General features: G+C 39.8%; 4 protein-coding genes across 9 annotated transcripts; 3 read left to right on the top strand and 1 right to left on the bottom strand.

Annotated features, from left to right (window-relative positions):
- Window positions 1-25589: 25589 nt before the first annotated feature.
- On the top strand, window positions 25590-33328 carry LOC110890782 (poly(ADP-ribose) glycohydrolase 1). 4 transcript variants are annotated; one of them, XR_004871090.1, is made up of 11 exons: window positions 25590-25886; window positions 26716-26916; window positions 28293-28396; window positions 28605-28809; window positions 29732-29836; window positions 29999-30117; window positions 30216-30359; window positions 30464-30605; window positions 31215-31337; window positions 31769-32022; window positions 32963-33250. XR_004871090.1 is itself a non-coding variant. In XM_022138423.2 (11 exons), the coding sequence occupies exons 1-11, from the start codon at window positions 25638-25640 to the stop codon at window positions 33122-33124; spliced, it is 1617 nt and encodes a 538-aa protein (XP_021994115.1). In that variant the 5' UTR covers window positions 25592-25637; the 3' UTR covers window positions 33125-33328. The 4 variants fall into 4 exon arrangements, 1 of the variants encoding a protein (XP_021994115.1); XM_022138423.2 differs by having other exon boundaries at window positions 25592-25886; window positions 31960-32022; window positions 32963-33328; XR_004871091.1 differs by lacking the exon at window positions 32963-33250 and having other exon boundaries at window positions 25592-25886; window positions 30464-30607; window positions 31960-32022.
- Window positions 33329-41751: 8423 nt separating this feature from the next.
- On the top strand, window positions 41752-47336 carry LOC110890781. Of its 2 annotated transcripts, none has more exons than XM_022138421.2 (6): window positions 41752-42086; window positions 43640-43828; window positions 44348-44464; window positions 44745-44894; window positions 45794-45852; window positions 47050-47336. In XM_022138421.2, exons 1-6 carry the CDS (start codon window positions 41961-41963, stop codon window positions 47183-47185), a joined length of 777 nt encoding a protein of 258 aa, XP_021994113.1. In that variant the 5' UTR covers window positions 41752-41960; the 3' UTR covers window positions 47186-47336. The 2 variants fall into 2 exon arrangements, with proteins under 2 accessions (XP_021994113.1, XP_021994114.1); XM_022138422.2 differs by having other exon boundaries at window positions 41832-42086; window positions 43622-43828.
- A 629-nt stretch (window positions 47337-47965) lies between these two features.
- LOC110890780 (type I inositol polyphosphate 5-phosphatase 13) lies at window positions 47966-54472 on the top strand. Of its 2 annotated transcripts, XM_022138420.2 has the most exons (11): window positions 47966-48889; window positions 49280-49532; window positions 49642-50452; window positions 50571-50695; window positions 50819-50903; window positions 51000-51156; window positions 51259-51299; window positions 51610-51877; window positions 52598-52721; window positions 52804-53161; window positions 54034-54472. In XM_022138420.2, exons 1-11 carry the CDS (start codon window positions 47992-47994, stop codon window positions 54373-54375), a joined length of 3462 nt encoding a protein of 1153 aa, XP_021994112.1. In that variant the 5' UTR covers window positions 47966-47991; the 3' UTR covers window positions 54376-54472. The 2 variants fall into 2 exon arrangements, with proteins under 2 accessions (XP_021994112.1, XP_021994111.1); XM_022138419.2 differs by having other exon boundaries at window positions 51000-51299.
- Window positions 54473-55609: 1137 nt separating this feature from the next.
- Window positions 55610-60430, bottom strand: LOC110890779 (ankyrin repeat-containing protein At5g02620). The gene is made up of 4 exons (XM_022138418.2): window positions 60202-60430; window positions 59108-59660; window positions 57507-57916; window positions 55610-56724 (listed from the first exon to the last, which is right to left on the bottom strand). Exons 2-4 carry the CDS (start codon window positions 59550-59552, stop codon window positions 55861-55863), a joined length of 1719 nt encoding a protein of 572 aa, XP_021994110.1. The 5' UTR covers window positions 59553-59660; window positions 60202-60430; the 3' UTR covers window positions 55610-55860.
- Window positions 60431-71875: the final 11445 nt, after the last annotated feature.

Below are 71875 nucleotides of genomic sequence, written 5' to 3'. Positions count from 1 at the left end.
AACAGTACATACGATTATATTTGGTATGGTTAGCTAAGGAAAGGTACTGCTAGATCATGTGAGTTTTGGGTATGACACTTAAGGCCATTAATCCTCGTTGTAGGACCGAGGGACATGAGTGATAGATCTATTTGGGTGTAGCGAGCCCCACCCCTGAGTCCATTGAGTGGACCATGTGGTGACTATGTCTTACTGACGAAATCTGCTAGGTTTGAGTTTTCCTGCATCACTTCTGTAAAACCCGTGAGGATCTCAATGATATCAATCTAACCTTGTGAGAGTGCAGAAATCAATCACAAAGTGATTCAAGAATTAATATATAAGATCAAATAACAAGCAATAAACAAAATCAAACCGAAACTTGCATTCACGATGAACGATGACTGATACAATGTCTCGGATGGAACTCGGTTCCTTGCTTGTGTTGCCTATCTTCCACTCGTAACCAACAACCCCTAATCAAGTGATTAGGGGTGTTTATATATTAAACACATTAGGGCCGATAACCTACTCAAGCCCATGCGACACCTATTATAGCCCAACCCACACTGTTTAACCCAAAACATAAATAAACTAATTACAAGATCAACCCCCAAACGTTGTTAACCTACATGAATAAACCTTCAGGTTCCAACAATCTCCCCCTAGGTTTATGCATGCAGGTTCTTCTGTCTTCAGCTGCTTTGATGACCACCACTCATATTATCCTTGTATCCACCAAATCCCCGCTTATGAATATGCATAACAGAGGCTACTGCAGACGTCCACCCCTTAGCAATTTCTTCATACTTTTCAGTGGCTCTGATTTGGTTGCTCGCCAGTACTTCAATATCTTCAACTGCAAGATTCAACAAATCAATCTGATCGACCAAACAGTAGCTTTCATCTCCATCACAAACAATCACAGCTTGACCAAGACGTTCATTATACGCCCAAAAGTGCATTGTCTTCAGCGCCCCTTTCGGAATCTTTCTTACCAAAGGAATTGTCTTTTCTTTGTCAGTAGCGGGCCAGTGCACTATCTTCATCCGCTTGTTCGTATATGGATCCCTGATTCCTTTCGCTGGTTTAACAGTGGTATCTGCTGTACGCATCGAAGGAAAACCTTTGGCAACTTCTCTTTTCAATCTCTCGAAGAACATGTGACCAGGTCCATTAAGCTTATCATCCACATAAGGTTTATTTACCAAATCTGTTAAATCTACCTTAGTGAATGACTGAAGTTGCCCTGAACGCTTGTACCATTCGACCGGTCCAACTTTTCTCTTAATCCACCATCTGTTACGATCATGATCATAACCCCAGCTAACAACACCAGATCGATTCCCTTTCTTGTCGTAGAGAGTTTCACCAACATCCATCAAATGATGTGTAGCATGTGCATCTTCATCATCAGGATTTGCATTTTTGTTCTTCAGAATTACAAACTCTCTCTTCTTCTTCAACCTCTCTGCTTTCGCTTTCTCTGCTTCTGGATCAGTAACCCTTTCAAAGTACCTTTCCATAGCAGCAGCCTTTTCAGCATTATCTTTTTCAAAAGCTTTCTTTCTGTTCTCTACATCAGTGGGATCAGAAAACTCTTGACCAAATTTCTTTTCAAGCTTGCCTCGCAGATCATAAACAATATTGAACAATAGACCAACATCTCCCTGCAGTTGCTCAATCTGTTGATCTTTCTTCACAATGGTGTCTTCAAGTTGTATGATCTTCGCATCTTTATGAATAGAATCTTGTTCGAGCACAACCAGACGTTTCTTCATTTCTCTCATACTTATAAACTCATCATCATCACTGGAATCACTGTCGAAAGGCATTCTGAGCGGTTCAATAGGCCGTTTACCACTTGAACTGCCCGGTTCTTCATGAATAGTACCAGAAGGTCCAGCACTAACAGTTTCAGAGGGCCCAGCTTCAGTGTGAGCTTCAACATTGGATACAGCTTCAGTTTGAACTTCAACATTAGGCACTGCTTCATTTTGAGCTTCAACATTTGCCATAACTGTATCATCACCTTGAATTCCAGTATCAGACTCAAAGAAATTATCTGTAGTGGTGGTGGTGTCATCAACATTTGTTTCGAAATCAAAATCATATAAACCTTCAGCATCATCAGCAACAGTTACGGATTGATCTTTGCTTTGTTCGATAAACATTCCGGGTCTCGGATCCCGTCTTTTCCTTTTTAACGGAATAGCATCAGAATCCCGTGAGCTTTCTTCTGGCTCTTCAGTAGATACTGACAGATTGGTAGGAGGATTACCCATCGTGTCAGCCACTTTCTTTAACAACATAGCCAAATTCTCAGCAGAAATCATCGGATTAACTGTAGAAACAGCATCAGCATTGACTTCAGGAGGAAGTTCAAAGTCATCATCATCAGAATCACATGCAATCTCAACACCTTCATCTTCAGAGTTAATAGTGATACGCTCTGGCTCTGGCTCATTTTCAGTTCTTCTTTGAATGTCATGTTCTTCAGCAACTATGGCACGTGCAGGTACGGCTAGTGCCCTGACTGGATTCTCAACAACATCTTCGGTCTCTGCAAACTGACCGAACTTCTCTAACTCAATCAAACCCTCAAACTTCTTCTCTGTTCCTTTCTTTGTTGTAAGGGTACCAAAGCAGGAAGGACCCATGGGCTTTAACTCCAGCGTGTTACCCGATCTCTTCAATTCAGGATAACGAGCATTTAGAATCATCTGCACAAATCTAGGATACATCAAAAACTTATCCTTTCGTAACCCAATAGCATTCCTTTTCATTGCTTCTAGAACGTATCGTGAATAGTTGAACGGCTCATTTGTAATCACGCAAATCAATGCAGCCGTCTGCGTTGTGTTTAGTTGATCAATTCCCCCTCGGTTCTCTGTCATGCACAACAGGAACATGTGCAATAATAGACGCCAGTACGGATGAACAAACTTCTTAACCAGGGGAGGAAATCTTCCTTCATAGCTTAGTCGTGGCAAAATAGCTTCAATTGCTCCAGCAGCAAGCTCGATTGGATCTGTTTCCTGATCATTGAACTGCAATACATCCCTGATAACCTGCTCCGTCACAATGATCTTCGTCCCGTCGATCTCAGCAGCTATTGCTCCCTTTCCTTCAATAATTTCCACCTTTGCAGTCTTCCAGAAATCTCGTATAAGACTTTCATACACAACCGGATTGTCTCGAAGAGCGTGAACAATACGGCATGTATTTAGCCCTTTGATCAAAGACGTGAACAGCTGCTTATGCTTTACAGGTGGAGGTGCCAGATATGCTACTTGATTGTGAGACGCGATAAATTTTAAGTCCATTTTTCTGCAAATAGCACAAATTTCATAAGTTTCCAACCTCAACAGTGATAAAAATTAAAATAAAACAACACTGTTACTGTTCACTCGTAACCATGAGTCGCAACCTAAGGTTTCGAGTTGAAACCATGAGTCGCAACCAGGATAACTGAGTCGCAACCATGAGATTGCGAGTCGCAATCATGAGTCGCAACAAGCTAAATTGAGTCGCAACCATGAGTCGCAATCTCGAGGTTGCGAGTCGTAACCATTGGTTTCGAGTCCTGTTGTTCTTGATTTCGACTTGAATCTTCATCGGAAACTTCAAAAATTCGTCGGAAAATTCATCGGAAACATCAAATCTTCATCGGAAACTTCATATTTTCGCCGGAATCCTGCAAAAACTTGAACAGTGACGTCACAATACCTGTTGATGATCTAACTTGATTGCGAGTCGCAACCGGATTTGAGTCGGAATCTTGATTGCGGCCGGAATGTTGAGAGAGAATTCAGAGAAGATTGCGAGTGAATAATTAAAAATGACTCGTAATCTCCTTTTATATGTGCACAGTTTCACATGGGCCCAAGTCTGTTGGGCTTGGGCCTTATGGACTTGGGCTCAATAAATGTTTTCAGCACTTGGGCTTAATAAAATGTTTTTCAAAAATGATTTGAACAAACCCAATTAAAAAGAAACTGATTTTCAAATAATAACCCATCAAACCCATTGAGCATTATTTTGCAAAACAAAAACCTAAAACAAAAATAAATAATAAAATAATAAAATATTATTTACAAAAATAAAATCAGGAAATTTGCAAAGATATTCAGGGATCAAATCACAAGGTTTCGGGCATGACTTCACTTATCAACACTGATCTAGTGAGGATGATCTAGACGATTGCCAGTATATTTATCCTCTTAAACTCATCTCCCTAGATCTTTTCCATATAACTGCCTGTATCTCCTTTTATCATGTTTTGATATTTTTAATAATGAGCACCCAAACAAATACTAATCAAATCCCGGAATTATGCACAGCTCACTCTATCATGCAAGCAGTTTCCCTACCACATATTTCACAAGCCCAATCCAAATTTCTGAAATCTTAACTGGGAATAGGTTGAGAAAAGAACAGAATAGATCTTAGATGGAGATGATATAATATACAGATCAAATGAGTTTTCTCAATTTGATATAGGTTTATTGGGTTTCTTTTGGGCACTAGAGGGCCTCTTTCGGGTGTTAATTGATCTACAGATCGACAACGTACAGCTAGGTCAGCATGTATCTGGATGCAGCAGAAGCTGACGTTGCCTAGCACCTCCAGGTCAGCATGTATCTGGATGCAGCAGAGGAGGTACACGACTTTTTCAGATAAGATTTCAGAATCAGACCGAAATTGTGTATATCGGGAAAAGCATACAAACATTCAAATAGACATGAGCTAATTCCAAGTGATTTTCTTTTCTGAGGTCATGTACTGGTTTAGTTCTGAACAGAAACAGCTATTGTTTCCAATCTTAAGGATAGAGCCTACCAACACATCATACTAGAGTCAAACAATTTCGATACTGGTCTTACATGAGTCAGCCCTTGACCATAAAGTGAAAATTCATTTCATTTCCCAGTCCAGCCATACTTCCTTTTGAAACTCTTTTTGTATTTTTCGATTTTTTTTTAATGTTTTTGTATTTTTCGATTTTTCTCCCCCTAAATTTGTGCATAAACAAAAACTACCTAAGAATAGAAAACTTTATGAACAAATTTACCTACGAAAAACAAAACAAAACAAAATACGCTCAATCAGTGAAACGGATCATTTTTAGAAAATCCACAAGCACTCTGAATTTCGAGCTGCTGACAGGTTTAGTGAACAAATCGGCAGCATTTGCATCTGTGTCGATTTGTTCAAGCGTAATCAGACCTCTGTCAAAACAGTCTCGAATGAAATGAACTTTAATATCAATGTGCTTGGTTTTGGAGTGAAAAACAGGATTTCTAACAATTTGTATTGCAGCATCATTATCGCAGTAAATAGTAGTGTTAAGATATGTCAAACCATAATCCTGCAATTGATGTTGCATCCACACCACTTGAGAGCAAGAAGCAGAAGCAGCAACATACTCAGCTTCAGCTGTGGATATCGCCACCGTTTGTTGTTTCTTGCACTGCCAAGAAATGAGCCGATCACCCAAAAATTGACATCCCGCAGAAGTGGATTTCCTGTCACTGTCAGTACCTCCAAAATTGCTGTCAGAGAAAGCAAACAAGTCAAAATTGGAATCTCTCGGATACCACAGACCAAACCGAGGTCGGCCTTTTAGATACCGAAAGATCCGTTTAACAGCAATAAGATGAGAAGTTTTAGGATTAGCCTGATAGCGTGCACAGTTGCAAACAGCGAACATGATGTCCGGACGGCTAGCTGTGAGATACATCAATGACCCAATCATTGACCTATATTGACGTTGATTTACAGACTCTCCTTCTTCATCTTCAGTCAACAAAGGTCTCTCAGCCATAGGTGTCTCAGCAGGCTTTGCATCCGTGAACTTGAACTTTGCCAGCACATCATCCACATACTTCCCTTGATGAATCAGAATTCCTTGCGAACTCTGCTTGACTTGAAGGCCCAAAAACAGAGTCATCTCCCCCAGAGCACTCATTTCAAACTTTTTCTTCATAACTCTCTCGAATTCCTTGCATAGATCCTCGCTTGTTGATCCGAAAATAATATCATCAACGTAGATTTGAACCAAGATTTGATCACTTCCTACTCTCTTGATGAACAGAGTCTGGTCGATGGTGCCACGTGTATATCCATGAGCCAACAGATGTTCTGTTAGGGTGGCATACCAAGCTCGAGGAGCCTGGTGTAACCCATACAGTGCCTTGTCTAACTTGTAGGCATAATCAGGATGATCTGGATGCACGAATCCTGGCGGTTGCTCGACAAAAATTTCCTCCTTCACATCTCCATAGAGAAACGCGGTCTTGACATCCATCTGATAAACAGTGAATCCCATGTATGACGCGTACGCCAAAAAGATCCGGATGGCTTCAAGTCGTGCAACCGGAGCATATACTTCATCATAATCCAGTCCTTCGATTTGCCTAAATCCCTGAACCACCAGTCTTGCTTTGTTTCGAACGATGACACCTGTAGAATCCTGCTTGTTTCGGAATACCCATCTAGTTCCAAGCTTACGTTTTCCTTTTGGCAACTTGACAAGCTTCCATACTCCAAGTTTTTCAAACTGGTTCAGCTCTTCATGCATAGCATCTACCCAGCCAGGTTCCTGCAAAACTATATCAATGGTTTTAGGTTCGATTTGAGACAGATAACAGGAATATAAACAAGTATTAATGACTCCGGATTGACTCCTGGTCAAAACTCCTGCATTTACAGGACCAATCACATTTTCGATTGGGTGATTGCGTTGAACGCCTGTTGGTATAGCCAAATCAGGTACAATCTCCTCTTCAGTGGTGGTGTTGCTACTCTCCCCCTCATCAGGTACACTTGTAATGTGAACTACAGGTGAAGTGACAGTACAATCCTCAGGAATTGGATCAGGAAACATTGCAGTGTCACTGGTTGATGCACCTTCAGGGGATTGATTGACCATCGGTGTCGGTGTAGGATGTTGCGTAAACACCATTCCCGGTGGATCAACAGTATGATGCTTCACATTTTCTTCCATCTGTGCTTCGTCCTCTGTATCTTCAAATGACAATGGTTGTTTAGGAACTGATTCACCTGCAACTGAAACATCACTTGACAAAATGTTAAATGATTTAAACAGAGCAGAATAATCATATAACCAATCTGGACCGACTCTAGCGTCCGTAGCATTCTCTTCAAGCCATTCGATGTTGCACGACTCAACGACTTTCCTAGTTACTTTGTTGTATACCCTATAAGCAGAGCCTTTAGCATATCCAACAAAGTAGCATTCGTCACCTTTGACTTCAAACTTTCCATTTGAGTCCATTAGTAATAATACACATGGACAACCAAAAATACGAAAGTGTGAAACCGAAGGTTTATGTCCTTCCAGAATCTCATAAGGGGTTTTCATGTGACGTTTATTAACTAAAGCATGATTCTGGATATAACAAGCCGTGCTAACAGCTTCGGCCCAAAAGAAGCTAGGAAGCTTTGAATCAGCCAGCATGGTACGTGCTGCCTCAATAAGAGTACGATTCCTTCTTTCAGCCACTCCATTCTGTTGTGGAGTGCGAGGCGCACTGAACTGTCGATCAATTCCCTTTTCACTGCAAAACGTATCCAAAGTAACATTCTTGAATTCTGTCCCATTATCTGATCGAATAACCTTCACCTTAGTACTCGCTTGATTTTCAGCCAATGTAATGAACTGTTTCACCAGTGCAGCAGTTTCGTTTTTGTGACTGAGAAAATACACCCAAGTGTAGCGAGAGTAATCATCGACGATTACTAGACAGTAGGCTTTCTTCCCGATACTCAGCACATTCACTGGACCAAAAAGATCCATGTGAAGTAGTTCGAGTATAGCTTTTGTCGAGGGTACTGGTTTAGACTTGTGAGGTTTTCGATGAGCCTTCCCTTTCGCACAAGCAACACACCTTTCCACTAACATGAAATCCTTGATCGGAAGATCTCGTACCAATTGACCTTTAGCTAGACGATTCAGATTTTTCATATTCACGTGCCCAAGTCGACGGTGCCACAATAGACCATCATGCTCTGAAATCTTCGAGAATAAGCAGGTGATCTCTTCACACGGCTTCTTGTTCATATCAATGACGTAAGCGTTTCCTTTTCTTTCAGCTGTCATCAAGAACCAGTCTTCTGGAATAACAATCCCAGGCTTCAGAACATGACATCCCTTCTTCGTAAAATGAACTGAATTCCCTCTATCACAAATCTGCGAAATGCTCAACAGATTGTGTTTCAGTTCTGGAACATAATTGACATTTTCAAAGCTGAGAACACCGTTTTGAACAGTTCCTTTTAAAGTGATTCTGCCAGATTCACCTCCCGCAAATGAGACATATCCACCATTAAATTCTTTGACATTCACAAGTTGGGATAAGTCTCCTGTCATGTGCCTGGAACAGCCACTATCCATGTACCAGAGGCGCACGGTAGTCCTCCACAGCTGTTCCTGCACGAGTAGCGGGATTAGTTAGATTTAGGAACCCAGCCCATAGTGGATCTGGGTTTTCCTTGAGCATCGAAATACGTTACTCTCTGCCACACTAAATTCTCTTTGTTTAGAAATTTTGAAACATTTCTGTTTGCGGCCCTTTGATGATATGACTTCATTGGATTGGATTGCATGCCATTGACCTTAGGTTTCCAAAACTGTCTTGACCAGTTAGAATTTAAACTTTCAAATGCGTTACCAAAATAATTTCTCCGATTACGCTGACAATTTGTTTGTCGGTTATGATTATGGCGTTTGGCTGCATTCCAATCCTGATCAGAAGGTCTAGTCCTATGATGATCGTTGCTCTTCATCGCCTTAGTCCGAGCAGACTTCATAGACTCCGAACATTTAGATCGATTAGACGTAACTTTCTGATTTCGCCCTGATGGTTTCTTGTCTGGTGTCCTTGGGAGTTTACCACAATTTCTGGCAATGTGGCCGGCAATGCCACAGTTAAAACATGTTTGACGTTTCACATTTTGAACATTTTTGACATTAGGACTCTGCTTGTTCGATTTCGTGTGATTTAACGTTTTAGTTTTCTGACCATGTTTGACTTGTGGTTTTTCTTTAATCAAATTTTCTTCTGATGATTTCACCTTTTTATCAACCCCCTTTTCCTTTTCACTTACTCTTGATTCCGAATTTGAACATGTATGAGCTTCATCCAAATGCGTTTTATCAACACATTTATCATCTGAAACTGATTCAGGTTCACTTTCCGAGCAAGAAGAAGTTTCAACAATATGCTCTTTCTTAATGCATTTCTCGAGTGAAACTGATTCAGGTTCACTTTCTGATCCTGAAGAAGTTTCATCAACATGCATTTCCTCAGAGCATTTACTTTGTGACACCAATTCTGATTCATTTGTTAATTCGGTTTCCAATGGGGTCCCACTAGATTCAACATTAGGGACACCCACTGAGACAGATTCAGAAGAAGAATCAGGATACACTTGATTTTCTTGAGAAATAGTTTCAGTGGTTTCACTGAATGCATCCTTAGGGACCGCACCTGTAACATTATCACAAGCTGAAACATTTGATATGTTAGCATCACAAGCATTAGCTGAAAAACAATCATCACCACACATATTGTTCAAATCATCCACACAAACATTATCAGTTTTGCCCAAAACAGCAGGCTCACAAGACGAAACAAACGCAGAAAACGACGCAAACAAAGAATTAGTAAAAGCAATGTCAGACTCAGTTGGTTCAGAATAATGTTCAAAATAAGGTTCAGAAACGTTTGAAATAATAACTGGTTCACTCCCATGAACATCATCACATCTTACTTCAGAGCTATCATCTGCACATGACAACGAGATGTTAGGATCAATTGTGCCTTTAGGAACAAACTTTAAAGGCGAGGACTTTTGTGGCTCAACAGGTTTGTTGTGAACAGACGATTTGCTAGATGAGCCATAAGTCATTTTGCTTTCATTCAAGATCTCCTCCTCAGACATTGGCAAATAAGTATAATTGTTATTGTATGGAGGAGGAGTCTGATTGTAACCCAAACCCGACCCTTTCTTTTTAGAGTAAGCCAATTGTTCATCACACAGATTTTTTACTAACTTACTGGAGGAATCAAATTTCTTGATGTTTAATTGATTGATTTGGTATTTGTCTCTTACATTCTCCAGTTCCTTAGTTACTTCACATAATTTTTCTTTGACTATCATGAGTTGGGCTTTAGCTACACTGACATCGTCCTTTAGTTGAACGATGTCCTTACGCTGAGCTTCGACTTTCTCTTTGAAAAGTTTTTCATTTTTCGTTAAAGTGAAATTTTTCCTTTTAATTTCATTGTAATCTTCGATTAGCTCAGCGTTGTGTATTCTATAAGCCTCAACACGTTCCCTACATTCAGGAGTGCAGAAAACTGAAATTACCTCTTCTTTGGTGAGACCTTTGACAGGTGCTGACAGGATTTGAGTCATGAAAGCGAAATCGTCAGCAGCAGTCTCTTCCTGTGGCTCAGGGTCATGCTCGTTTGAGGTCATGAAAGCAATGTTAGAAGTTGCAGCTTGATTATCTGGAGCTGATATGTTCAGACGCTCAATCTCAGAAGACCAGTCAAAGTTGACATTTGGCTGCACCACCAGCGCTTGTGCTAATCCCTGCGGCTGTGGACTTCCAGAGGCAGCTGCATCTGCTACACTTGTAGTGGACACAAGAGCCCTTTCTCGATTAGGAGTAGCTGGTTGTGCAGGAGTTGTAGGATTCTGATCTCTGTTCATGGGTGGCTTCGGGCAGTTCCGAGCATAGTGTCCTTCCTCATGACAGTTGAAACAGCGAAGATTGAAGGGCACTTTAGAAGCTCCATTCCAAGCGTTACCCCACCTGTTTTTACCCGTTCTCTTCACAAACTTTTGAGCTCTGAATGCCGCCATTGCCATTTGCCAGGTGATGTCCATTTCTTCAACATCATCTGGATGAATCTGCGACAAATCATCTTGACTCCACTTTGGTGGATCAAGCTTCCCTACAAGAAAAGCATTCAAACAATTGATTACAGAAGCTGCTATGTCTAGCTTTTCCTTTGACTGACTTGCGAAGAATGCCATCATCTCATTGTTCGTAGAGTGAGCGGAAACAGGGGCAGCAGCAGATGCCTTTCCAGCATTTTGAACTGAAGCTGGAGAAGCTGGAGAGACGATTTGATTTGAGGATCCAGATTGAGAGACAGAGGAAGTATTGCGAAACATCTGAAAACCTCCTTGTGATAGAAGAGCTGTGTTGCTGTCGCTAGATGTGGTGGGGGCAATTGAGAAACCAGCAGCTAGCATGCTATTCTTGTAGTTAGTCTCTCTCTGCTTATCATCCAATTCACAAGCTTTGATGTGTGAGATCATTTCTGACAATGTACATCTTGCAAGATCTTTGGTTTTCTTGATCATGGCCACATGATGATCCCAACTCTTGGGCAGTGCATTTAGGAGTTGTCTGTTGGTGGATGCGTTTGAGGTGTGAATTTCTTCCATCTGCATTTGAGTCACCAGTTTAACAAATCTTTGAATCTGATTATCCACCGTCTCACCATAAATATGGTTGAAGTTGTTGAAGTTTTGTTGCAGCAAGTTCCTTCGACTTTCTTTCATGTCTTCATTCCCTTCATACACTTCGACCAGAGAATCCCACAATTCCTTGGCAGATTTGCAGGTGCGAAAACCCATGGCAATATTAGGACCCAAACCCATGGTCAAGTAAGAGAAAGCTCGATCATCTTCTTCAACAATAAGCACATCATCTTCAGTGTATAGTTCTCGAGGCTTCTTTATTTTAACATCAGGTTCTGTAGGACTTTCCATCATAATTTCCCTAGGTCCCCTCAAGATGCTGCGCCATAGCTTGTAATCTTTAACCTTAAGATGCTGTTCAAAGCGCCACTTCCACTCGGGAAAGTCATTGGCATCAGTTAGCCTAGGAATGCGTGATGTGGTTCCAAGCTTTGAATCAAGTTCTTGTTGCTGAGTTAGGGTAGACAATTCACTGTTGTTTGACGACATGGTTAATTAATTAATTGGTTAATTAATTGATTAATTTAATTAAGTCCAAAGTCAACAGTCCAAGTTGTCCGTAACACACTGTCGTTGCGAGTCGAAACGAGGTTGCGAGTCAAATTGATGTTGATTGCGAGTCGTAATGAAGATGGTTGCGAGTCAAGTCAACTGTGAATACGAGTCGTAACCAAAGTGGTTGCGAGTCGTAACAAGGCAGGATGAGCCGAAACCACGGTTGCGAGTGAAGATCAAACAGCTGGTTGCGAGTCGTAACTGGGCAGGATGAACCGAAACCAAGAATGGTTGCGAGTCGTAACTGGGCAGGATGAACCGAAACCAGCAACTGTTGCGAGTCGTAACTGAAACGTGATGAACCGCAACTAAGAGATTGCGAGTCGTAACCTGCAAAACAAAAGTGATAAGAACTGTTTACTCGCAATCCCGACTTTTCAGCAATTTCCAAAATTCAAAGATATTGTAATCTTTGAATCTGTTGCACCGAAATCCCGAAAAATCAGCAAACACCAATGCTGAAATCAACAGAACCAAAATCAGTGATTTTTCAATGAATTTTTTTTTAAGAATAGTCGATGAACAAATCTGCAAATACACTTCAACAAACCGGATCAGTAATATATGAAACTTCTTGAATCCGATTGATATCAAAACCGAGCCCTTGAATGGCTTCAATGGCTCTGATACCAATTGTAAAACCCGTGAGGATCTCAATGATATCAATCTAACCTTGTGAGAGTGCGGAAATCAATCACAAAGTGATTCAAGAATTAATATATAAGATCAAATAACAAGCAATAAACAAAATCAAACCGAAACTTGCATTCACGATGAACGATGACTGATACAATGTCTCGGATGGAACTCGGTTCCTTGCTTGTGTTGCCTATCTTCCACTCGTAACCAACAACCCCTAATCAAGTGATTAGGGGTGTTTATATATTAAACACATTAGGGCCGATAACCTACTCAAGCCCATGCGACACCTATTATAGCCCAACCCACACTGTTTAACCCAAAACATAAATAAACTAATTACAAGATCAACCCCCAAACGTTGTTAACCTACATGAATAAACCTTCAGGTTCCAACAACTTCACACATATCGATGGCTTTGCAAACCATTGGTGATCTTTTTTTCCTTGTTGCTTTCATACCGGGATTTACAAACTTACATACATACTTACAACGATTTCAAAGGTTTATACATACACACAAACGAACACATGAACTCGCTCAACTTTTGTTGATGTTTTCAAACTACATGTATTTCAGGGAATTTGTAAGTGGATCTGGCGGGCGTTGGAAGATTTTATGTTGCGTTAGAAATAAAGATGTCATCCGTGGTCTTTGAGTTTGGTCAGTGTGTCTTATTCCTGGATGAGACACGTCTTCCAAACCTTGGTGTTATTCAATATCTTTTGACGAGTCCTTAATGAACTCATAAACAATTTGTACGATTTGTAAAACTTGAATTGAAGTCTACGTTTTAAAACAATGTTGTTATGCTTCAAACTTATTTAATGGATGACAAACCTATGGTTTTAACATATAGTTGATGTTATGATTGAATGCAATGATATTAAGAAAGTCACACCATAATCACGCTTCCGTAAAAGTCAGGGTGTGACATTGTTTTTGGTTGCCCTTAGTGGAGACTTCCTAGAATGTCACCCATGCTGGTACTACTCCACCCGAGCACGCTTAACTGTGGAGATTTCATGTGCCATACAACCAACTAAGCCCAAAACGCGTTGGCTATTTAAGAGGCATTGAATTATTAACCAGGGATCTCTCCTGGCCACAGTCGATGCGGGATTTGCCTAGGGTGTCACAATGATCCATGTAAATCTTTTGGTAGTCGGTATAGGTATCATTACAATCACCCCTTAGGGACTCATCGTCCTCGATGAGGTTTGCCCCACCATCCCGAATGGCTCATGAGTGGCTCTGATACCATTTGTAACATCCCAAGTAAACCGTGCCAAGATATTATCTGCTTTGCCCCCGATGGGTTGCCCATCCAGGAACTCACGGTTTTGTTTCCATCCGACGAGTTGCCCGCCAAGGCAAAACGCGTCATGGTAGAGAAGGTTTCCACCCCTTTATAAGGAAGGATTCGTTCTCCTCCTCAACCGATGTAGGACTTACATCTCCACCCCCCTTAGGGAGCCCATCGTCCTCGCTAGCACACTGGCCCGACCCCTGGCTCTGATTATAATAACCCTCGAAAACACATTATAACGTTCCATAATCAAGAAACTAGACCCGCGAAACATTTATGAAATTCAATAAATGGAAAAATCAAAGAAAACACCCCTATCGCGGGCCGCGACAAGGTGATGGTAGGCCGCTCGCAAGGCGCGACAGGCCGTAGCTTGTCGGTCACTTGTGATGCCATGTTTCCCGTAACGTGGTAAATCTAGGGTGTGAGCAGGCGACCCTAGCCGTAGCTAGGGTGACCTTGCGTGTAACACCCCGTATTTTCCAAATGTCAAAGTCAAAGTCAAATATTAACTGTTATTGGAATTAATCTATTTTAATTTTTGTATTATGTGGAGTAAGTATTGTATAATAAAAAATAAATCGAAAGTTAATCGAATGCGAACCGATAATCGACTTTGAATAACAGGAAGTAACAATGCAATAAAGTTAATCAATCAATAACCAAGCTAATCGAACCAATCATCGAACTCGAATACGGGAATTTTGGTACTTGTATACGTGTGTGTACCTTATGTGTTACTTGTGCATGTCTACCTTACGTTGTTATGTGTGGTGAATCAATCGAATCAAATCGAAACTCGAAGGATAATCGAACTCAATCGAAATCGAATCCGAATTATGATGTAAGGATGCTTATATGTTAGATATAGTGATTGAGATTAAAAGTAATTTGATTAGGAACTCCATCATACTCAAATCATCGTTCATCGAAATCGAAATATCAATAATCGTCGCGAAACACTCAAAAGGTTGAGCCAATCGAACAGGGCAACCTGATCGAACAGGCCAACCGATCGAACAGCCATGTTCGATCGGCCAGCCCATTCGATCAGGGCAACCCTGGCCGATCGGTTGCACCTTTCCTCTTTTGGAAGCCTATAAATAGGGCTGTTCTTGTCTTCATTTCCACTTTTGGAAAGTTCTGACCGGCCAGCTCTTCTTCTTCACTATTTCTCAGATTTCTCTCCGATTCGGTAAGTATTCGCTCTAATTCTTGTACGATCTTGTTCATCTAATGATTCTACACCTTTCTATCTTTCAAAACTTGGATTTTAACCGTGAAATCACCAAGATCTAGGTGTTCTTGGGTGATGTCATCATAGTGTTCTTCAAGAACATCATGTTTGGCATCATTCCACCATGATTAGCTTAGATCTAACCGATTTCCACATAAACAACCTAAAATCTACCAAGGAACTTAACATTTCACGGTGGAGAAGATTGAAAGACGGATTTTCCAACCATCTTTCAACTCTTTTACACTCAGCACTCTAAAACCGGTGAAAACGGAACTTGAACCAACTCTCAAAACAACCTAAACAATCACATGGTTCAAGATTCGGGTTCTACCTACGAGGTTCACCGATTCCGGGTTAAACGTCAAACTAACGTTCCGAACAGTTCACTGGGCGGACTTGGGTGATTCCTGCCCAAACCAATGAACCAAGTAAGGACTTATGTTCCGTGGTTCAACTCGTTATCAAACTACCTCAAAATCACATCAAGTTAAACAAAACAGCCAAGTGTTAGAAGATAGGCTAACCAGGTCAGGAATGTTGGCCGAACGGTTAGGCTGTTCGAACGGACAGCCCAACCGAACGGACTTCCCAGCCGATCGACCGGTCCAGCCGATCGGCTAACACATGGACCCACAACTTCATGGAGTGTAGCATTGACGAAGTGATGTTCGATCGAGCCTACCACTCGATTTGTAACATTACTCTTCGGATCATGAGATACTATACTTCAACACTTGACCACTACTCGAAACATTGGAATGTCACCCGATCGAGCATGCCACCCGATCGAGTGACACACTGCCAAATAATCACACTGAGGTGACTAACCGACCGGTTGGGCTGACCGATCGAACGGTCCGTCGACTGGAAAGGTAAGAATACTTCAATGTTTTTAGATACTGCAACTAAAACTTCGAAAGTTCAAACCATCATCCACAAACACATCCTTTCTTAAAGGAAGAAACAATCCACTCGAAAGGACCAGCCGATCGAGCCTACCGGCCGATCGAATGGGAGTGTTCAAACGGATTTTAAGCCGAACGAACAGCCCGTCCGATCGAACCAGTTGTCCGATCGACCGGCCCAATCGACCCATCTCCCATTGTTCGTATTTCCGCGTTACTCATCGTTATGCTATCGAACTATTCAGGCTAACCAACTCAGCGCTCCCTTCAATCCATAACCAAATCACTTTGAGTATACTCGATCCCTTTTTGCTTTTAGCACTTTTGGGTGTTACATACGTTACTTATCAAATCACATTCAAACACAAACTATTTGAACGCTAACCTAATCGCATGTGCTACTTGACTAAATGATTATTGTTTATTATGTTTACATGTGGAGTGCTATCTACCTGCTTTAGCAACATAGTACTATAGTTTGGACTCAGCACCCGTTCACACGGGGGTTGCTAAGGACAATTACTTGCATGGATTACGGTGGTAATCATGTATTGCGAACTGTCTCGGACAGTCAACCCGCAGTCGTTGGTATCGATGGTCCCATGTCGATAATTAACATGCATCGTTTTCCTCTGTGTACGTGCCTGGTTATGCGTAAACTATTCGAACTCTATAAGTTATTATCAAACTTGTGTGCTCACCTTTACATTATATGTATTGACTTTATTTTAACGTATGTGACAGGTGTTTAAGGTGTTAGCTTGCTAGGAAAGCGAGGCTTGAATAAGTTTCTAGAAGCCCCCAACAAATAATTGTCGGCCCTGAACAAGCTCCTGGGCCATAGTTATCTGTAGATCTTGTCCACTGGCACTACCGCCAGGGGAGTCAACAGAATAGGGGTCTGTAATAAATTAAATCTGAGTTGTCGAAACCGTGATATTTGTTTGGATGTTTTTCTGTAATAACTTGTTATTAATTTGGGATACGGTATGGGACGTATCATTTAAACTGAATTGGTATGATAGTTGTTGTGGAAACTTCTGGACAATCTGTTTCGCTCACTTCTACGCCCCGATGATTCCGCCATCGGTTGGGGTGTGACAGATTGGTATCAGAGCCATAACTATAGGGAATTAGGTTAGACACGACCTAGTCCGGGTCGCTGTCTTAGAGACCTAGACTATAGCTAGGAACCAGTAGACCAGTTTTATGTGCTTATTCGTGTTATTCTTCACTATCATTGCACTCGGACCCCAAAACAAAGTCAGCATTTAGACAGGATTAGGTGTGAAAACCGCAAACTCCTGGCTAAGTTGCCTGATTTATGTCGATATTTATGTGTGTCTCATTATTTTCGCTAACGAATGGGGAGAGTTATACCAAAATAGGGGTGAAACCCGCATTTTGATGCAAATTCTCTTCGAATTTTTCTTAAAAACAAGGAAGAAATTGCTAAGCCAGGGGTGAAACCCTAACCTTGGCAGTTGTGCCGAACCTTATTTCATCTCGCCGAGACATTCGACGGACTCCAACGACCTGAACTCACAAGTATGACCTAGGAGACGCGTGCGTAATGCCCGAGAACTGAGGCAGAAGCACGACACCTAGAGTCGAACATGACGACAAGTCCACTGTGAATAGTTGAATTGCCTTGGTCAGTCAATGTCTAGTAGCTGCAGATAATCTATCTCTCGATTTTACGTATTACCTCGTTGATTTTATGTGATTTACCTGTTTACGTGTTTATATTTCCACTGGTTAATCGATTTTGTTATCAATTCACACGGATCGTATCGCTATTCTACCTCAATTCGATATTCAGTCGCTGCAATCTAGACAATGTGATGCTATGCTATGCTGTACGATTAAACTAGGCCATACTATACTATGCTATTCGGTATATTACACGCGATCGCTATACGAACGACGCGCGAACTTGGAAGGATAGGTTTCTGTTTTCTGGCTGCATCTGTGATAAATGTGTATGTGTTTATGTGTTTCTGTGCTCTACTTGCTTATGTGCTTATGTGGATTTCGTGTTTTTATGATTATGTGTCTACGTGATATGTGTTTTGACGTGTTCCTAAGCTTTAGTAATCTAGACGTGTGAGGGGAGATTCGATTTCGTGTGTTGAATCCCGTGACGATGTCTATTGCAGACCATGTCGTCGTCTGTATCACGCCAACGTCTTACCCGTCAGGAGAAGAGAGACCGACGTCTTGCTGCGATCATCTCCAAAACTGTAACGAAAGCTGTAAGCGAAGTGTACGAGAACGCGAGCAAATCGTCTGAGATGTCACATGCTGATGCTCCGAAAGATTCCAACAAGACTGCTTTTAGCTTCAAGCAGTTCAAAGCGTGTGGGCCAAAGGAGTTCACCGGAAAGGATGGCCCCACAGCCATGTTTCATTGGTTCGACTCGGTGGAAGTCACCCTCCGACAAAGCGGATGCCCCGAAATCTCCGCACTCTCAATGCTACTAGCGTCTTCCAGTCTCGTGCTTTAGACTGGTGGACTGCGGAACGAAACAAGCGTGGGAACGACGCAGCCTATGAGCTGACGTGGGAGGAACTGAAAGCAATCATGATCGACGAGTTCTGTCTTCACCACGAGCGCCAAAAGCTGGAGGATGAATTTTGGGTTATCAAGCAGAAGGAAGGAGACAACGCTGGTCTCACCGCTCGCTTCAAGCAGTTAAGCATCATCTGTCCCGATCAGGTCAAGACTCCAGAATTGACCATCAAGAAGTATATCCGCGCTCTTCCAGACTGTGTAGCGGATTTTGTTCAAGCTTCTAAGCCAGCATCAATCGAGGAGACTTACCTTCTTGCCGCTGAGATTAACGACAAGCGGGTGAAGTCTGGGTTTTGGGATAAGCAAGCCAAGTCTCTGCATCAAATCACAACAGCATCAACCGACAACACCACTGCTCAAACCTAAAAGTCTTCAAGAAGGAGGAAGAAGAACAAGAACTGTGCTGCCGCAACCACTGCTGCTCCTCTTCAGGCTGTACCAATCCAGCAGCAGCAACCACAGCGCTCAGCTCCAGTGATCAATGCACCGCCAGCAAAGCGTGCATACACAGGCCCTCACCCACTCTGCCCGACGTGCTCTTATCATCATCCAGTGGGTGTGGCTTGTCGATTCTGCGCTCACTGCAATCTCTATGGGCATTTCACTGCGAACTGTCGCTATGGTCCCCGCCAAGCTCCAGCTCAAGCCGTTGTTAACCAGGCTTTACTCCCTGCCCCGCTAGGTCAACCAGCAGCTCCAGCACCCGCAGTCAATGCTAGAGTCTGCTTTGCATGTGGTGACCCTAACCACTTTGCAAACCGGTGCCCGAACAGGGTAGTCAAGCAAGAGCCCCAACAGCCCAAGCAACAACAACAACAGCAGCCTCAGCAACAGTAGCAAGCAGCCCATGCCAGAACCTTCAACATCAACGCCCGTCAGGCTCAAGCTGACAACAATGTGGTCAATGGTACGTTCCTCGTGAATGGTATATATGCATCATGTTTGTTTGATACTGGAGCCGATAACTGCTTTGTGTCATTTGAATTCGAGAAGCTCCTTAGTCGTAAGCGCTCTTATCTTTCGTCATCATTTGAAGTCGAGGTCGCTACTGGAAGAACCATCGCTGTTAATTCTGTACTCCATGATTGTACTCTCGAGTACAACAATCACATCTTTCCAATCGACCTTATTCCGATGCAACTCCGAAGTTTTGACGTCATAGTAGGCATGGACTTTCTTTGTGAGAACCATGCTGAAGTCGTGTGCTTCGATAAGATGATTCGATTCGTACTCGCCAATGGTGATCTCCTGTGTGTATATGGTGAAACTGCTACGAAAGGTCTCAAGCTCATGTCGTGTATTCAAGCCAGCAAGTACCTCCGCAAGGAATATCGAGCCTTCTTGGCCAATATTGTAGTAGCGGAGGAGGGAAAGAAACAGAAAGTTGAAGTTAAAGATGTTCCAGTGGTCCGTGAATTTCCTCAGGTGTTCCCTGATGATCTCCCTGGATTACCTCCAAGTCGTGATATCGACTTTCGAATCGACCTTATTCCTGGAGCTAACCCCGTAGCCCAAGCCCCTTATCGACTCGCTCCATCCGAAATGCGGGAACTATCAAACCAACTCCAGGAACTACTTGAAAAAGGCTTTATTCGCCCGAGCACTTCTCCTTGGGGCGCGCCAGTCCTTTTCGTCAAAAAGAAGGACGGGTCGTTCCGAATGTGCATCGACTATCGGGAGTTGAATAAGCTAACCATCAAGAACCGATACCCCTTGCCCCGAATCGACGATTTATTTGACCAGCTGCAAGGTGCTCAGTGTTTCTCAAAGATTGATCTACGCTCAGGCTATCATCAGTTGCGGATTCAAGAGGAAGACATCCCTAAAACCGCTTTTCGAACCCGTTATGGCCATTACGAATTCGTTGTTATGCCTTTTGGTTTGACGAACGTACCCGCGGTTTTCATGGATCTGATGAATCGCGTGTGTAAACCCTTCTTAGACCGTTTCGTCACCGTGTTCATCGACGATGTCTTGATCTATTCCAAGTCGAAGACCGAACACGTGCAACATCTACGTTTGGTTCTCGAGTTACTTCAGGGGAATCGACTCTACGCCAAGTTCTCCAAGTGTGAATTTTGGCTGGAGGAGGTTCAATTTCTGGGTCACATCGTGAATAGTCAGGGTATACACGTCGATCCCGCGAAGATTGAAGCAGTTAAAAGTTGGATTACGCCTAAGAACCCATCTGAAGTTCGTTCTTTTCTCGGACTAGCGGGTTATTACCGATAATTTTTCGAAGGATTCTCCAAAATCGCTGTGCCGCTTACCGCTCTTACTCATAAAGACAAGCCTTTTGTGTGGGGAACCGCGCAGGAGACTGCCTTTCAAACCCTCAAACATATGCTGTGCAACGCACCGATTCTTACGCTGCCCGACAGAAGCAATGACTTCGTTGTCTATTGTGATGCTTCAAACCTTGGTCTTGGTTGTGTCCTCATGCAACGAGACAAGGTTATAGCCTACGCATCTCGACAACTCAAGATCCATGAGAAGAACTATACAACCCATGACCTCGAGCTAGGCGCAGTTGTCTTTGCATTAAAGATTTGGCGACACTACCTGTATGGCACCAAGTGTACGATCTTCACCGATCACAGGAGTTTACAACATATCTTTGATCAGAGAGAACTCAATATGCGTCAACGCCGATGGGTAGAACTCCTCAACGATTACGACTGCGAGATTCGTTATCACCCAGGCAAAGCGAACGTAGTTGCCAACGTACTCAGCAGAAAGAATTATGTGCTCGGTGTCCGGAACATCCAAGCACAGCATAACCTCGAAACTCTCATCCGTGAAGCTCAACATGCTTGTTTTAATGAGCGTACATTGAAGAAAGAGAGGATTCATCACGATGGAGCTCAGCTTATAAGCAAATCCGATGGGATATTCTACTATCTAGACCGAATCTGGATTCCGAGGAGGACCGATTTGCGAAAGATTATCATGAATGAAGCCCACAAATCCCGATACTCCATTCATCCCGGTGCTGACAAGATGTACCAGGATCTTCGTTACAAGTACTGGTGGCCGGGGATGAAACGGGATATCGCTCTTTATGTTGGTAGCTGCTTAACCTGTTCAAGAGTTAAGGCTGAACATCAAAGACCTTCCGGATTACTCGAACAACCGCCGATACCTATATGGAAGTGGTAGAGCATAGCTATGGACTTCATAACTAAGCTTCCGACCACACCATCAGGTCACGATAGTATTTGGGTTATAGTCGATCGTCTGACCAAATCAGCCCACTTTCTGCCAATACGAGAAGACTATAAGGTGGCCAAACTAGCCCAAATCTACACCGACGAGATCATTCGAAATCATGGTACGCCTCGAGACATCATCTCTGACCGTGATGCTCGGTTTACTTCGAGATTGTGGGAAACATTTCAAGCGGCCCTTGGTACGACGCTGAACTTGAGTACTGCATTCCATCCACAAACCGACGCTCAGACTGAGAGAACGATCCGTACTCTTGAAGACATGCTCCGTGCGTGTGTTTTTGATTTTGGCGGTAGTTGGAGCAAACACCTGCCATTGGTCAAATTCTCGTATAACAACAGCTATCATTCCAGCATTCAGATGGCATCATTCGAGGCCTTATATGGTAGAAGATGTCGTTCGCCTATTGTGTGGCACGAGATCGGTCATTCCCAGTTAACCGGTCCCGAGATTCTACAAGAAACGACTAACAAAATCCACCAGATAAGAGACAACTTGGTGAAAGCTCGGAACAGACAGAAAAGTTACGCCGATAACAGACGCAAGCTCCTTCAATTTGAAGTTGGTGACTACGTACTCCTAAAGGTATCACCTTGGAAGGGTGTAGTCCGATTCGGCAAGAAAGGAAAGCTCGCGCCTCGATATGTTGGACCTTTTAGGATTCTGGAAAGGATCGGAAAAGTCGCCTACAGACTCGATTTACCGGAGGAGCTTAGTAACGTCCACCCGACTTTCCACGTGTCAAACCTTCGAAAGTGCTTAGCTGATCCCGATACAGTCATACCGCCTGACGATCTTCAGGTCAACGAAACGTTACACTTCGTGGAAAAGCCTGTCGAAATCATGGATCGCCAGACCAAGCAACTCAGACGCTCTCGCATTCCGATCGTGAAAGTCCGATGGGAAGGCAAACGAGGCGCGATGTTCACTTGGGAACTCGAAAGCGACATGAAGGCCAAGTACCCGTAGTTGTTCAGATAGATCTGAAGCATCAAATCAACCTAAACAATCACATGGTTCAAGATTCGGGTTCTACCTACGAGGTTCACCGATTCCGGGTTAAACGTCAAACTATCGTTTCGAACAGTTCACTGGCCGGACTTGGGTGATTCCTGCCCGAACCAATGAACCAAGTAAGGACTTATGTTCCGTGGTTCAACTCGTTATCAAACTACCTCAAAATCACATCAAGTTAAACAAAACAGCCAAGTGTTAGAAGATAGGCTAACCAGGTCAGGAATGCTGGCCGAACGGTTAGGCTGTTCGAACGGACAGCCCAACCGAACGGACTTCCCAGCCGATCGACCGGTCCAGCCGATCGGCTAACACATGGACCCACAATTTCATGGAGTGTAGCATTGACGAAGTGATGTTCGATCGAGCCTACCACTCGATTTGTAACATTACTCTTCGGATCATGAGATACTATACTTCAACACTTGACCACTACTCGAAACATTGGAATGTCACCCGATCGAGCATGCCACCCGATCGAGTGACACACTGCCAAATAATCATACTGAGGTGACTAACCGACCGGTTGGGCTGACCGATCGAACGGTCCGTTCGATCGACCGACTGGAAAGGTAAGAATACTTCAATGTTTTCAGATACTGCAACTAAAACTTCGAAAGTTCAAACCATCATCCACAAACACATCCTTTCTTAAAGGAAGAAACAATCCACTCGAAAGGACCAGCCGATCGAGCCTACCGGCCGATCGAATGGGAGTGTTCAAACGGATTTTAAGCCGAACGAACAGCCCGTCCGATCGAACCAGTTGTCCGATCGACCTGCCCAATCGACCCATCTCCCATTGTTCGTATTTCCGCGTTACTCATCGTTATGCTATCGAACTATTCAGGCTAACCAACTCAGCGCTCCCTTCAATCCATAACCAAATCACTGTGAGTATACTCGATCCCTTTTTGCTTTTAGCACTTTTGGGTGTTACATACGTTACTTATCAAATCACATTCAAACACAAACTATTTGAACGCTAACCTAATCGCATGTGCTACTTGACTAAATGATTGTTGTTTATTATGTTTACATGTGGAGTGCTATCTACCTGCTTTAGCAACATAGTACTATAGTTTGGACTCAGCACCCGTTCACACGGGGGTTGCTAAGGACAATTACTTGCATGGATTACGGTGGTAATCATGTATTGCGAACTGTCTCGGACAGTCAACCCGCAGTCGTTGGTATCGATGGTCCCATGTCGATAATTAACATGCATCGTTTTCCTCTGTGTACGTGCCTGGTTATGCGTAAACTATTCGAACTCTATAAGCTATTATCAAACTTGTGTGCTCACCTTTACATTATATGTATTGACTTTATTTTAACGTATGTGACAGGTGTTTAAGGTGTTAGCTTGCTAGAAAAGCGAGGCTTGAATAAGTTTCTAGAAGCCCCCAACAAATAATTGTCGGCCCTGAACAAGCTCCTGGGCCATAGTTATCTGTAGATCTTGTCCACTGGCACTACCGCCAGGGGAGTCAACAGAATAGGGGTCTAGAAACAGATTAACAATTGGTCTGTAATAAATTAAATCTGATTTGTCGAAACCGTGATATTTGTTTGGATGTTTTTCTGTAATAACTTGTTATTAATTTGGGATACGGCATAGGACGTATCATTTAAACTGAATTTGTATGATAGTTGTTGTGGAAACTTCTGGACAATCTGTTTCGCTCACTGCCACGCCCCGATGATTCCGCCATCGGTTGGGGTGTGACAGATTGGTATCAGAGCCATAACTATAGGGAATTAGGTTAGACACGACCTAGTCCGGGTCGCTGTCTTAGAGACCTAGACTATAGCTAGGAACCAGTAGACCAGTTTTATGTGCTTATTCGTGTTATTCTTCACTATCATTGCACTCGGACCCCAAAACAAAGTCGGTGGTGGCGGTGGGTGGTGGTGGTTGATAGCGATGGCGGAGGTGGGTGGCGACGGCGGCGGTGATCGGAGGTGGCAGCGACGATGATCGAAAGTGGGTGGTAGCGGTGATCGGAGGTGGCAACGGTGATGGTTAATGGCGGCAACGACGGTGGCAGGGATGGAGGTGGGTGGCGGCAACGACGGTGGCGGACGACAATGGTGGTGGGTGGTGGTAATGGTAGTGGGTTGTGTTGTTGTTAATGAATGGTGAAAAGGGAATGGAATGGAAAAAAAACAAGGGGATGAATGGAATGATTTTGAGGAATGAAATGATTTCGAGGGATGAAATGTATTTTGAAATGGGTGATTCCATTCCAATGATTCCATCAACCAACTAAACACTATTTTCTTCGTTCCCTCTCAGGTCCATTACATTCCGCCTCCTATTTTTATATTGAAAATGAGATGTAAAAAAAAACGAAACAAAAAATAAAAGTAAAGAGTTAAACACAAGTTTTAAAAACTTTAAGAGGAGCCGGACTCAAAATATAATAACCCGAGCGAGCCGTGCCGAGCCATCTAACTCGGATCAGGTTGCTTTAAAGTTTAAACCCCAAAGTAAGTCTTGGTGGGTGTTTGGCATTCCTTCTCAAAATGACTTATTAACTTATATAAATCATAAGTGACAGAAGTTAGAAATTCTGACTTCTCAAAAATAACTTCTCACTCACACAAAATCCTTTAAAATAAGCTAAACCCAAACACCCCCTTGGTAATTATTATTTACAACAATGGAGAATCGAGAAGATCTAAACTCCATTCTGGAGTTTCTGCCGGTGGTTTTCCGGTCACCGGCGCTCTTCTGGCCGTCAAAAGTGGTGGAAGCTCTAAAAGCACTCTCAAAAGGCCCCGAACACAGCAAGGTTGACTCCGGCGAAGTCCTGTTTCTCGCTATTTCCGATCTCCGTCAGTCTCTTTGCTTATCCTCCGGTGCCCTAGCTTTCTCAACCGCTGACGGTTTCTCTCTCTATTTCGATGATGTAAGTAATAAACCTAATTCTCGATTATTAATTGTTTGTTTGTAGTACAATTATTCAAATTTTGCAGTTATTCTGTTTTCTAGTGTGAAGAAACCTGTACCTAAGGCTGTTAACACGCCGAGAAACCGAGCCTATCGTTTATCCTAATGAGCTGAAATGTTGAGCTTGAGCTCGTTTATTATTTTTAAACTAATTTATATTCATAGACAGACACATGTATGATGTATATATAGTGTTTGGATCAGATACAAATAAGTTTTAGCGTCCAAACCGTAAGAAGTGAAGGAAAAATTCACGTGGTGGCATTTTTGTAATTACTTTGTAATAAAATTGTGCTAAAGTAATAAAGTTACGATATAGTTTATAAGTAGCGTAATTCTATCACGCTATAGTTTATAATTTATCTGTAACTATATTGTACTAGAGTGATAGAATTACGCTACTTATACAATTTTGTTGTATAAGTATTTGTTGAATACACGAAAATGCCACCGCGCCCTTTCTTTTTTTCACTTGGTACACTTCGTGCTAAATCTTATTTTTATAAGATCCCACCACTATATGTGGTGGGATCTTATATATAATATATCTAACATACATAATACAGAATTTGTAAACAAAAGAATTTATAATTTATGTATATATTAAAATTTCTGTTTTGTTTTTGGGTTATAGTTTACATTTTATATATGTTAATTTGGGCATTACTTCAAACGACCCGAGCTTATCTTGGCTCAGCTCGTTTACAAATGATCCAACTGCAAACCTAGCTGTACTGTTGTAAGTTCTGTGTGCTTGACATATAAGAGCGTGTACGCTTCTTGAACAGTTGATGTCGCGAGCTGAAGCCAATAAATGGTTTGGAGAGGTACTTCCAGCTTTGGCAGATTCTCTGTTGCGGCTTCCGGTGATGCTAGAAGATCACTATAAGAGTGCAGACTCTGTTACTTGTGTGGGTGCCAGGGATGGACTCAAAACTGGTCTTCGCCTCTTGAAGTCACAAGAGGCTGGAGTAGTTGTACTCAGTCAGGTAAGAAACCGCACTGTTCAAGCCCATTTACAAATGAAACAGTTAATGCATATTGCATAAGCTTTTGAGGCTTTAGCCTCGTAACATATAATTTTACGAAGTGAACCATTTAATCTGAGTGCAACAAAAAATGTGGATAAACAAAAAAGATAAATTAAAGAGGAAAATAAGTCACTGATTGCTAAAGTACGAAGATTATAAGGATGTTTAGTAAAAGTCCATATACCATTTACCTTGATTTTTCTACCCATCTAAGCAATTAATGCGGTAATTTTACTATCATGCAGAATTTAAATATATAGCAATTTAACACTAACAATTCAATATACTCTCCTACCAGGGGCGGACCCACATGGTCCGGGTCGGGGTCCACGGACCCCAATCTTTTTTTAGAAAATAGTAGAACCGGTACGTTAAATTTTTCAAGGACCCCATAGAATAAATTAGTTGGACCCCATAGTATTAAAAGCAAAGATGGTGTGGTGGTAAATCCCCATGTGTTCCAACAAATAGATCCCAAGTTCAAGTCCTACATGTCTTGTTTTTTTGGTTTATTTTTTCCCATTAAAATTAAACTAGTGTTTTAAAACATCGCAACCACCTATTGACCCTCTAATTTGCTTCTTTAAAATGATAAACTGAATGTCGATTTTATTTAACACTTGATTACCAAATAATATTTAACACTTGATTACCAAAAAAACTTCCAACATATAATGTAGTGGTTTCATGTCCACTAAATGCTTCTACATTATTTCTAGCCTCGACCCGACTACGATGACCGACCCGAAAATTTTAATGTTTGGTTGTGAAAAGTTTTTACGCAAAAAATGGACCCCAATGAAAAAAAATCCTGGGTCTACCACTAACAAATTAACCTTTTGCAACTCGCAAAACACTAACAATTGTAGCAAGTAGGAATTGATTAAGATTTAAAACACTAACAATTAAGACTTAAAACAATAATAGCAGCAATAAGAAGAAAGACGAATGGTAGAACTAAGAAGAAAGGTATCGGTAATATAGGTGATATATCGGTCAATAGCGCCATTATCGGTACCGATATTCTTACCTATATTTGACACTGATATTTTGCATGGGGACCGATCACCGATATATCACTGATATTAACTACATAGCTACCCATCACCTAGATAAGAATGATGGCTCCTTTTTTCTGGTTATGTTGCGTCCCTATATTAAGTAGATTTTTGTAATCGAAAACATTGTGATGCATATTTGAAATTATTTACCCTATTTATGTTTTTGGTTATCTGCTTTGAGCATCAATACCTTTTACAAACTATTAATTGCATGTGGTATATGAGTATATCTTATATAATTATTAAATTACAGTTCATAATTTTATGAATCAGGAACTGATTGGTGCTCTTCTTGCATGCGCTTTCTTTTGTCTGTTTCCGGACAGTACTAGAGGTGCCAACCATCTTCAAGTGATCAACTTTGATCATTTATTTGCGTATGTTGTTTTTTAACCACATTCTCTTAAGCCATTTCAATCTTACGCATATGCCACCCCTGTATAATTATCAGTCTATCATAATGCAAAGTAATAGACAACTACTTTACTTCTGTGATCAACGATTTATGTTTGCCCAAAGTCTGTTGATGCTTTCTCATATATGATTCATTACTTTGGTTTACACACCTGATATGCATGTCATCAGGAGCCTATATGACAACTACAACGAAAAACAGGAGAACAAAATAAAATGCCTCATTCATTATTTTGGGAGAATTTGTTCAAGTATACCAGTAGGCAACGTCTCCTTTGAGAGGAAAGTGCTTGCAGTTGATCCAAATGTTAACTACATTCCTCATCCTGAGGCTGAATCTTGGAGTAAATCTGTGGCCCCATTATGCCTGTTTGAGGTACGATCCAATATCTCAACTCTATGAAGTATTTACAACTTTTCTTCGATCATGAATTTGTTGGGGCAGGGGTTAAATGAACCCACCAGTTAGTTTATTTCAAGGCGTTTTATATTAGTTTGATTCAGTTGTGTACAGTGTACACATTTATTGGTCCAAAAGAGTCTGCATTTGACAAGAAGATTTGAAGAAAGTCCTATGATTGTTATAGATTTAGGTGGCAATTTCGACCTTACTTATGAATGGGTCAAAATCAACTACTTTATAGTAGTTTAGAAGCAAACAGGTCAGATGGGAGCATTCTGCATTAGGTGTACAATATATTATTCTATAGTTTTGATTATCATGTTGGGAGCATTCTGCATTAGGTTTGTATCTATGCAGTTGATGCGGTAAAAAATCGGATATCGGTCAAGGACCGATATTTGAGATATTGGTTATCGCTGATTTGCGGTGGGATATCGGTAATTTTAATATCATGCAAAATTTATATATATAGCAATGTAACACTAACAATTCAGTATACTCTCCTACCGTTAACAAATTAACCTTTTGCAATTTGCAAAACACTAACAATTGTAGCAAGTAGGTACTGATTGATTAAGACTTAAAAGTTAAAACACCAACATTGAACACTATCAACTAACAATCAAGACTTAAAACACTAATAGCAGCAACAAGAAGAAAGACGAATGGTAGAACTAAGAAGAAAGGTACTGATATCGGGAAAATCGGTGATATATCGGTCAATATCGCTGATAATGTCGGTACTGATATTCTGACCGATATTTTGCACTGATATCTAACCAGGGGACTGATAACTGATATATCAGTGATTATACTTTGCATGTTCTGTTGGTTTTGGGTCTGTTTATATAGAGTGGTGGGATAGTAATTAGTGACGTTCTTTTCATCCTTATAGGTTTGTAGCTCTGGCTTAATAGAAGATCATTCCAAGGAAGCTCTCGAAGTAGATTTTGCGAATAAGTACTTTGGCGGTGGTGCTCTAACTAGAGGCTGCGTTCAGGTTCGCTTATTTCTTATCTCTAATAGGATGTATTTTTTGTCAATCTGTTTGATGACTTAGATCTTGTGTAAACTTATCTTCATGTTGCTGATTCTAGTTATAATCCGTTAAACACTTGTTTTTAACTTTATAACCTTATATTCTTGTAATTATATGTCTTAGGAAGAGATTCGTTTCATGATCAATCCAGAATTAATAGCTGGAATGCTTTTCTTGCCTTGTATGGCAGATAACGAGGCTATAGAAGTTGTCGGTGCCGAAAGATTCTCTCAATATACAGGGTAAGCATCATCTAGTTGGTTTACTTCAAAAATTACCGTGCTTGTTCTTTTATATGTTTCAGATGATTGTATATTGATTGATGCTCATATTTTTTTAGATATGCTTCTTCTTTTCGGTTTTGTGGTGACTTCGTGGATAAGAAAGATACGGATATCATGGGAAGACGTAAAACCAGGATAATTGCAATCGATGCTTTAGTCAATCCCGGAAAGAGACAATATAGACATGAATTTCTTGTGAGGTGTGCATATTTTAGTTATGCCAACTAATTGAACAATCTAATATTAAATTTTATGTATTATTGTTGATTTCTGCTAAAAGATTAATGTGAATTATGTTAACTAGGGAAGTTAACAAGGCATTCTGTGGCTTTTCTGACCCCTGCAAGTCTCATCGGTATCAGTTACTATTTAAAGATGATCGCTTTTCAGAAGCTGAGCTTGATCATGATCTTAAAAGCGTTGCAAACAATTCAGATAATATTTTGGTGTGAGATTTTTCTACCTTTAACTTATATCTGAACGTTTTAGCTAGAGGTGGCAATTTCGACCCATTTATTTATACATGGGTCGATTTGGGTTATGTTTTTATCTAATATGGAGTCAAATGGGTTAGGTTAAAGGATTCAGCTAAAATGGAAGTGGGTCAAGTTGTATTAGGTTCAAGAGTGAATGCTAGTGTATTTGCGAACTGAGTGAACTAATCCTGGCCATACACGTGTGTAAATCAATGGCCAGGATTTGTTCACTCAGTTCGCAAATCCACTTATGTTTACTCTAGAACCCCACCCTATATATATATATATAGGGTGGGCTTCAATGGGGAACACTAAAAAAGTGGGGAACCGGAGAACAGTGCAACATGTTAAATATAAAATAAAAATTCAGTATACTACTATATAATATATGTCTTTAACCTATTGATTTCTTTCTAGTGTGATGATTCTCTGATAACTTTCATCCGTTAACCTTTTAAAAAAACTGAATTCGCGGCCGTGTTAATTTTTTTTTTCAACAATCCTTTAATCATTAACTAGACGATGTTGCACAATTTTTTTTTTTGCACATGAAAGATAAACTATTTTTAATTTGAACAGGGAATTGGTCCATCTGCAAGCTTTGAAGATGAAGTAGGGATTGCTACAGGAAACTGGGGTTGTGGTGCGTTTGGAGGAGACCCTGAACTTAAGGCTATAATACAATGGCTTGCTGCTTCTCAGGTAATATATCTCCTTCAAATAATGCATATTAAGAATTCATACTTTTATATTTCATTTAAAATACAACGTTAAAGAGTTAATCTTGGGATTGTTTATCATTGCATGGCCACTGATTGAGTATTCTTGTTAGTATGGGTGTTCACTCTCAGGTTCAGCCAGTTTTGACGAAAATTTTGAGTCAAATCGCTAACTATGTTTTCGGGTTACGAGTTACGACAAACCAAATTGGTTGGATTGGTCGGCCGAACCTGCAGATTTTACCATTTGGATGTTTGACAGTTCGGTTTTAGCAATGTGAATTTTTCTTTTTCAAAGTCATTAATTTGTACTAAAAAGGTTAAAATGATAAAGATGGTTCATGATTATAATACATATACATAACTACATAGTTCAAAACGAAACGCTTTTTATAAATTGTATATTTTAAACAGGTGGTTCCAAGTTTCAAACTGAACCGTTATAACCGTGAAGACCAAACCCTTTGGATCTTAAACCGGACAAACTGGATAACTTGCTTCATTTTGGGCGGTTGGTCAGTTTCAACGGTTTCTAACACCCCTACATGTTAATACTTCCTTTTTTCTTACTTGTGTACTCTAATAGCACCATACATTATATTCAGGCATTGAGGCCTTTCATGGTATATTACACATTTGGCTTGGAGGCATTACAAACATTGGATAAGGTAAATTCTTTCCATAACATTTTAAAGCATCCGACGCACGGTTGCATGATATGAAATAGATAGCCTTTTCGCTTCAGGATTAAAGGTGTCCATTTTGACCCAAACCTAACCGACAAATCGGTAACCTTTGTGAATTCAATTACAAGTGAAACAAGTCGAATGGGTCAAAAGTGAACCAAAGTCCGTTTAAACGCTTACAACTTCTTAAATATCATGATTCAAAGAAAGTAGATTAATATCTTCGTAGGGTAAGGTTCATTGGGGAACACTAAAAAAGTGGGGAACAGCGAGGAACCGACTCAAACGAACTCCGATTGGACTCATTCCAGCGGCGTTGGAACCGGCTCGTCGAACCCTAACTAAGATCTCTTAACCCTAAACCCTAAATCCTAACTCCTAAACTCTAAACCCTAAAGCTAAAAAATAAGGCTAAAACCTAAGCTAAACTGTAAAATCTGAACTATAAACCCTAAAAGCTAAACCCTAAAGGCTAAACCCTAAAACTAAACCCTAAGGCTAAACCCTAAAAGCCAAACCCTAATATATTTAGGGTTTAGGGGTTATGATTTAGGGTTTAAGGTTAAGAGATCCTAGTTAGGGTTCGACAAGCCGGTTCCAACGCCGCTGGAATGAGTCCAATCGGAGTTCGTTTGCGTCAGTTCCCCACTGTTCCCCACTTTTTTAGTGCTCCCAGTGAACCTCACACTATCTTCGTAATATATTTATTTACTCACAGCTAGTATTTAATTATTTATGAAGTTCCGGTGAAAAGGAACATCTGTACTTACAAAAAAAGTTACACATCCCGACCTAAACCCATTTTGACCCATTACCTAACGTCCTAACCCATCCATTTTGCCATCTAAGCACATGAACCCTTGATTTTGCAATTTCAATCTTTTTAATGTAGTGGTGAGAAGATTTTATAAATTGTGGGCAGGTAACAAAGTGGATTACTTCACATAGATGGAATGTGGGTGACCTTTGGAATATGATAGCTGACTACTCAACACAGAGATCAAAAAAGGAAACTCAAGTTGGCTTTTTCAACTGGCTTCTTCCATTACTATCATCTGATGATCCCATGATATTGGATCCTTAGTAGTATTACTGTATGATTAGTTGAATATTATTGGGTAAAAACATGAACCTCTGCTAAACTTTTTCGGTCATAATGTTAGTTTCATAGTTATGATTTGATGGAAGTGAATGAGTGAACTTGTTATCACTATCAGTACGCCAAACGCGACGACACTTTTTTAATCATGTTCATGCTGAATAAAATGGTATAAAAGATTCAAATGTATGTATCATGTACTTGTATTGAATAAAATAATATTACTAGCGGTTATCAAATATGTAGTCATTTTGCGCCCCCCCCCCCCCCCCACACACACACACACACAAGGGATGATTTTAACAGACCCAGATCAATAGACACTACACACACAGATATTTCTGAAGAACAGACGTAAGTAGGTGTGCAAACGAGCCGAGCCGAGCTCGAGCTCGATTAACTTATGAGAGCTCGGGCTCGGCTAGTTTATTATCTATTAATTAGTATATTAAATAAAAATAATATAAATGATAGACTTTTTAGACTTGCGAGCTCGATAAGTAAAGCTCGAGCTCGGGCTCGTTTACTAAATAAGCTTATTTTTAGGTTCGAGGTCGGCTTGTAAACAAGTTTAAATAAGCTTGGCTCGACTCGGCCCGTTTACACTAAGGCTCGATAAGGGTCGACGAGCCTAACGAGCTTCACATGTGAGGCTCGAGCTCGGGCTCGATAAACAAACGAGCTTTGTTTTGAGGCTCAAGCTAGGCTCGGGCTCGATAAGGCTCAGCTCGTTTCGAGCTTTTTCTCGAGCCGATCTCGAGTAGCTCGCGAGTCGCTCGGCTCGTTTGCACCCCTAAGTCCAATGATGCCTAAAGTTTCAATTATTCTCAAATTAAGGTTTTTTTTTTTTTTTTTTTTTTTTTTTTTTTTTTTTTTTTTTTTTTACAGACAACTCTATTTACAGGCATGTACTTGTTCTATACTAGTATACTCCCTAATAAAAAAGATTCCACGTCTAAAAAAAAGTAGGTTTTGAGTTTGAATGGTCAACTTAATTGCTTATGAATTTCAAAGATTGGGTTTAATGTCTTTTTCGGATTTTTAGTAATACTTGCGTATAGATCTGAAACATCATTTGTCTAAAAGTTTTGTACCTTGTATAAAGAACTTGTGTGAAAATAAAATCACATTATTTCTATTATAATCTAGGTTTTGAATTTAAAAAAAAAAAAATATTGATTTAGAAGGTTTTATACATTAAAAAAAATCATATTAAACTAATTTCATCAACATCGAGCATGTAGTTATTGTGAAACAACCTCTCGGCTCCCACATGCCATATGGCATGCGAGGATTCTCATGGGTCCGGAAAGACCCATGAGTGTTCCTATTGTTAGTAGCATACTATAAAGAACAAGTATTAGGTGGGTTATTCTAAGGTAAGGATACTATATATATGGATGGTTACGGTACAAATCATATGTATCCTATCCAAATAAAGAATTGATTGTTTGTTAGCATAATTATAAGGAATTCAAAATAATTGATATTATTTAGCTTATTATTTTACCATTTCTCTATAATTGGTTTGATGTCACATGACACTTTCTAAATGGTTTTTACAGTTTGTATACTGTATACGAAAAGTGGTTTATATTTTATCCTACGTCTACTATATATGGCTTGATTTTAGTAACTATGGTTTAAAAATCCCTAGTACTTGGTTTTTAAAAAAGCACACCTAGGCGTGAGGCGACCTCACACACAAGCTAGTTCACTTTTAACCGGTGAGGTGCGTTCTATACAAAAAGCGCACAGGAGGCACACGTGAAATGGGCTAGAGGCACAGTCTTGAGGCACACCTTTTGTACATGTGAAGTTTTTGTGCATTATGATGTTGTACGTATAGTTTTTAGGTTGTACATATAGTTTATTTAGATCTGGGTTATTGGATTTAACTAATCTCAATTTTCACCATTTGACCGATAACACTCCAAACTTACGAGTTGTATCACGTCACTCCCAACTTTCAACTTACTTTTCTCTGACACTCCCAAACTAACTGAACACTAACCTACTTAGCTGACGTCAGATACCATGTCACTAAACAAGTGTCACATCAGATGCACGTTATAAAAAAAGCCACGTCAGATGCCACGTCACTAAACAAGTGCAGTAAAAACTAATTGGATTAGGGTTCAGCTTTTGGGAGTGACAAAGGAAAATAAGTTGAAAGTTGAGAGTGACGTGGTACAATTCGTAAGTTAAGAGTGCTATCGACCAAATGGTGAAAGTTGGAGTTATTGAAATCCAATATTCCTTTAGATATTAAACCATATTTAGAGTTTATTTAGATCCATTTTTTTTGGGTATGTGATGCTAGAAACATACGAGAAATATAAAAGAAAATTATATGCGGTGCGCTTTATGTCTCACGCCTTGGCTTGGGACCTTATCGTCACAATTTGCCTCATGCTTTTTTAAAACCAATGTTCTAGGTTCAAGATTATAATCTGATAAAGTTGGTTCACGATTAGAGGCATTAAAACTGACAGGTTCGAAATGAATAGAGCCATTAAAACTGACAAGTAAAAAAAACTGATCCGTAAATCAAACCATTTGGATCTTAAACCTTATTAAACATAAAGATTTCTGTGTTTTATTAATATGAATTAGCAGAATACATAAGGAGTATAAATAGAGATGATTACAGGTAAATATGGAAAATGTAAATATGGAAATCTCTATTCTAAAGCTAAGCATAAATCTTGGCTAACATTATTCTAATTATCATAAGTCTCAGCTGATTGTTAGGGCTGTTAGTCTAATATCCCCCCGCAAGTTGAGGGCGGGGAACGACCTGCAACTTGGACCGTAAGAACTGGAACCGCTGAGAAGATAACGGCTTGGTGAAGACGTCAGCGATCTGATCATTAGTAGCTATGAATTTGACATGCAGATTACCCTGAGCCACCTGTTCACGAACAAAGTAATAGTCCACTTCAACCTGTTTTGTGCGAGCATGAAAAACTGGATTAGCCGAAAGGAAGGTGGCTCCTAAGTTATCACACCAAAGAGTGGGGGAGTAATTTTTAGCAATACCAAGTTCACGAAGAAGGGCCTTTAACCAAATCAATTCTGCAACTGTATCAGCAAGGGCTTTGTATTCTGATTCAGTAGATGAGCGAGACACGGTGCGTTGTTTTCGGGCTATCCAGGAAACAAGATTCGATCCAAGATAGATAGCAAATCCCCCCGTGGACCGACGGTCAACGGGACACCCGGCCCAATCAGAGTCAGAATATGCCTGTACCGAGTTGGTCCAGTGAACATCAGTAAAGGCATGAAGAATAGAGCCCGAGTCGTGACGAATACGTAAACCCAAGTCAGTGGTACCCTTTAGGTGTCTCAGGATTCGTTTGACTGCTGTCCAATGGTTCTCAGTGGGTGCATGCATAAACTGGCAGACTTTGTTGACAGAGAAGGCAATATCAGGACGGGTCAAAGTAGCATACTGCAAGGCTCCAACAACCTGACGATACTTGGTCGGGTCAGGCATCAAGGGACTGTCATCAGGCATAAGAACCTGAGATGTACTCATAGGCGAATTGACCGGTTTGCAGTCAGATAACCCTGAACGCTGTAAAGTATCCCAGATGTATTTCTTTTGAGATAGGATAAGATCAAGACCATGGCGAATGACTTCAATGCCCAAAAAATAATGAAGAGAGCCCAAATCTTTTACAGCGAACGAAGAGCTTAGACTCTGAATGATGTGATCAACGGCCTGGTTGTTGTTCCCAGTGATGATGATATCATCAACATAGACCAAAACATAAATAATTGTACCTCGTGAGTTGAGAATGAACAAAGACGGATCTGTTTTGGACCCATGAAAACCAAGCTGTTGAAGAGCAGTGGATAGCCTATGGAACCAGGCCCAAGGAGCTTGTTTGAGTCCGTATAGAGACTTATGAAGGAGACAAACATGATGTGGCTTGGAGGGATCAACAAAGCCCTGTGGCTGTCTCATGTAAACCGTTTCTTGAAGATCACCATGCAAGAATGCATTCTGAACATCCAATTGGCATAGGGCCCATTTGTGAGTGGCAGCCAGAGATAAAACAACTCGAATGGTAGTAGCCTTAACTAATGGACTGAAAGTCTCATGATAGTCAACCCCAGCCTGTTGATGAAACCCTTTGGCTACAAGACGAGCTTTGTAGCGAGTCACTTTGCCTTGTGCATCCCTCTTTAACCTGTACACCCACTTACAATCAACCACATTAGAATTATCAACATAAGGAACTAATGACCACGTCCCGTTTTTATTAAGTGCATGAAACTCTTCATTCATGGCATGACGCCACTCCGGAGACTTGTTAGCGACGGTAAAGGAAGTGGGTTCAGTGAGTTAATCAGGGGAAGTGGTGGTGTAATAGGCTGATGGGTTATAGCGGTTCGGACGCTTTGGGTTAGGACGAAGATGAGTTGGGCGAGGTCGAGTGGGAGAGTCAGGTTGGGCAGATTGGGTAGCATTAATAGGTGGATTCGGGGCTGATGTGGTCGGTTCTGCTAGACCCGGTTCAGAAGAGGAATCGAAGGGTGTGGGCTGGACTGGGTCAGCTGGTTGGGGAGGCATAGGTGTAGGAGCAGAAGGGGGCTGATTAGTGTTTGGGCTAGAAACTGTGGAAGTAGGGTTGTTTTCGGAGTTGGACAGGTTGGGTGGTGGGGTCGGGAAGATGGAAGTGTAGGATGGAGGAGGTGGGGCAGGTGGTGGTGGTGTACGGGATGGAAGAATATGTTCATTAAAACGAACATGACGTGCGACATAGACACGTTCGGAGACCGGGTCAAAACACCGGTAACCATGATGGTCTGGGCTATAGCCAAGAAAGATGCATGGAGTGGAGCGGAAGTCAATTTTGTGACGATTGTAAGGACGAAGATATGGAAAACATTGGCAACCAAAAACCCGAAGGAAGGAGTAATCAGGTTTATGTTTGAAAACATGTTGATAGGGAGACATGTTAGAGGACACCCGAGAAGGTAGGCGGTTTATGAGATAGGTAGCAGTGTCAAAAGCAAACCGCCAAAATCGTAGTGGAAGATTGGAGTGGGCTAGCAGTGCAAGCCCAGTTTCCACAACATGACGATGACGACGTTCAACAATTCCGTTTTGCTCGCTTGTGTGAGGGCATGAACGACGATGAATGATGCCAAGCGAGTTAAAAAATGGAGTTAGATTCCGAAATTCACCACCCCAATCAGTTTGCACACTTTTTAGTTTAGTATTAAATTGACGTTCGACCATGTGTAAAAATTGTTTAAAAGTTGTGTAAACATCAGATTTGTGTGCTAATGGATAAAACCACATATAGCGAGAGTGATGATCAACACATAAAAGGAAAAAACGATAACCATCAAGAGATAAAGTGGGTGAGGGACCCCAAACATCACAATAAACTAAATCCAAAATATTATTGCATCGAAAAGTAGAAAGTTTTAAAGACAGTTTGGATGATTTTCCTAACTGATATGAAGTACATAAGCAGGATGATAATTTGGTGGAAACCGGTAAAGAACAACTAGAAATAAGTGATTGAAAAACACGAAGATGTGGGTGTCCAAGACGATGGTGCCAAATTGTGGAGGACTCTTTTGTTGCTGTGAAGGCGACTTTAGGAAGATACTTGAATGTAGGAAGGCGGATGGAATAAAGGCCTTGCTCACTTGGTCCCGTTAGAAGGATAATGCGTGTAGACTCGTCCTTCACAACAAAAAAGAAGCATGAAACTCAAAGAAAACATCATTATCTGAGCAAAATTTTTGAACGGAAAGGAGATTTTGTTTTAGGGCAGGAACATGAAGAATATTAGAGATATTAAAGGTTTTGTGTGGGGTGTAAATTTTTGAAGAACCAATATGAAAGATGGGAAAGGGTGTACCGTCGCCAACGTGGAGAGAATCATTACCTTGATAAGCTTCAGAGTTGTCAAGACTTGCTAAATCCGGGGAGGCATGATCATTGGCTCCAGTGTCGAACTTCCAGATGACATCATATTGTGAGCTGGTATCCGAAAAGGCAGCAAAGTTGGCCTGAGAAGGCTGCCTAGAGGGACCAGCCTGATTGGGGCATTGAGTTGGTAAGTGACCGATCCCGCACCTGTTACAATGGCCAAAAACAGTGTTTTGTGTAGCAGCCCAAGAAAATTGTCTATTGTTACCGGAATTGTCACGGCCCCGATTTGAATTTGCACGTGAGTTGCCACGATAAGTACCACGTCGATTGCCACGGTTGTTGTTGTAAGACCGTGGGGCAAAGTAAGCTTGGGGTTGTGGGCTGAAGGCTGGGGACGGCTGGTTGGTGTTAGGAGCAGGCTGTAGTTGATAGCCAAGTTGAGCAGCAAGCAGTTGAAGATTTTGGAGTTGAGATTGGATGTTGTTAATGGTGGGAGGTTGTTTTGTGGTGCTGTTGTAAGCCTGTGGTATTAGGGAGGGTTGTGGTTCTTGGTTTTTAGTAATCATGTAATCATGGTCGGTCAATAAACCATATAATTCGTTAAACTGAACAGGTGGATTACGAGCCAGTAGATTACCTTTTAAGCTATTGTACTCCTCCCGAAGACCCGCAATAGTAAGCATCACCACATCTTTATCTTTCTGGGGCTCCCCGATGTTAGCCAAGGCTGTTGCATATTCTTGAGCACGAGTTAAATAGTCAACAGCTTTCTCATCGCCTTTCATAGCTATTTTCAAGAGTCGGGTCTTCAAGGTATACTCATGTGAGGCGGTTTGAGGCACGTAGGCGCGTTCCAGAGACAGCCAAACATCTTTAGAAGTAGTGCCCTGGACATGTTGGAAGGAGGCTTCAGACACGGTTGAGATGATAAGCATGCGGACATGGGCGTCATTTGCAATCCACCGGGTGTAGTTCGGGTTATCAGCAGCAGCCGCATCAGCGGAAACTTTGGGTGATGGGCAGGGTATGGAACCATCGATGTAACCAAACAGGGAATTGGAGACAAGGAATGGTTCGACCATTGCTTTCCAATAGCCATAATTTGAGGGTGAGAGGATAAAGGCGAACTTGTGAGAGTTGTGAATGGTCTTTTCTTGGGTGGTAAAGAGGGCAAGGGTGGCCATAATGAAGACTGGAATGGGTGTCGCTGCTGTTCAAAGAGAGAGTTTGTTGAGTAGATGGCCGGAGATATTACTCACGGCTGTACAGCTGCTGTCCGGCGGTGGCCAGAAAAAAAAGGAGGCAGCAGCTAGGGTCAGAGACAGGCTCTTGATACCATATTAAACATATTGATTTCTGTGTTTTATTGATATGAATTAGCAGAATACATAAGGAGTATAAATAGAGATGATTACAGGTAAATATGGAAAATGTAAATATGGAAATCTCTATTCTAAAGCTAAGCATAAATCTTGGCTAACATTATTATAAGTCTCAGCTGATTGTTAGGGCTGTTAGTCTAATAAACCTCTTAAACAATCTGACTTGCTTCAGTTTATACTAGTATTAACTTATTCAGTTAGTCATAACATATTAATAAACATCTTAGAGCCGTACATGAGAACTCACAAAAAAAATTGGGCCTTAGTCGACAGAAAGAAATGGGCCTAAACTTGTGGTTAAGGGGGAATGAATTAAAAAATAAAACCTTACTGGTGGTGACAAGACATGAACTTAAGACTTCTACATTATCTTAAGATGGTTTTTTCCACTCCATCATCAACACTTTTTTGCATAACAAATGAATAAATATACTAAATATATAATATAATAAATATATATAAAAGCTTTTAAAACCTTTCGAGTGCTTTGAAAATTTGGTCCTTGTGCGACATCACAGGTTAGCCGGCCCTGAAACATCTCTAAGGCCAGGTGGTGTGGGCTAGCGCCCCCAGCCACCTCAACTGGGTGACATTAGGGATGAGCATTTGGTACCGGGTACCGATACCAAACCGGTATCATATCATTACTGAAGCGTACCGGGTTATTCGGAATCGGTACCGGTTCCCATTTTCTCCTTTTTTCGGTACCGGTACGGTACCAAACTGGTGTATTCGGTACCGTTACCACTTTTTTCCGTTTTCGGTATTGGTTCTGTACCGAACATGTACCGTGCTCATCCCTAGGTGACGCCCCCCACACTATCCATGCTCCACCAAGAGGAGGGTGCTATGGTTGCTCAGCCATCTTGATGGCGAGCGTTAAAGGGGGAGGGGTGGGGAGCAGCTAATCACATTTTTAAATTTTTTTTTTCCTTTTCTTTATATAATTAATGGAGGTTTTCAAAAGGCTTTACCGTGCAAGTTAATGATAAAAAACCCGTTGAGTTAGCACAATAAACTCTTCTAAAAATATAATCTCTTAGAAATACAATTAGGTGTTGTTTGTTTTTTCAGATGTAAAATGTCTGTAGTCTGCGAACCACATCTGCAGGCATCTGCAAAAGAAGATGTGGCCCAAATGTCTGCAGTCTGAAAAAAAAGAGGGTTTGTTTTTTTTTTCTTCAAAAACAACTTCACCCACAAAACACACTCTCTGTATATTCTGTATTGAGTGGGTTATCATGTTGTTTTGAATAAAATAAAATAATGAAAGCAGTCAACTTTGTAAAGATGAATATACATACAATTAATACAAGATAGATAAAAGATGAATAATATTAGAAAGGATACAAAAAGTACAACACCCTTTCTCCTCAAAATTCCAAACCCCTCTCTATCTTCGCTTTCACACACACAGCTGCACAGGCAGAGCACAACCCAAATAGATAATATTATTCACCGGAAAATCGGGTGGAATTGGGGAAAATACTCACACCCGACTGCTCTCCGGCGAACTTAATCGTGGAATTGAATAAGAATGACATCCACGAGGCTGTTATTGTTGCCTCTTTTGATCCCTTGTACTACTTCTGCTGCTGCTTCTTCACGTTTATCTTCTTCTTTCAGGGTTTCTGGTCCACAAATTCCGTTCAACAGGAAGCAGGTAAATGCTAAACCCTACTTTCTATTTAGTTATATGATTGCTTGAATTGATTTTTGAGTTTCTGTTTATGGGTTTGATGTAATTTGTGGTGGGTATGTTGTTTGATTAATTTGTGAGTTGAAATTTATTTGGGTTTGTATGGTTGAGTGGTTTTGGTTGGATCTTGATGGAATTCTTGATTTTTGTTATTGATTTGGGATCTTTACCCCTTGTATTTTTTTTTAAGTTTGTATGAATTGAATGTTCTGTTAATTTTGTTTGTTTGTTTGTTATGTGGGATTGTTGGGTTAATTTGTTCAGGCAGACTACTTCGACTTGATGCCCTTAAATCACAATTCTTCGCTATTTGGTCATAGTTGTCAATAGCGAGCGTAGCAATCGCATTAGCGCACTATGTAGCGTATAGGTGACGCTCTCTAGTAGGGCTGTAGCGATAATAGCAACATTTTATTTTTTTTTGTTTTTTTTTGAATATAAATAGCAATTAAATATAGCTATAAAATAGCTGGATTTTAGGTTTTTGTTAAATATACATGTAAAATAGCATATATACCTGGGTTTTTTGATATAATATATGTATGAAATTTTTAAAATTTTCTTTCTAGTGTATCGCTATATGTAAAATAGCAGCCCGCTATTTATCGCTATTCGCTATGTAACATATCCTTATCGCTATTTGTCGCTATTCGCCATTAACAACTATGTATTTGGTGCATAGTTGTCGAAGGCGTAAGGCGCACTCTAGACGTGATTGGTGAGACTTAGGCGTAGGCACAAGGCACTTAAAAAGTGAGGACCAGAGATGAGCAATTTAGGGATTTTACACTTGTTTAGGCTTTTTTAGGGCTAATTTTCGGCTGGTTCCATGTCATTTTTGGATGTATCAGACCATTTTGTCTGGAACTTGTAGATTTTTGCCAGAAGTTACAGAAATTGGCTAGAACCTCATCGGAACGTCACCGAAGCGCTGGATGGCCGCAAGGCGCTTTCCTTGCGACTAGCCTCGCCTGAGAACCTAGGCGTGCACCCAAATCGCTTTTGACAACATAGATATGGTGTTTATGTGAAAGTTCACCATTAATAAGGTTGTGAGAGCTTGCACCTTACGCCATACCAGTGATACCGGTCATCCCGCTTTTATAAATCCGAGTATTTAGAGTTGGGGATAACCTTTCAAGTATACGTTTTCTTAAAATGACTTATTTGCGGCAAATTCAAGATTATGGAAGCATTGTATGTCTTAGGTTGCAAGATTTGTTCAAGATTACATATTTACATGCATATAGGACGGATGCAGTTTTCGTCACTTGAAACTGATTGTTTGAAATGATAACTATATTTCCATATTTTATTGAATTGTAGAATTTTTTTTTTCTACAAATTTGACATTTAAATAATAATGAACCAAATGAAAACTTGTACACAAGGTGGTCATACAAAGTCAACATGTAATCAGAATGAAATAGTGAGCGAAACTGCTGTAATTGAATGATTTTTTGAATGCTCAGTTGGTTTCACTGATAATTTACTACCAGGGCCCTCTGTTTTTATAGTGGCTTTGTGGTAATAAAAGACGTCAAGGCGTTTGCTTAAAGATTGATGATGGGAATGAAGTAAACATGCTCGGTTCTGATGATGAATTTGGAACTCCAGTTCCAACCCAAGCTCAAACCGTTGTGGAAGGGTCCGGTGCAGTTCTTGTTTCAGAATATAAACCTTCCCCTGATGTTGATTACCTACAGGTTTGTCTTATCTTGTGCCTTGTCGATTGTTTATATAGTTAGCAGAAATTGTTGGGTGGCTTTATGCATTAAAGATACGCGTTGGATGACTATGACCCGTTACTAGGGGTGTTCAAAAAGCTCACAGCTCGGCTCGAAAAAACCTCGGTTGTAAACGAGCTGGCTTGGCTCGACTCGATCTGCATACGAGCCGAGCGCGAGCTAGGCTTGGCTCGTGAGCTCGCGAGCCAGCTTGAATTATTTTATATTGTATAGATTAATTTAAATTTTAAATGTATTCAAATAAAAAAATATGGAGGAGGGGGTTGAAGTATTAACATTTTAAGTTTAATTAATCAATAACATATAATACTGAGAAAATAAACAAAAGTTATACATATAATACTTTTGATATGCCTCGTGGGTCATATTCAAATCAATTTCAATTACTAAATCTTTTATTGTTGAATATCAGGATTGGTTTTTGAAATTCGGATGCATTTTATATTTCTGATCGTTTTAATTTTAATTACGTTTCAGGAGTTACTAGCAATTCAGCAACAAGGGCCACGCAACATTGGCTTTTTTGGAACACGTAATATGGGATTCATGCATCAAGAGCTCATTGAGATTCTTAGTTATGCTATGGTCATAACGGTATGTAATATATATATATATATGTAACTGCTTTTACTTTATCTACTTTAATTAGAGGTCGCAAGATGGGCGGGTTGGGTAACGGGTCAAAGCGTGTAGATTTTTAGCAACTGTCAAGATGGGCCTGGTTGGATTGGACTGACCACAATTTTTGAAAAATGCATTAGTTTATGGTTTCGTAAGCAGTATTATTGCGTTAATAGTATGGTAGATATGCGCAGCGGGTCCCTTGTGTTTTGCGTGGTTGGCACATGAAAATCATATTTGTTTTGTGTTGCAGAAAAATCACATCTTTACATCAGGAGCTTCTGGAACTAATGCTGCTGTAATCAGAGGTGCACTAAGAGCGGAAATGCCAGAATTGCTTACTGTTATATTGCCTCAAAGTTTGGAAAAACAGCCTCCTGAGAGCCAAGAGTTACTCTCAAAAGTAAGACTTTAGTTATTTTCTCGTACTTCTTGATTTGTAGCATCGTAAAATATATGTTTAACTAGTCATATTGTTTAAATTAATACACTTATCATGTAGCATGAATCTAGTCATATTGTTTAAAGGGGCAATTTCATATATACCCCTACAAACTTGCAAAATATCATATCTTATATACCCTTACAAAGTAGTTGAAATATCATATATATATATATATATATACCCGATTCAATAAAAACAATTTAATAAATGACAAATTTACCCTTATTTTTCTAAAACTTTGAGATCTCGTACATGACCCTTAACTTTAAATATTATATTTACTCATTTCTAGCTTAATTTTTTTAGCTTAAATATTATATAAGAAGAATACTATTGTTTATGAAAAATAAAATAAAAGTAAAAAATGGGTAAAAATAAATTTAAGCTTAAAATGTGTTATATAAAAATATGAAGTTAAAAGATCAGTATATATGAAAACTTGAAGTTGTTAAAAAAATAAGGGTAAACTGATTATTTAGTAGATTGTTTTTGATAAATTGGTATATTTGATATTTTAACTATTTTGTAAGGGCATATATGATGTTTTTAGTTTTGGTTGGGTATATATGAAATTTTAAAGTTTGTAAGGGTATCTATGAAATTAATCCTTGTTTAGTTTAAATTAATACACTTATCATGTAGCATGTATCTTTTTTGTTGACCTTCACCATGTCATGAAAAATGCACATTTTCGGTCATCTCAAATCATCTTTTTTGATCGTTACGTGATAATTAGAGTATAAGTTATGCTGACCCTGTGCAAAGTAAACTCTTATGCATTTACACGGTTCTTCATAGAATATTTAGAGGTTAAAAGATTTTTGGGAAAAGTTACAGTTTCTGTCTTGGATATGCAGGTAAAAAATGTGATCGAAAAACCTCACAACGATCATCTCCCATTGATTGAAGCCAGCAGGTTTGTCAAATCTTTCAACGAACCACCATTTTTCTTTTATATATTAAGAAGCAACCCTCTCTCTCACACACTATTTACTCCATCCAACCATGTGCTGCCATGTGGCAGCCAACGTTTTTTTTCTCTTTTTAATCTCTTTTGTCTTTTAGTGTAACTTTTCATTTACACCCCTTGAACTTTAATAAAGTTCTTATGCAGCCCTCAAACTTCAACAAAGTTACTTTTTTTCCTTTCTTTTTTTGATGACTACACCGAGTGCCAATACTGTTCAAATACCACCGCAACGCGTGGGGTAAAATACCAAAGTTATCATACTGTCCCTAAAGTTAAATAAAGTTGCCTTTTTTTCCTTTTACAACTGTACTGAGTGCCAGTACCGTACTGATTCCGCCGCAACGCGCGGGGTAAAATACTAGTTATTTTAATAACTGCCAAAACGCACATCCGAATTCTTTATTAGCACTACATCTAAGAATTCATAAATCTTCAAGTAGTGGCGTACTGGTAAGCACTAATTCCCTCTAGCATAGGGCTCATGTTTGAAGCTAGCTTCCACTCGTCTCTTGACTCCTGCCTTAACCCCTTGAAGGCCACTTCACAGTGTTTAGCAGAGTATTGGTGGGACCCATGGTTGCAAAAGTCGCCCCCTAGTCGGTCGACCGGGGAGTTGAGAGTACTCGGCCTAGGCAGAGAGTGCTCGGGGAGTACTTGGACATGTTAATTATGAAGAAATTAGTTTTCGAAAATTAAATATATGTCATCTAACATAAATTTACTAATATCTATAACAAAATACGTGAAAATGATATTCATTCATTAATATGATAGATAGACGTAGATATTATGTTTTATTGTTTTTTTAAGTCAAACTCGGCCCGAGTTGACCTACTAGATCCGATTTTGATCAAGGTTGACCATGTTTGATCGATTCCGAGTAATTAGGCGGAGTTGAAGAAAGTCGCCTCGGCATGCTACCTTGTAGCGCTTACTCGGAGAGTACTCGGCCTTGGAGACCTTGTTTTACAACCATGGTGGGACCCAACATGAGGTTTCCTTAACGGGTTCTCATGTTCGCAAAAACAAAAGAATCTCATCACGGGTCATGCTTAAACTTGTTTAAACACACTGTTTTCAAATAAAATCTCGGGTTTGATTTGCATTACGATATAATCTTAAAACGAGGTTTACTTGTGGCAGGTTGTGTAACATGGACATCATATCGCAAGTGCAGCAAGTCATATGCTTCGCGTTTCATGACAGCCGGTTGCTTATGGAAACATGTCAAGAAGCAAAGAATCTTAGGAAAATTGTAACCCTTTTTTACCTAGATTGAAATATGTGCACACATCATATGCAGCAGCACACTACTCATTTCTGCTGATTTTTCTTTGCAATCATTATAGAGAAGTCGGCCCCTTTGCTGTTGGATCACCTAAAAGCAAAAGGTTGTTTATTGTTATCGTTGTCGTTATCGTTATTGTTTATTTATATGTGTTGTTAGACAAATAAAACAATTGAAAGGTGTAGGGGATCATATAGAAATGTGCAATATACATTTCCTTGTCCATACACACATGTGTAATTCACTAATTTCATTAAGCATGTGTATCCGTTGTAGGGGGGCGAGCATAAAAACCGAGTCTAACCTGTAAAAACTGATTCTAGGTTGAAAAATCGAAACGGACAAAATGAGATAACCAGTTTTTTTATTTTGAACGACCAACAAAAGTCCAATCACTCAAGTAAACCCAATGGTAAAAGGTCACCCACGCCTGCAAACGTAGACGGCTCAACCTAAAGCATTTTTGCTCCAGTCTGTTATTTTTAAGTAAAGAGATCAAACTGAACCATCAAATTACTAAAAATAAATAGTAATTTTTTTCCGTAATTCCGTGTATGTTTAGGTACGCGGGTGTGTATGTTTCGGGTTCAGGTCAGGTTCAGGTTCGTTTCTCATCCGACAAAATTACTATTTTTACAAAAAAACATCCTGAAATTACGTCCAGATTTAATATTTGCATGGCAATGAGAGACCTTAGCCACATTCTTTGTGATCCTTCCTATGTCTGTGATCAAATCACTTTTCTGTTTCTGTTTCAGTTTTTCAATTCTTTCAATTCATTTCCAAAATCATAGAAAATGAGCAGGGGGCTAGATGACGCTGATGCCGACGCCTTATCAGCTCTGGCCACCGCTCCACCACCGTCAACCTCTGGCAACCGCAAATCACATTCGCAACAGCTCCGCACCAACACCGGCACCAACTTCAACTTCAAACGCCATCATAAACACCGCAAACACAGCCTTGACGAGGCCAGCATGACCGCGGCCATGCACGGGTTTCACGATCCTGACGAAGATGACGACGGAGATCGTGACTTTTATCCGTACGCCACCGTCGACGACTCCATGACTCAACATTATTACTTAAACAACCCTGGCACAAACAATAACAGTAACAGTATCAATAATAATGATGATATAAATAATGATAATGATTATTGTAATATTATTAATATTAATGACATGTCATCTTCATGCAACGAGCACCATCCGTTGCCGGAGTTTACGTCAACGGGTGGTGGATCTGGATATTTTAAAGCTCCGTCGCGGTCGGCCGTGCATCCAGGGCGGCCGACCGCGGTGGAGCTCAGACCACATCCGCTACGAGAGACGCAAGTAGGGAGATTCATCCGTACGATTGCGTGTACGGAGACTCAGTTATGGGCGGGTCAGGAGTGTGGAGTTAGGTTTTGGAATTTTTGTGATGCTTTTGAGCCTGGGTTAGGGATTGGGGGAAGGGCTAGGCGTGGGGACGAAGACGCGGCGCCGTTTTACGAGTCGGTGAATACGCCACCCGCCACGTGTTTGATGGTAGACCGCGCGAGTAAGCTGGTTTGGAGTGGTCATAAGGATGGGAAAATTAGGTCTTGGAAGATGGATCAGCAGGCTATAGATGATGCTCCTTTTAAAGAAGGTCTTTCGTTTCAGGCGATTCACCGCGGGACTGTGCTTTGCATGGTGACTTCTTCGTACGGTAACTCTGTTGTTCAATCACTTGTAATGTTTAAACTGTATTTGTTGATTTAGGGGTCGGAGAGACTGTATGAACACCCCATATGTTACTAATCAACCCCCTGTTAATTTGATGTTATATGGGCGTATAGGGCATTTTATGTTACGGTATACACCTGTATCGGCCTATAGGGAAGCGAACGTGATGGTATATGCATGCATAGAGATATACGGCCATATAAACGTGCTATACGCTCATATAACATATGATTTATGGATTGCTGTGATGGCTAGGGGGCGTGCATGCACCCCTAAAAGGGGAGTTCATTTAGCAGCACCCGTTATGAGTGTTCGGATTCCCATTTTTTTATATATGGGTTGATGATTAAAATCATTTGTTTGGATTGTGCAGGTGATATATGGGCAGGGTTTGAGAATGGAGTGATAAAGGTGTGGCCATGGGATTCGGTTGAAAAATCGCTCGCTTTATCACCTGAAGAACGCCACATGGCTGCTTTGCTGGTCGAGCGGTCGGGCGTTGATCTTAAAAGCCAAGCAACTTCTAACGGTGTTTGTAGCATATCTTCTTCGGATGTCAAGTATTTGCTGTCTGATAATGTAAGGTCTAAAGTATGGGCAGCTGGTTCTCTATCCTTCTCGTTATGGTACGATGTTCTCTCGACTATATTTCTAGAAAAGATATTCATTTCGACATATAATTGAGGGTGACGACTTGTCCATAAAAATATTAAAAGTTGATTATTGTGACTACAGGGATGCTCGTACGTGGGAACTTTTGAAAGTTTACAATGTAGACGGACAAATCGAGAACCGAGTTGATGTATCTTCGGAGAAAGATCAACCCCTAGAAGAAGAAGGTAGTGTAAAAGGTGGTTCAAAATCCAAAAAGGAAAAACAAGGTGGTTTCTTACAAAGATCACGTAACGCAATAATAGGAGCTGCAGATGCAGTTAGGCGAGTTGCAACAAAGGGTACGGGTGCATTTGCAGCTGAAGACGCTAAAAAAACCGAAGCCCTTTTGCTCGCTTACGATGGAACGATTTGGACCGGATGTTCAAACGGTTTGTTGGTCCAATGGGATGCTAATGGAAACCGTTTGCGTGATTTTCATCACCATCGTTGTGCAGTTCTCTGTTTTTGTACTTACGGGCCACGGATATGGGTCGGGTATGTGAGTGGTATGGTCCAGGTGATAGATCTTGACGGAAACTTGATAGCGGGTTGGATTGCGCATAATGGTCCGGTAATAAAAATGGTAGTTGGGAACGGTTCGGTTTTTAGTTTAGCTACCCATGGTGGTATACGCGGGTGGTACATTTCATCTCCGGGGCCTCTTGATAATATTTTGAGACCGGAATTATCGAAAAGAGAACACATGTATAATACAATTGAAAGTGTTAGGATTATGGTTGGTACATGGAATGTTGGCCAAGGAAAACCGTCTCCCGAAGCACTTATTTCTTGGTTAGGATCACAAAGTTCTGATGTTGATATTCTGGTTGTCGGCTTGCAAGAGGTCGAAATGGGGGCGGGATTTCTTGCAATGTCTGCCGCTAAAGAAACCGTAAGATCTTTTAATCTTGTCATGATTTCTCTCATGGCTGCAAGTGTGTGTTTTTTTTTTTTTTTTTTTTTTTTTTTTTTTTTGCATTTTACGCTTATTTGTATGATGTCGAGTGCAGATAGGTGTGGAAGGGAGTCCTAACGGACAGTGGTGGCAAGATGCGATAGGGATAGCTATCGGTGAAGGATCTACGTTTGAACGTGTAGGATCTAGGCAGCTTGCGGGTCTACTAATAGCTATCTGGTATTACTTTCACAAACATAGATTCATACAAACTGATGCGAAAATAAACTTATTTGAGACCAACTTTTTATATATGTATTTTTGTCTTGTACATGCTACATTATTCTGATATTTCTATTTTAGGGTACGGAAGAGTCTTAGAACACACGTAGGGGATCTTGATGTCGGAGCAGTTGCGTGTGGCTTGGGTCGTACATTTGGTAATAAGGTAAGCATGTTTGTTCACTAAAGTTTACGTATCATCATTTGAATAGAATGTAGCATATGTTACAACTAGTGATGACGGTCATTTACTTTTGAGCAGGGGGGTGTAGGGTTGAGATTAAGAGTTTACGACAGAATAATGTGCTTTGTAAACTGCCACCTGGCTGCGCATTTGGAAGCAGTCAACCGTCGGAATGCTGACTTTAACCACATTTACAGAAATATCACATTCGGGCGATCAATCAATAATGCATCTGGTATGGCGCGATACCTGTTTTTGTGTTGCTCTCTTGCCTTCTCCATATATTTATTTTCGGTGCTTGAATTTGGCTTGCTATGGTTGCTCATTATTCTTTCAGTTGGTGTCTCTTCTACTGCCCAAATGCTTCGTCCCGCTACTGTAAGTATACAACAAAACTATACATCCATGTGTGCATATGTATGTGCAGGGGACGGATCATGAGAAAACTCATTATTTTTTAGAAAACCGGAAAACTCTATATTACATATATGTAACGTATCATATGTTGTATATGTGTAATATATGTTGCATATATTCAATATATCATATGTTGCATATATGTAATATAGAGTTTTCCGGTTTTCTAAAAATAATGAGTTTTCTCATGATCTCTCCCCTGTATGTGTAAACCACTAAAGTGTAAGTAATTTATGTTTTTGAGTTATGAAATTATTTTCTATTTCAACAGCCTGTGGCTATCAATCCTGATGATGGGAAGCCAGATCTAGCGGAAGCTGACATGGTTGTATTTTGTGGTGACTTCAATTACCGTCTTTTTGGAATAACTTATGATGAAGCGCGCGACTTTGTTTCGCAACGGAGTTTTGATTGGCTGAGACAAAAGGACCAGCTAAGGGCCGAAATGAAAAACGGGAGAGTTTTTCAGGGAATGAGAGAAGCGCTAATCAGATTTCCGCCAACTTACAAGTTTGAAAGAGGAAAAGCAGGTTTAGGAGGTAATATTGATGAAGACCAAATTTATATAACGATAATAGGGTCAAATATTACCCGAGTTGACTCACTCATAAGTAATCCACCTAAAACGAAGAACAACATGCAATAACGATATCTCTAAATTTCTATTTAGAGTAAAGTACACGGATAGTCCCTGTGGTTTTTCAAAATTTTGGATTTGGTCCCCAACTTTTGCCAAAAGTATACAGATGGTCACTGTGGTTTGCACTTTGTAACAAATTTAGTCCCCAACCAACAAATCTAGAGGTTTTAGGATATTCAAGTTAGGGACTAAATGCGTTACAAAGTGGAAACCACAAGGACCATCCATGTACTTTTGCCAAAACTTCGGGACTCAATGCGTTACAAAGTGCAAACCATAGGGACCATCGTTCTTTTGGAAAGCTAGGGACCTAATCTAAAATTTTGAAAAACCACAGGGACTATCCGTGTACTTCACTCTTCTATTTTTAATTAGAATGTCAAATATGTAAAAGAACAATAACCTTTCAGTAACAATCTATATTTGTTGCATTGAATGATTTAGAAGTTTTTTTTTTGCATTAAAAAACATTTGGGCGATCTTCAAGCCGTTAGATCCATTTGACCCGTATTGATAAACATAACCAGAATCGACCCATTCACAAGTAAATTGTCACAGAAGATTGCCATTTGCCTATGAAGAACATATGAAAAGTTGCCTTACTATTTTTTTTTTCCAGGATATGATTCTGGAGAGAAAAAACGTATACCCGCATGGTGCGATAGAATACTATATCGAGACAATCGTTCATCACCAGCATCCGAATGCAGTTTAGCATGCCCCGTTGTTGCTTCAGTTTGGCAGTAGGTCTCTTTGTGGAACTTCCCTTTTTTTATACCCCATTTTATTTTATAAAATCATATTTCTTTGTGATAACATCTACAGGTATGAAGCTTGTATGGATGTAACCGAGAGTGATCACAAACCTGTTCGCTGCAAATTCACAGTCCAAATTGCCCATGTTGATAGATCGATAAGAAGACAAGAATTCGGAAAGATATTCATGTCAAACGAAAAAATAAGTTCCATACGTGAAGAGTTACGTTGTGTTCCGGAAATTTCACTCAGTGCAGACAAGATAGTCCTTCAAAGCCAAGAAACATGTCCTTTAACAATCACTAACAAAAGCAACAAAGACGATGCCATTTTTCAAATTTTATGTGAAGGTCTGTCTGCCGTTAATGACGGTGAAGAACCGGAGCATCGACACAGAGGTTCATTCGGTTTTCCTAGGTGGATTGAGGTAATCTAAGCAACTGCTGGCCTTTTCTTGTTTTTTGTAAGTTTTTTTTTTTCAAGATTTAGGAGTTGACACGAAAGGTGGTGAAAATGGTATGTCGAGTTGGTTGGGTAACCAACCGATATGGGCTCAGTTCAATGTTCAAAATATGGTTGTGGGTCAAAACGGGTCAACACTTTTTTGGTCCGATTATTCGAATTTTAAAAGATAACGAATAGTCTAATAGTATAACTTTTCTTAAGAGTAAAGTATACGGATGGTCCCTGTGGTTTACCAAAATTTTGGATTTGGTCCCTAGCTTTCCAAAAGTGCACGAATGGTCCCTGTGGTTTGCACTTTGTAACGCATTTAGTCCTCAACCAACAAATATAAAGGTTTTAGTGTGTCCAAGTTAGGGACTAAATGGGTTACTAAGTGCAAACCACAGGGACCATCCATGTACATTTGGAAAAAACTGGGGACTAATTGCGTTACAAAGTGCAAACCGCAAGGAACATATGTGTACTTTTGGAAAGCTAGGGACCAAATCCAAAATTTGGTAAACCACAGGGACCATCCATGTACTTTTGGAAAAAGCTAGGGACTAAATGTGTTACAAAGTGCAAACCACAAGGACCATATGTGTACTTTTGGAAAGCTAGGGGTCAAATCCATAATTTTGGTATACCACAGGGACCATCCATGTACTTTACTCCCTTTTTTAATGATTTAGGACAGCTATAAGCATTTGAATACAAGAAAGACATCTTTTGACCCGTTTCATTTTTAGCTAACTTCTTTTTTTTCTCGAAATATTTTACACGTTAGACCGATCTCAAACAAATTCAACTTGGATTGACCCGTTTTCATATAATATGGTTGAAATTATAATGTAGGTAGCCCCTGCAGTTGGCATAATAAAGCCAGGAACCGTAGCAGAAATCTCAATACACGTTGATGACACACATGAGACAGAAGATGAGGGGGGCCAACAACATTGTCGTTCCGAAGACACACGTGACAGGTTAGCTATCTTGTCAGTGGTAATTAGAGGGAGCAAATCAACTGCAACAAGAAGTCACCAATGTCATGTACACCACCGTTATTCTCCCAACTGTTGTAGGGTGGTGCAGCATGAACCATCAACAAAAGGTCTCGGTTCTAAAAAACATCAAAGTTCAAATCATCGGTCTTCTGCTAAGTTTGATGATCATCATCGAAGTAGACGTGAATGTTGAATAATTTAACTAGCTAGCTAGTAGTACAGAATGGAAAAGATGTAAATACTACATGCTGATGCATTGCCAGATTCCGAGATTCTTTGTGTTGTTAAGTTTTGTGCAATAGATAGGTTAATTGTAATCTTTTTTGTTGGATTAATGGATTATATGATCATGTAGTGCAATCATGCAAAAAAAGATTCCAACTTGCATGGAACGTATGAACGTAAGCCTGCGTAAATGGGCGGATCCGTCGGGCAACGGTCCAAACGGTTTTTAACCAAAAATGAGCTTAGGTTCAAACAGGCCGCTTTAGAAAAAAAAAGTATCAAAATAGGTTCATCTGCTATTGTTGTTTATATGCTAGCTAGTGGCGATGGCGGGTGGGATCAATATGCCGTAGTGGACAGTATGTGGTGGCACTGGTGGTTATGGCGACTGGTGATCTTGTAACAATACGCGTCTCCAACAACAATCGATGAGTTGCTAAAGGAATTGTCAGAAAAAAGTACATTTTTCCGACCCCAATGGCTTATTTATTTGTAAGAAATTATATCTATTTATTAAATTTTCTTACAAATCCATGTTCAAGATTCATAATGTCACAATGTTTATAATTTTTAGGACAATTATTTGCAAGTAGTGTGGTCCAATAATGAAAGTGATTGTGTTCAATATATTCAATCAAATTATTATTCATATAAATATAGTTTTTTGTAATAATTTCTGCAGTCTGCATACCTTTTATTTTCCATGTATTATGCAATTTGTTCAATTGAATTATTTCAGAAATAATATAGTTTCTGTAATAATATTTTGACACACTTATTACTTAAAAGAGTTAATTACTGTTTTCGTCCCTGTGGTTTGTCAAAAATCACTATTTCAGTCCATTAGTTTAAAAATTGCGATTTCAGTCCCTGTGGTTTCACTTTCGTAACCATTTCAGTCCCTGTGGTTTCACTTTCGTAATCATTTCAATCCATTATTCAGTTAAGTACAGGGACCGAAATGGTTACGAGGTGGACTGAAATGGTTACAAAAGTGAAACCACAGGGACTGAAATCGCAATTTTTAAACTAATGGACTGAAATAGTGATTTTTGACAAACCACAGGGACGAAAACAGTAATTAACTCTACTTATTAAAATAAAAACAAAAAAAATCATCGTTACGTTAGACCTGTTTTGACACGTTACCCAACCCACTACCCGCTCAGTTTGCCACCTGTAATTTCATCATGAACCAATCATGACACAAAATTACTTATTTAAGGAAAATGCAAAGAACACAGCTTTTCCTGCAATGAGATAGTACTATTAATTATATACATACTGTATAAACTCACAATAAGGACAACCGATAGTCCGATGCTAGTCTTTTGACCTCTGGACCTTGTCTGTGTTCGAGTCTCGGTTCGGGCCAAAAGTAGCTAGGAAAACAGTGTCGGTCCACTTATCGACTGAGCTCAAAATTCCATAGATACCCTCGACTCGATTTCTTTTAAACGGCATACATTCTCTTGTTGTATCTCTCGCTATACATCTCAGAATCAGATGGCATTGACATTGAAAACGAATGCGAATGAGTCTCGGCCCGTCTTATATTCCTCAACTTATTCTCCTCGAGCCTATGCCTTATAACACAATAACACATTGACCCGATCGTAGTCAACATAATCGTTGCACCAATCACAGTGGCATAAACGGCAAGCCACTGTTCATGGCTTCCCACAACGATATAAGTCAGAGAAATAAACGCGATCGATATAAAAAGACATGCCAGCCACATAAGCTTATTGATCACAAACATAAGTTGTCGTTTAGCCTTCTCTTCGATCACCACAATAGATGTTTGAACCACCACAACCGCCAACGAGATGAAAAGGGCTAAACTGTCGAACAAAAAGAACAAAATGAACGCAGCGTTGTTGGCTATATTGGCTTGCCCAAGGGTAAACCCGTCTTTTGGTTCCTCAACGTATTGGCCCGGTACAGTGAAAATGGCTGCGAAAGCCACTGTGGCGATAAGAACCGCAACGACAGTGGCTGAATTTATCGCATTGTTGAGCCCGTTGATGTGGAGCTTTTTCACCTTTTTCGCGATCTTGCGAACCCGGAATCCGGTTTGACGGGTCTGCTTGATTTGAGATTCGACATCGTGTTTTATGTCACTGACTGTTTGCTTTAGTTGCTTGGCGGCACTAGGCGGTTTTCCGTAGTCTTTTGAGTGAGCAGCCCCTGCTTCTTTTAAGATATCGATCATTTCGGTAATTTTCGAGGTTTCGGCAATGTCGAGAGGTGTTTCTCCAGCCTTGTTGACTGCGTTGACGTTAATGTCCTCAAATGATAGCAGGCATTTCACAATCTGGCAGTTACAAGAAGTCAATAACAATTTTTTTTTTATGTATTATTGTTATATTATTTTAGAGTAAAGTACACGGGTGGTCCCTATGGTTTGCTAAAATTTTGGATTTGGTCCTTAGGTTTCCAAAAGTACACGGATGGTCCCTGTGGTTTGCACTTTGTAACGCATTTAGTCCCCAGCCAACAAATCTAAAGGTTTTAGCAGATCCAAGTTAAGGGACTAAATGCGTTACAAAGTGCAAACCACAGGGACCATCCATGTACTTTTAGAAAAAGTTGAGGACTAAATGCATAACAAAGTGCAAACCACAGGGACCATCTGTGTACTTTTGGAAAGCTAGGGACCAAATTCAAAATTTTGGTAAACCACAGGGACCATCCGTGTACTTTATTATTTTATTAGTGATATACACGTTTGTATATATTTTCATGTAAAGCCTGCAATGAGAGGTGTCAATTTCTACCCATTTAATTATAAATGAGTCTATTCGTGTTGTGTTTAGCTCAAACGGGTCAAATGGGTGAAGTAAAAAAAAATTCGCTAAAAGGTTAACGGTTCGAAAGACGCCCAAACCTATATTATTGATGCAATACAGCCTTCTAAAATTGTTTTATTTCAAGATTTAGATCGTTTTTGTAATAATGTCGGGTCCATCCAACCCGACCCACTAAAAGATAACTAGCTTCAACCCAGGCCCGTTTTGACCCGTTAACCGGCCCGCCCGTTTTGACCCCTCTACCCGCAATGAATGGATAATCAAGCTGTAAGGGGGAAGGAAAAACCTTAGTACGGCTCTTTTTCGTTGCGATATGAAGAGGTGTATTCCCCTTATTATCTTCGAGACTCAAAACAGTTGGATCGGGTTTAATCAATTCAACCACCATATCCATATTTTGGCCCTTAACTGCCATATGCAGAGCGGTTTGGCCTTTCTTATCGATCCTGAAACCGATACTCGGATCCTTATTCAATACAGCTTTTGCCACTTCCAAATGACCCATTCGTGCTGCGGTATGAAGCACCGTTTTACCGTTGTTTCTGGCTATTTTGGCAAGATTTGAATCAGCGTCAAGAAGCAGGTTGACCACTTCAATGTGTCCTTGAGCTCCCGCTGTGTGTAAAGCGGTTGAATTGGAAGAATCGGTGGTCATTACCAGATTAGGGAAAGAATTCAGAAGTTCGCGCAAAACTTCTGCAAGATCAGACGATCAGAATAAGTTAAAGCAGTGACACAAGCTTATGAGAGCTCGAGCTTAGCTCGTTGGTAGTTTCTCAAGCTTGAGCTCGGCTCGTTTATAATCTATTAATTAATATATTAAATAAAATAATATAAATAATAGACTCGTTTAGGCTCACGAGTTCGATAAGTGAAGCTCGGGCTCGTTTATTTTTAGGTTCGGGCTCAGCTCGTTTACTAGACAACTTTAAATAAGGGGTAAATGTTATTAAACATTAATAAAAATTACAATTACACTAAGGCTTGACGAGTCTGACGAGCTTCACATGCCAAGCTCGAGCTCGGGCTCAATAAATAAACGGGCTTTATTTTAGGCTCAAGCTCAGCTCGGGGCCTCGGGCTCGATAAGGCTCGGCTCGTTTCGAGCTTTTTTTTAAATAAAAAAAAGTATTAGCCTAAACACCCATTTAGAGGGTTTGTGGATTTTCATTATAACTTATCTGATTACTAAAGGTAAAATAATTAGTTTCATTATAGTCTAAGCTTGGGAAAAGGGCAGGTCGGGTCAAAAAGGGGTCGGGTCAACGTGTCTCGTTTAAGAAAAAAGTATTATTTTGGTTCAGGTCAATGTTGGGTTCGTAGGCTTTAGGGTAGCCGGCCCTAATTAGGGTTAGCCGGCCCTAGTTAGGGTTAGCCGGCCCTAGTTATTAGGCCCACTTAGTTAACTTGTTGACCAAGTAGGAAACCCTAATCTTGTTCTATAAATACCTATGATGTAATTGTAGTCTGTATCATTCTGAAAACAGTTGTGAGCATCTAATAAAAGTAAAACCCTAGTTGCAACCCGTGGACGTAGGTCACCTTGACCGAACCACGTAAATTCTCGTGTTCTTTATTTTCTGCTAGTGTGTGTGTGTGTTTGTTCCGCTTCCGCTCGAGCCTACTCTGATCCGATACCCCTAACAGTCAAAACGGGTTCTAGCCAAAATGGGTTATTTAACGATTGAAATAAATCTATCTTGTTACAAATTTCACGCAAATGCCCTTCTAATCATTTCATCGTTACTTTCTTGAATAATCAACATGTGTTACAATATCCCAAAGCATTCTGATTATCGAATGATCACATTATCAGTTTCAAGATATAAATGGAAACTCATCAAAGCAAAGAACTAATATTCAAACATAACGAAGGGTGAAGCATACCTATATGTCCCTGTTTGGCAGCAATATGAAAGGGATCATAACCGTTATTCGCAGCAATAGAAGCCGTTTGAAGATCAAGATGTTTCAGCAGCTGAGCTACAACATGAGCATGGGCATTCTCTGCAGCCACATAAAGAGGAGTTTCCCCTTCTTGATTTTGTTTCGATAGCGCATCAAGTCCAAGACTTTGAAGGATTTCGATGACTTTCGATAGATTTCCACCTCTACAAGCCAAATGAAGCGTCGAATCCCCTCGTTTTCCGGGCGAATCTTTCGTTTTTCTTCGGTCAACACCAAAGCTCATCTGTCTCCCCATGGCTATTCTAAAACTCTTCTGTTTTTCCATTGCGGCAGCGCGAAAACTCTGCTGTTTTTCCATCTTTACCGACCGGAAACTAGTCTGCTTTTCCATCTTTCCCAACCGGAAACTAGTCTGCTTCTCCATAATTGTTGATACCCAGAACCGAAAAACGAATCTTCTTTATTTTTTACCAAAAAAACACCTTGAAAAAAATCAAATTTCCATGTGCCAATGTGCAGAAAGACCTAGATTCTTGATGAAAAGCGAAAACGGGTCAATAATCAAGAAACTGCAAATGGGTTAACACCCAGAATCAAAGTTTGAATCTTTTGTAGAATCAAACACCAACACACTTAAAAAAACTCAAGCTTTCAATGTTCTAATGTGCAGAAAGCCCTAGATTCTTGATGGGTATTGAAAAAGACTGCAATTTAGTTAACTCCCACAATCAAAGATAGAATCTTTTGATGAATTAGTGAGCAATAACCCTTAAAAACATCAGATTTCCATTTTCCAATATGCACAAAACCCTAATTCTTGATAAAAAGAGGTTTGGGTTGGGGGGGGGGGGGGTCAAGATTCAATACCATGCAAATCAATCAAGACCCATGATCCAAAAATCAAATCTTTTGACAAATCAGTAAGCAATACACTTGAAAACATCAAATTCACATATCCCAATATGCAAATAATTCTTGAATAAAAAGTGAAAAGAAAGCAAGAGCAGTGCTGCAACTGAAAGAGGAAAAAACTATGATAAATATACTATAATAAAGTTATATAATTTGAGCACCTGAATCTAAAGATAGTTGTTTATGAGTTAGGCAGATAACATTGGTGCCAATAGATGTAGGAAGGAATGGATGGAGAAGAATGATGGAATCTGAAGGTGGGGTCCACTTGGCATATGATTGATTGGTGTTGAGACCCACCCACAGCAGCCATCATTCTATAAAACAAACAGAAAAAGCATTTGTATTATAATTTGGACAAAAGTTGATGCAATGATCATCCAGAAGGTTGATCATGGGGGAACTGTGGAAGATGGCCTGCTGCATAGATTGAGAGAGATGAAACAATAAACTATACGATAATATATAATATTATTATTATTATTATTATTATTATTATATATAATCTTAACAATGGTTAAATTAATGGTTCTGGCATGTGCATATTATCCTATTTCCAAATTAAAGAAAAAACTATATTTTTAAGGGTTTGTTATTGTTTGGTGGGAAAATGATTGAACCCACCTAGTCTTGTGTTTTTCTTTGAATTGTTGAAAGATGGAATAGAATAATAATTATAAAAACCAAAACTGAAGTCAATGTTGGTGGTAGTAGTAGGATAATTTTAGGGGGGAAATCATACAATAATAGGAAAGTGGCCTTTTATTTTTACTTTTAAAAAAAAAAATTTAATAAGTTTTCGTCAATGAAAACTTGACACGTGTCTTAAAGAATTGTACTCGTTCGTCAATCAGTGCATGACTTTCAAACTTCTACCCAAGTACGGAATATGTCGTAAAAAACGTGAACAATTGATGTGTTTTTTTTAAGGGCCAAACTATCTACACATCAAGTGTGTAGATAGTCACCCTTAAAAGGTATTTTTTGTCATTATATGCACACCTTGCAGTGTCGAACTGTGGTTAAAACGGGGTGTTTTGGTCCGGTTATCCAGACAAAACCAAAACGCAGCCAAAGCTCGGCGTTTTGGTCCAGTCAACAGACCCGTCAGACACCCGTCAGTCTTTGTCTGGTTAACCGGACCAAAATGTCGTGTTTTGATCAAAGTTCGACACTGCAGGGTATGCATATAAGGACAAAAACCACCTTTTTTGGTGTGTAAATAGGCAAAATGGTATGTAGATAGATACATCTTTTTTTAATCTTGATTTTGTGTTAATGCCTTAATGGTATTTTTGCGTAGAAAGTGTGTGAGAGCGACATGAATATTAAAGGTAATGTAAAACTTAATGAAGGTTGATTACTTGATTAGATGTGATATGGGAATGAAGTAGGGTTAGGGGAGTCTCAAGGAGTACTTTAGGTGATGACTTTTTTTTTTTTTTTTTTTTTTGATAAAGGTGTTTTTAGTGTCACAGAGAGTTATGAAGAGACGACACGTGTACATGTGTGAGTTCTATGAACCATTAGTATTTGTGTTCATTTATGTATGTAGGTTTCTAATACTAATACGTGTTCTAATACAAATACATAGTTCCACGCCATGTAGGAAATTATTATTATACTTGAATGCATTTTAGTTCATTTTAGCCACTTTTTTCCCTACCATTTAATCTCAAGACATGTTACGACTTGTATAAAGTTCTCTTGATATTAAGTTGTTGGAGATTCAATTTATATGCAATCTTATGATTATCATGTTAGTCTAGGAGAGTGAATTATTTGTAGCCCCTAAAGCAGTTTTTTGATGCTGGGATTTATGAGAGCTTTCTGAGAGAGCACCAACAAATATACCACCAAATATACCACCAAATAATGGGATTTGTTGGTGCTACTCAATAAGAGCATCATTAAATTTCTAAACACACCACCAAAAAATCAATGATAGAAACCAAATTAGTCCACCATTAAATCTTTAAACACCACCAAAAAATAAATGATAGAAACCAAACTAGTCCACCATTAAATCTCTAAACACACCATCAAAAAATCAAAGATAGAAACCATTAACACATGTCAATATGCATTTACCACCATTTAATCCACTACTATAACATCAAAATTTTTTGACACTGCTTTGATTGGTTCACTTAGGTTATCTTTATATTTTTTAAAAAATAAAATATAAGAAGGTTATTGCCGATGAATTTTCTATTATGAACCGGTCCGTAAAAATATACATTATTTGAACAAATGTTTTTTAGTTTTATTTTATTGATAAAACATCCAAGATCTAATACAAAGGCAAATAAAACAAAAAAGTATACAAACAAAAAATGTTTAAAATCTACAAACATAATGAAATAAAATGACATGTTCATGGGAAGCTACAAAGAATAAGATACAAACATGATTTCTATAAAGCCATTTCCTAAAATAACAATTTAAACACATACAATCAAACCAAATCAACATAGTGTATAATTGTACGGCACTTCAAAGCTTAAATGACGTCCATGCCGTAATAGTTTTCCGGCGAGTATCTTCGGTGTATTTGATGGCATCACGCATAAAATCATCAAGAAAGATCTTCAAGAATCTCGTGTCTCTTCGTAGATAAGGCCATTGATACGCTTTACGCCACATTGCCGGTTTCTTGATACCGTGGAAACCGTTTCGGAAAACTTTCCGGTGATGCTTTGCTCCTCCTTAACATTTTTCTCTCTTTAAAAAAGATTTTGGTTTTAACATTGTGTCTGTTATATGTGGGTATAAAGGCTGTGTTTTTAGAGGCATGATTTGATCCATTGATTGAATAGGATGAGAGCAATTGAGAATCGTAGGATTATGATCCATGTGATGGCTAACAAAATGTTTTGATTGGTACACTTTGTTGGTGCTATTAACTTCACTCTCAAAAAATCAATTTAATGGTGCTATTAACAACTTCACCCTCAAAAAATCAATTTAACGTGCTCTATAACTTCTAAGCATTTAATGGTGCTTTGTAATTTATTTTTTTGGTGGTGTGTTTATTTATTAATGTAGTAATCTTGTTATTTGGTGCTTTGTATTCTAAGACACCACCAAAAATTGAATGTGACACAACCAAAAAAATGGTTTTGTACTAGTGACACCGAGTGTTGAGTGACTGATAAGTGTAAGGCATGAGATAGTTTACAATTTCAAGAAAGTATGTCATGTCCTTAAACTATGTCTATGATTGGCCTAAGTTGTTAAACACATCTTTCTCTTTTGCATTGATTGAGTATTTACTTAGGGTGTATCGGGTGGGTACGGCAAACTATGGGGTAAACTAGTTTACCTCGTGGGAAACACCGTCACCATCAAAGTTTACCTTGCGAGGGGATTTGATTTCGGTGTATAATCACCGCATAGGGGAAGAAAAGAGAGAGTCGGATAATGATGGGGCCCACTCTTTTCAACCAATCATAATTTTTTTTATATTTAAAAAGAATAGTTTACCTCTCCCTAAGAGAGGGAGAGGTGACCACCCCTTATGTTGTGCAAGATGAGGCTTAGAGAGAGGAATTGATATGACAAGATATAATTGGATAGGTGAATAGTTTACCTATCCTCAAAAGATGACCACCCCTTACACCCTTATCTTTTTAAGTCTCAATTCACAACTATTCCATGTGAAATATGGGTGATAAAGTATTGAGTGAATTTGAAATTCAGAGTTAAGTTCAATTAATAATGTTCTTGAGAATAAATAAAGTTTAAGTGTGAGATTATTTTGTATAACTTAAATTATACATGTTTTATATGTTGTACTCTCAAATATGGTGTTTATACGTAAGAAAATGCTATATTGTTGGTTATTTTATATTGGATTTGAAATTTTTATTTTACCAACACAAGCAAACCATACGACTTAAAACACTTTTAAACCTCTAACCATGGATCAAATTGCAAGAAACCAAAAACCAAAAAACCATAAATAGGATGTTTAAGATTACATCTTTAGAAGTGTTAGCTTAAGCGGCAAATCAAACCTTTATATTGAGATGAGTAGTAGAAGCAAAGAACTCTCTTAGTCTCTTTCAACCCACTACTAGCATATGATGTATACTTAAAACACACTCATCAAACCAAACACCAACTCACCACAACACTTAGCAAGTTATAGTTGTTTTCACCCTTTTGTGTCATTTCTTGAGAGTTTTTTTATTAGAAATTCTACACAGATTTTTACAGCCCATGATGGGAGTAAAAGGAATGGAATAAGGAGACAATCAAGATAAAGAAACTCTAGTATAAAATAAAACATGTATATGACAATATAAAAAGTAGAGTTGCTTAAAACCTTATCCAACATCTTTTCTTTAAAGTAAAAAGGGTGAATATATAATTAAAATCAATATCTTTCACCACCATATCATATGATGGTGATCGGACAAAAAAAGAGATGGAAGTGTTTATTCATAATTTAGTGGCAACTTTGTATTATTGGTTTTTTTTATTTTTTTTATTTCGTGACAAGAAATGCAATAAAACTAGATTGATCTACATGATCACATCATATTACCAATTAGTCAATTTATCTAATAATCTAGTTATAAGCATGTAAAAAAGTACTAGCATAAAATTTACTTGCAATGAAGCATATTAGGGTAGGGGGTATAATGTTTGGTGAGTGGTGTGGGGAGTGGGAGTCACCGATCGGTGACTATACACACTTGATGAACTTGATCGATGAGTTGGAGAGAGTGTACCAAAATCGGCGTGTAGTCACCAAATGTGAGTGATGGAGTGATGGAGGAGAGAGAGAGAGAGAGGAGAGAATAATCAATCAAAATTTTTTATTTTTTAACCTACTCAAACACCCTAGAGTGATTAACCATACCCCCTGATTGAGTGCAAAATGGGGAGTGGAATGGTGAGTTGACATGGCATAATATTATGTAGGAATCCGTTCGTGCAAAATTTAAATAAAATACTTTATTAACTTGTAATTCAGAAACAACAGAATGAAAATAAAAATACAGTACAATTACAACTGAAAAATGGAAAAACAAGAACAAGAAAATCGAACAAAAACACTGTTCTTGGCTGAGGATTGTGTTAGACACGGGTCCCTTAAAACAAATTTCGTGTCTCTCAGGAGAACACGTTTGTTTCCAGGATACAACAGCCCAAAGCAGTTGCACTGCCGGTCTTGACTCCAACCCGAAAGAGTACCTCGAAACCTTGAAGATGAAGAAGAATTCTGTAGAGAGAAAGATTGTTCTCTGTGTTTTATCGGTGTATTTGTTCTGCAATAGGATGCTCCTATTTATTGCAGGTCTTGAAGAAACTGAAAATTGAATTAAATGGGTGAATTAAACTGCATTAGACGTCTTTAATGCACTTTAATTCATCACTTAATTCTCAGTCAAACGCATTAACTTCGTCAGTTTCGAATCCTGAAACGTAACTGCACAGCATTAACTGCTGCTGCTGGAAGCTTCTGCGCGCACGCGCGCGCAGGTCTGCACCCTCCTGCGCACTGCGTCCTTTTGGCTCACTGCCATGCGCGCGTGCGCCTTACTGGCTCAGTCCCATGCGCACCTGCGCCACGTCACCTGTAAGCCTCTACGAGCACGCCACACAGTCGCGCCGTTTTGGCTCACTTTGGTGTGCCGCGCACGTCACCTCAGTGCCCATGCTCCATGTGTCACACCCCTTTCTGCGGCGGAAGCACGAGGTGTGATCATGAAAGGATCTCATTGCATACGAAAGGTAAACATACTATATGCTCATGAAAATAACTTCAAATACCATAATTTGAAACATACGCTTAGCGTTTACATCGCTAGGTCACATAAAACATTGTCTTAAAAGTTTACAACTTTATTTAAAGATAAACATAAGCGACATCCAAGAGCATAAGTAAGACCACGCGCACATCCATCCTAGTTACCTGAAATACATGTGAGTTTTGGAAAAAACGTCAACATAATGTTGGTGTGAATTCATGCAGTTTTGTATTTCACGTTTGTATACTTTGTATGAAAACATAGTTTGTAAATAAATCAAGTTTTCATATATATAAATCCAGTTTCACGTGTACACCACGTACTCATGTATAATTCAAATTCTTCTTGAGTACCCCACGTACTCAAGTATAATTCCCATTTTCTTGAGTACCCCACGTACTCAAGTATTCATCAAGTTTTAGTATGATATGAAATTTTATGTAAATAAGGTATTCCTGTAAGTATCAGGATTGTTAATGGGTTGCAAAGCCATTAACATGTGACACGACATAGGAAGTCACCAAACCTTAGGCATTTAATTGGTATATTCTGAGACACAAAAGCACTACTCGGTACTCGCCCTCACCGAGAGTGTGGCTGCCCGGCACCCGTTAGATCTAACCTTTTGTTCTGCGGTCTAGGTATATTGTTGATTAATGGTGCTTCTGTACCCTATTCGTGACACGATTCCTCACATCATTTTTCATAGCGCATCCTACTTGGTACTCGTTTCTCACCAAGCGCGCTTCCCGTATTCTTATATCACATCACACTTGGTACTCGTTTCTCACCAAGTGTGTTTCTTGTATTCTTATATCGCTACACACTTGGTACTCGTTCTCACCAAGTGTGCTTTTTATTATCATGCCAGTTGTTAAACATAAAAATATTTGTAACATGTATTTCACCCCCGAAGTTATAAAACTGAAAACAGTTAAGAGAAAAGGGGGAGCATGAACTCACAACTTTGCGTTCCTGTGCGTCGTAAACTTCACCGGATTTGCTTAATTAACGTCGTAACCTATACGCGTTTTCTTAACGTTAGTCACTAGACTTGCATCGCACAAGTACATTCACTCTCTTTTGTGTATTTATTCTTGTGTTAAAAATATTTTATATTTTTAACTAAGTATCTTACTTATATTATTTTCTCTAAAATTAATATAAGTATCTTGTGTTTTGCACTTTGCACCCGAATTATGTATTTGTATGATGTATGTGTATTTTTAAGTCTTAATACGCTAGCACGTATAACACATACTATATCCACTTAGCACAAAAGTTGGTGATAAAATAATATATATTTTTCTCTCAAAAATATACATACTTATATCCATTTTTATTTTTGAAGAAATCCTCATTTCTTATCACTAAAAATTAGGGAAACCTTGGTAATACTCTTAAATACATTTTTAGGGAATAAGTTCTTCAAAAACTTATATTTTTTTTTCTAAGTGTCAAAATTTATAAAAATTTTGACAGAGTTTCCCCTAAAAATGGAGGTTTCCCATGTTTTCAAAACATGTGTTTATTTTCTTTTAAATCGCCAACAATCATCAACAACAATTATCAACAATAATCATCAACAACAATCACTAATTTTCCCCATTTCATGAACTTGAATAATTACAAAAATGTGTAGTAATTTACTAGCACATTTAGTAAGTCTTGTTATCTTTATAAATAAGTTTAATTTCTTAAAAACCTTATTTTTAAAGAATATGAAGTTTCACAACTTCTAGTCGGTTTTTATGAAAATTATTTCTTTGTTAAAACTTTTGTTACACAAGTGTCCACACACTTGTTTGTTCACAAAAACACCTCTAGTTCATGAAAGATTCGGTTTTAAAACATGGTTTCGTCTTACAGTTGGTCTTTCGAAAATACCACTTGTAGATCTTTAGATCTATTAGTTTAGAACTTCATTTTACAAGAAAAATTCCTTTTTACACAAGTTCATGATTCATGTGTAGTAGAGTTTCACCCTTTAACCCTTGTTTCTTTCAAAACATCCTTATGTCATGATCCATGATCATGACCAACCCGGGTTAAATGATGATCCGAGCTACCACAACATAGATCGGGTCCAAATAACCACACAAATCAATTACTACAACATTTACACAACATATGAGCTTTTAACCATCATTATTAGTGTTTTTAGTAGACTTTAATGCATCAATTTGTAAGAGTTCGAGTTTTAACCGTTACATATCATATTAACCACTTCAAAATAGTTCAAGAATGTGATTTAAGCAACATACCACTAGCTCGGGGCTAGGGGAGAATCTAAGCGCAAAAAGGGTGGATAAAAGCAAGAGAGTGAGGTCCTTCGCCTTCCGTTTGCACCAAACCTCCTTATACGGGATCCTTGATACTTGTATGGACTTGGAATGTGGTGATCAAAACCGAAAAAAAAAATTGATGGATTGAGAGGGGGTGTTTGGCCGTAGCTTTTCTAGAGAGAGAGAGGGAGAGAGTGGAAGTGTGGTGATGAGGAAGATGGAGTGATGGAATGGTGGTATTTATAGACCTTCCATATAGCATATTTCTAGCATATTCCTGGCATATTCCTGGCATATTCCTGGCATATTCCTGGCATATTCCTGGCATATTCCTGGTATATTCCTGGCATATTCCTGGTATATTCCTGGTATATTCCTGGCATATTCCTGGCATATTTCTGGCATATTCCGGGCATATTCCTAGCATATTCCTGGCATATTCCTGGTATATTCCTGGCATATTCCTGGCATATTACTGGTATATTCCTGGTATATTCCTGGTATATTCCTGGCATATTCCTGGGTTTTCTGCGTTGTCTGCGTTTTGCAGTGTAAGCACTGTATCGCGTAGGAACTCACGGTACGCGCTTAAACTTGAAAAATAACGTTTTTAAGCGTTTTAATTTATTTTTCAACACGAACCTGATTAAAATAAAATTTTAATCATAACAGAATATTTGTGGGATTAAATATTATCCGGGCGGCCACCAACGTTCGTTCCGCAGTTTTGTCGTAATTAGTTCTGCACTTAAAGTGTGTTTCGGGTGCCTTTTAGTGCGTGTTTTAGCTTTCGTAACGACCATAAATTAAACCCTGATATGTACTCTTGGGTTTTAATGTACCTTTGTCGTAGGACCTACACCTAGGCCTCAATTCTAATGTCTGACTGCTTTCTGCAGTTCCGTTGACACAGTGTGTCTTACCGGTGAGTTTACTAATATTTCTGACGCAGCGCTCTCGATTGCATGAAGCAATATTTTGTAGTATACAACGTGCATGAATTCACTTGCTTAGCGTCTAATTAGTCAATGTTGACATTTAAGCGCATAATTGCAGTCACTAAATAATAATTAAAGTGTACGGAAGTTACCGGTTTGGTGCCAGTTGTCACAGTCTCCCCCCGTTAAAAGAATTTCGTCCCGAAATTCAGGCTGAACTAACTCTCGCAGGAGTCTCCTTGAATAGGTGGGGATACTTTTCTTTGAACTGGTCTTCACGTTCCCACGTGTATTCGGGTCCGTGCTTAGAGCTCCAACGTACTTTGACAAGTTTCACGCTGCTCCTTCTGGTCTTGTTGACTTTCCAGTCTGTAACCTCAATGGGTTTTTCTGTAAATTGGAGGGCTTCATCAACATGCACTTCATCCATCGGGATGATCACGTTTTCTTGTGTTGGACTCTTCTTCAGGTTGGATACATGAAACGTATCATGTACTCCATTAAGTTCTTCCGGTAACTCCAGCTTGTATGCCACGGTACCAATTCTTTTCAATATCCTGAATGGTCCGATGTATCGTGGATTCAGCTTTCCACGCTTTCCAAATCTGACTACGCCCTTCCAAGGTGAGACTTTTAACAACACTTTGTCTCCTACCTCGAATTCTACTGATTTTCTTTTCGGATCAGCGTAGCTCTTTTGTCGATCTCGAGCCGCCTTAATACGCTCTCGGATCTGCGTAATCTTGTCGGTTGTCTCTTGTACTAGTTCAGGACCAACCATACGCTTGTCACCGGCGTCTGCCCAACATAGGGGCGATCGGCACTTGCGGCCATACAGAGCTTCGAACGGCGCGGCCTTTATGCTTGTATGATAACTGTTATTGTAGGAAAACTCAACCAAGGGTAGATGAGTGTCCCAGCTGCCGCCTAGATCCATGACACATGCGCGAAGCATATCTTCTAACGTTTGTATAGTCCGTTCACTCTGGCCGTCTGTCTGAGGATGGAATGCCGTGCTTAGATCTAGCTGAGATCCAAAGGCTTCCTGAAATGATTGCCAGATTCTTGAGACAAAGCGTCCATCTCTGTCTGAAATAATGGAGATTGGCACTCCATGACGCGTGACAATCTCTTTTAGGTATATTTCAGCAAGCTTTCCAGTGCTATCCTTCTCACGGATTGGTAGGAAATGCGCAGACTTCGTCAATCGATCAACTATTACCCATATCATATCGTGCCCTCTCGGGGTCCTGGGTAACTTTGTTATGAAGTCCATCGAGATTTGCTCCCACTTCCACATGGGAATCTCTGGTTGTTGTAGTAGGCCAGACGGTTTCTGATATTCAGCCTTAACCTTAGCGCAGGTCAGGCACTTTCCTACATAGACAGCAACGTCGCTTTTGAGTCTTGGCCACCAATAATATTCTTTTAAGTCTTGATACATCTTGTCCGACCCTGGGTGGATCGAGTATCTTGACTTGTGCGCTTCATCAAGGATGACTTCTCGTAGGCCACCATAGAGCGGAACCCGAATACGCTTTTTAAAGTATAAGGCTCCCTCTTCATTTGGCGCCATGTACTTCCATGCACCTCGGAGGTATTCAGCTTTGCGGTTTTCCACCTTAAGGGCTTCTTGTTGTGCGTCACGAATACGTGAAGTGAGGTTCGATCGGATAGTCATTTCCAATGCTCGAACCCGTAGGGTCTTCACTCTTTCCTTTCGGCTCAACGCGTCCGCTACAACGTTTGCCTTTCCTGGGTGGTACTTAATCTCACAGTCGTAATCACTTAGCAGCTCGACCCATCGCCGCTGGCGCATATTCAATTCCTTCTGATCAAATATGTGTTGCAGGCTTTTGTGATCTGTGAAGATTGTACATCGAGTACCATATAGATAGTGTCGCCAGATTTTCAAGGCGAATACCACTGCGCCCAGCTCCAGGTCGTGAGTGGTATAATTTCTTTCGTGTACCTTCAATTGCCTTGAAGCGTAAGCGATGACCTTTTGGCGTTGCATGAGCACGCAACCTAGTCCTTGTCGCGAAGCATCGCAGTATACCACGAAGTCTTCCGTGCCTTCGGGTAGTGACAATATTGGTGCATCGCATAACTTGCTTTTGAGTAGCTGAAAAGCTTCCTCTTGTTTAACACCCCAGTCATACTTCTTGTCTTTCTGTGTAAGGGCAGTTAGCGGCTGAGCTATTTTCAAGAAATTCTCGATGAATCTCCTATAGTAGCCCGCTAAGCCCAAAAATTGGCAAACCTCAGTTGGGGTTTTGGGAGCTTCCCAATTCTTTATGGCTTCAATCTTGGACGGGTCTACATGAATTCCCTTCTCATTCACCACGTGACCAAGAAATTGTACTTCGCGAATCCAGAATTCGCACTTTGAGAACTTTGCATACAGTTTCTCTGTCTTCAGTAGTTCTAGGATGGTTCTGAGGTGTTGTTCGTGCTCTTCTTTCGTCCGTGAGTAGATCAGGATATCGTCGATAAATACAATCACGAATTTATCGAGATATGGTTTGCATACTCGATTCATCAGATCCATAAAGACCGCTGGTGCGTTCGTCAGTTCGAATGGCATAACAAGAAACTCGTAATGCCCATAGCGTGTTCTGAATGCAGTCTTTGGTACGCTCTCTTCTTGGATCCTTAACTGATGATATCCAGATCGAAGGTCGATCTTGGAATAGTAGCTTGATCCTTGCAACTGATCAAATAAGTCATCAATCCTCGGTAGTGGGTACCGATTTTTGATAGTGACCTTGTTCAGTTTTCTGTAATCGATACACATTCGCAGAGTTCCATCCTTTTTCTTCACGAACAATACTGGAGCTCCCCAGGGCG

This window comes from Helianthus annuus, chromosome 11 (genome assembly GCF_002127325.2).
Source record: "Helianthus annuus cultivar XRQ/B chromosome 11, HanXRQr2.0-SUNRISE, whole genome shotgun sequence".
Classification (NCBI taxonomy): Eukaryota; Viridiplantae; Streptophyta; class Magnoliopsida; order Asterales; family Asteraceae; genus Helianthus; species Helianthus annuus.
Note: the sequence above shows the minus strand (reverse complement) of the source record. Positions and strands in the feature narration are given on the sequence as shown.

Bases quoted from the DNA above. Each gene is read 5' to 3' on its own strand.
- LOC110890782 (XM_022138423.2), top strand. From the start codon at position 25,638: ATGGAGAATCGAGAAGATCTAAACTCCATTCTGGAGTTTCTGCCGGTG. The intron at 29,837-29,998 runs GTTCGCTTATTT...TATATGTCTTAG, and splicing joins TAACTAGAGGCTGCGTTCAG to GAAGAGATTCGTTTCATGAT. The intron at 30,606-31,214 runs GTGTGAGATTTT...TAATTTGAACAG, and splicing joins ACAATTCAGATAATATTTTG to GGAATTGGTCCATCTGCAAG.
- LOC110890781 (XM_022138421.2), top strand. From the start codon at position 41,961: ATGACATCCACGAGGCTGTTATTGTTGCCTCTTTTGATCCCTTGTACT. The intron at 44,895-45,793 runs GTAAGACTTTAG...TTGGATATGCAG, and splicing joins GCCAAGAGTTACTCTCAAAA to GTAAAAAATGTGATCGAAAA. The intron at 45,853-47,049 runs GTTTGTCAAATC...TACTTGTGGCAG, and splicing joins CCATTGATTGAAGCCAGCAG to GTTGTGTAACATGGACATCA.
- LOC110890780 (XM_022138419.2), top strand. From the start codon at position 47,992: ATGAGCAGGGGGCTAGATGACGCTGATGCCGACGCCTTATCAGCTCTG. The intron at 48,890-49,279 runs GTAACTCTGTTG...TGGATTGTGCAG, and splicing joins CATGGTGACTTCTTCGTACG to GTGATATATGGGCAGGGTTT. The intron at 50,904-50,999 runs GTAAGCATGTTT...ACTTTTGAGCAG, and splicing joins GTCGTACATTTGGTAATAAG to GGGGGTGTAGGGTTGAGATT.
- LOC110890779 (XM_022138418.2), bottom strand. From the start codon at position 59,552: ATGGAGAAGCAGACTAGTTTCCGGTTGGGAAAGATGGAAAAGCAGACT. The intron at 57,917-59,107 runs GTATGCTTCACC...CTGATCTTGCAG, and splicing joins TGCCAAACAGGGACATATAG to AAGTTTTGCGCGAACTTCTG. The intron at 56,725-57,506 runs GTTTTTCCTTCC...TGTAACTGCCAG, and splicing joins CGAAAAAGAGCCGTACTAAG to ATTGTGAAATGCCTGCTATC.